This window comes from Hevea brasiliensis, chromosome 9, assembly GCF_030052815.1.
Source record: "Hevea brasiliensis isolate MT/VB/25A 57/8 chromosome 9, ASM3005281v1, whole genome shotgun sequence".
Lineage (NCBI taxonomy): Eukaryota > Viridiplantae > Streptophyta > Magnoliopsida > Malpighiales > Euphorbiaceae > Hevea > Hevea brasiliensis.
The window spans coordinates 5,780,105-5,849,212 of record NC_079501.1 but is presented as its reverse complement, the minus strand read 5'-3'; the positions used below and the strand labels follow the sequence as shown (position 1 = coordinate 5,849,212).

At 33.5% G+C, this 69,108-nt stretch overlaps 2 protein-coding genes, 1 long non-coding RNA gene and 3 pseudogenes across 4 annotated transcripts; 2 read left to right on the top strand and 4 right to left on the bottom strand.

The window, feature by feature from the left end:
- Positions 1-18,363: 18,363 nt before the first annotated feature.
- On the bottom strand, positions 18,364-22,046 carry LOC110634996 (long chain acyl-CoA synthetase 1-like; annotated as a pseudogene).
- A 1,528-nt stretch (positions 22,047-23,574) lies between these two features.
- On the bottom strand, positions 23,575-32,323 carry LOC110635009 (DUF724 domain-containing protein 2). Of its 2 annotated transcripts, XM_021784184.2 has the most exons (10): positions 31,773-32,321; positions 30,480-30,893; positions 28,927-29,400; positions 28,693-28,743; positions 27,749-27,860; positions 27,452-27,648; positions 26,555-26,651; positions 26,367-26,471; positions 24,635-24,805; positions 23,575-24,565 (listed from the first exon to the last, which is right to left on the bottom strand). In XM_021784184.2, the coding sequence occupies exons 1-10, from the start codon at positions 32,262-32,264 to the stop codon at positions 23,868-23,870; spliced, it is 2,811 nt and encodes a 936-aa protein (XP_021639876.2). In that variant the 5' UTR covers positions 32,265-32,321; the 3' UTR covers positions 23,575-23,867. The 2 variants fall into 2 exon arrangements, with proteins under 2 accessions (XP_021639876.2, XP_021639877.2); XM_021784185.2 differs by lacking the exon at positions 26,367-26,471 and having other exon boundaries at positions 31,773-32,323.
- Positions 32,324-37,782: 5,459 nt separating this feature from the next.
- Positions 37,783-43,412, bottom strand: LOC110635014 (SWR1-complex protein 4-like; annotated as a pseudogene).
- A 2,190-nt stretch (positions 43,413-45,602) lies between these two features.
- On the top strand, positions 45,603-46,223 carry LOC131183348 (uncharacterized). The gene is made up of 2 exons (XR_009151469.1): positions 45,603-45,810; positions 45,932-46,223. It is a non-coding gene; the product is annotated as an uncharacterized LOC131183348 (long non-coding RNA).
- Positions 46,224-50,676: 4,453 nt separating this feature from the next.
- On the top strand, positions 50,677-53,613 carry LOC110634989 (gibberellin 2-beta-dioxygenase 2). Its single transcript, XM_058152586.1, has 3 exons — positions 50,677-51,306; positions 52,564-52,915; positions 53,009-53,613. Exons 1-3 carry the CDS (start codon positions 50,921-50,923, stop codon positions 53,273-53,275), a joined length of 1,005 nt encoding a protein of 334 aa, XP_058008569.1. The 5' UTR covers positions 50,677-50,920; the 3' UTR covers positions 53,276-53,613.
- A 4,580-nt stretch (positions 53,614-58,193) lies between these two features.
- Positions 58,194-60,694, bottom strand: LOC110635011 (probable pectinesterase 53; annotated as a pseudogene).
- Between the last annotated feature and the right edge of the window lie 8,414 nt (positions 60,695-69,108).

The window sequence follows — 69,108 nt, the reverse complement described above, 5'->3', positions numbered from 1 at the left end:
TTATGTTTGTAAGGTTCCCCTCTTAGTGTGGTGGACTGCTGCTGCTGGGGAGGGTGGACCATATATTGTGCCATCATATCAATGGTTCCCTGCAAACCAGCTAGGGTAGCTGCCATTGGGTCCATGGGACCCTATGCCATAAAAGACTGATCTTGAACTGGTGGCAGCTGCTCTTCTACTTGAGCAGCTCTAGGCCTCCTACCCTGCCTTTTCGAGGCAGGCGCCTCATCCTGTGCCGATACCTCGTCAAGCACATCTGGTTCTGGTGCAGTGGCAGCTCTCCTGCTTCTACGCATTTTCCTGAAATTTAGCAGCATTAGCCCACAAAATTCAAAACAGCATGTTACACAGCTCTATAGACTCATATTTATACATAATTATATGAAGCAGAAACTAGAAGTAAAGATGACGATACAAGACGAATGTGGACCCTATTTTTCTCATGTGACTCCTAGTAGACTCTTCCCAACACTTTAGACAATTATTCCCTATGAATCTGGAGCCTAAGCTCTGATACCACATTTGTCATGACCCAACCTATGGGCCGGACCGACACTAGGACCTGGACCAGCCTAAAGCCCCCGAGGCCCGTAGTAAGCCTAACTATTCCTCAACCCAACTCTAAGGTCCATTTGAGCCCAATTTCAAGAATTCAACCGGACAGAGTCCGGCCATAAAGTGGATCTTTCAACGGGGAGTTTTTGACTCACCCGACCTGTAAACACAATAAATAATCAATTAGGGAGCTTAGCTCACCCTCCACATACTCAAATGTCATAAAAATAAATGGGAGCTCAGCTCCCTCATCCAGTCCAACAAACATGCATATAATAATAAGTTTACAGGCCCAACATGATAATTATATTACAGTCCCCAAAACAAATAAATATTTCTAACACATGTGAAAATTCTAAGAGTTAATAGAATTACACAAACATTAATAAACAACCTACGAAGGAGAAAAGCAAGTTAACCACAACAAAAATCCTCCTGTAGCCTGAAAAATAATGAACAGAAGTGAGCGTTCGACTCAGAGAGTAAAATATCAATTTTAACCATAATCTCTATAACTATCTAAAGCTAATGCACCCTGTAGAGTGAAATGCAACATTAGTAATATTTTCACATCATAACAGCAAAAAGGTAATTTGGAGCACTCACACACCCAGTAATGTCAAATCATAAATATATGAGAGCTAATCCCCTATACAGCTCTCTTTAATCCAACTTGTGCCAACGAAGAACTCAAGCCGGACTTTCGCTTAATAAACTAAATCGGGGTCCCAGCGAAGAACTCAAGCTTTCTCTTTACTAAAGGACCGGGTCCCAGCGAAGATCTCAAGCCGTGTCTACCCGTCCTATCTATAGCCAACACCACATCACACGCACGCCAACGCACGCACCTGCTCCAAATTATCACAATAACATCCATGGCACTTTAACAGTTGTGAATGCAACATAAAACGTGCCTAGAGTTTAACTACATAGATATCGAAATTACAATCAAAATTAATATTTTACTCACAGACTTAACCGAAGTTACTGTGGCGGCTGGACGGAGGAAGAAGGCTGTCCCGGCTCACCTGACTGTTTTATTAAAATCATTTAATAAATTTTACTCAATACAAACTAAGAAAAAGATCAAAGACGTCCTAAGTCGTGCCGAAAATCCGGCAGAGTCTCCCCTATACCTAGGACTTACCCAACCTGCAAATGGGTTTAAAACATACTTCTATATCCACCAACCATACACCCATAATGCAATCATATCACACAGCCCTCTTGAGCTCATCCAAATAGTCATCAATCACAATATGTAAAATTACAGTTTAGTCCTTATAATTGACCCTTTTTGCAAAAACTATCCAAATAAACTCTAAAAATTCTAAAACTTTGCCCCGCGGTCCTTAGCAATATTACTAGGCTAATGCAAAAAGAATCATAATTTTCTGAGTTATCACAAATATTTTATGAATTTTTAATCCCATTTAAGCACTAGAAAATTACGAAAAAATAAGGTTCGGGTTTACCTATGCCGATTCTGATCTCGGGAATGCACTCGAGGTGTTTGACAATAGTGGGGTAGCTAAAATCTCGATCCAATTCCAAGACTTTTTCGGTAGCTAGTCTGTCTAGCCGGAAATTCACAGACCTGGACAACTGTCTAATTGTCACGAATTGAAGGTATCTACACGAAGCCCACAACACGGGGGTTAGTCTAAAATTTTTACGAAATTTTTCTAAGCTCATTTAATGCTCGGAAAAACACTGAGAAGTTTCGTGGGACCCACCAAAAAACTGTGTCAAAATATTTCGAAATTTATATTGCCGCGAAGCTCTTGACGAGTGGAGCACTCTGGTACTCTCGGTTTCCTCGTGAGTTTCACGATTTGTGAGAAATCTAGCCAAAAGTCGAAATGGGCTAAAACTTCCCAGACAAAAATTGGACAAACCGCTTAATGGATTTTAGTGTTCTTGATGTTTATGGAAAGCTCTCGAGGTGTAGATGGTGTTTGACACAAGACCCGACCCAATTGGTAGTCGGATCGGCCGAATTTCGACTGGGAACCTGAAGTGTCGCGCGCGCACAGGGGAGGAGTTCGCGCACGTTTTCCGACCACCTGGGACAATGGCCTGCCATGGGGAGGCACTGGGGCGGTGCGCCGGTGAGGTGGGAAGGCTGGGGAGGTGGCGGCGCAGCCTAGGGGTGAGGGAGGAGAGAGAAAACGAGAGAGAGAGGAGAAGAGGAAACGCGCGTAGGAAGAAAAAGAAGAAGAAGAACAAGCTGGCCCGATTCGGCTGGTCCAATCCGATCCGGTTCGATTCAATCAGTTCGATTCTGTCGGTTCGATTCAGGGTACCCGAAATTGAATTTTTACTCTACCTTGGAACCAAAAATGAGGTTCAAAATTTCTGAAAAAATTCCAAAAAACTCAGAAAAATCCATGGAATCCAAATAAATTTTTAGTTTTATCACGTGGTCTTTAAATTAATTTTTTTAAATCATCAAAGTTTTATATTTTTAGAAAATCAAACCCGATTTCTAAAATCCGAAAAATTTCAAATAATTTCCTAAAATTTAAATAAAATTAAAACATTAATATTGCTCACAAAATAATAAATTTAAAAATTTGGGGTGATACACTTTCCATATCCATAATGATCGGGTTCTAGTGAGACCAACTCAATATTCATATATACCATATATAAATAACATACTCAGCTCCAAATTATCCTAAGGGCGGCAATCACAAACAAATAATAATAATCAAATATGTAGCAACCAAAATATTTCTAATATATTAACTATTTATGTGTGTAATTAAATAATTATGAAATACATGAGTATATCAGCTATATAATTAATATTGAAATTACAAAAATAATCAATATATAACTAACAAACTGATTAACCTAATTACAGCTAGTCCGGCTGGAGAGAAGAAAGGCTAGCTGGCACTGATCACCTGTACAAACACATTGACCTCTATCAATTTATTACCATAATTAACCAAGCAAATTAATTAAAAAAACAAGAATAATTCTTAATGTTTTGTCATAATTTTGGCAGAATTTTTCCTATAACTTGCCCTAACCCCCTGTAAGAAAATGCGATAACAATAATACACGAGGCCTCAGATCTATAACAACAATTATAATGTTCATCCGGGGCCTACAAAAAACTTAATCTAAGTCAAATCATTTATACTCCAGCTCAAGTCTCTAACTATTCTACAATTCAAAATAATTATTTTTAACACTTCAAAAATTATAAAAATATTCCTGGAGGTCCTCTTCCACGTATTTTTATTAATTAAATTTATTTTACTTAATTTTACTTAATCAAAAATATTTTACAGATTTAACCAGCTAACTTAATCAAGGAAAAAATTATCCAACTTAAGTTAAGAACTACCTTTACAAATTCTACTATCTGAAACATGTCCAGAATGTTTGAAAATGCTAAAAATGACTGTAAACACGACCACTTCCGGGACAGCTCGCAGGACGTCCGGACCAACCCAAAAACTCGATCTCGAGTGTTGGTGAGCTGTCGCTGGTCCGATCGCATCTAAAAAAAGCTCATAAATTATTAATAATTATCATATAATTATTTTTAATTTACAAGAATCGAAAAGATATGAAAATATCACCGAGTGATCTAGATTGTTCGATAATTACCTTTTTCGAACGGTGTCCGATTGAAGTGGAGTTGATTTCATCTAGAAGGTTTCAATGCACTGAGTCCAAAGGTAGTCTCAGATCACCAATCTGACAGTTGAATCATCCAGAATCTCATCGGAAAGTTGCCAAAAACCCATTTTTCTCTCTTCCCCATTTTGTATCATTAAATTATATATATATCTTAATTATACATTAAATATATATAATTTTATTAAAATTATAAAATATATCTAAAAAATTATAAAAAATTATTGTATAAAACCGATTCTTAATTTGGTTTTTATTCGATTCTTAATGAAAAACCATAACCAAACCAAACAAATAAATATAAGTTCAATTCAGTTTCTACAATAACAATTTTTTTTAGTTTTGAAGCAATTTAGTACTATATTTCAATTCAGATCGAAATTACTAGGCATCATGCACAGTCCTAGCTGCCAATCAAGGGTAGTTTAATTGGTACTTCTTCATTTTTAATATGTAGAGGGTGAAAATTTCTTGAATTTGAATATTTTTAATTACTTATTTTAGAATAAATAAAAAAAATTATTAAAAGAAATAATTTGGGTAGATAATGACCCATTAACTAAGTCATTAAATGATTGCAGTTGAACTCAACTCTCAAGATGCTTGTCAAATTCAACCTATGTAAAGATTATTTTGCTGATATTTGTAATTATAGGATCCGTTTGAGATTATAATCTAAATTTATTATTTTAATTATTATTTAAAATATTTTATCTAAAAAATAATTTCTAAATTTCTATTAATTATTTTAAATTTTTATAATTAAAATATATTATTTTAATTTAAAATCAATTTTTAATTAATATATTTAAAGGGTTTTTATTAATATTAATTTGAATAACCTTCGTCAGCAAGTAGTGGCAGATCCATCGACGCCATTTCAATGCATTTCTACGGCTGAGCCTAGGGGTGGCCACGGTTCAGGAACCGCCGGTTACGGTTTCTGAACCGCCGGTTCAGGTTCAATAAAATAATGAACCTAAACCAAACCGTTATGGGACGGTTTGGAAGACGGTTCCTGAACCGCCGGTTCCGGTTCGAGCCCCGGTTTAAAACTGTTTAAAAGACGGTTCAAAAAATGACAGTTCAAGACGGTTTGAATGACGGTTTGGAAGCGGTTTAAAGGACGATTTGCCAGCGGTTTAAGAGGGACTTAAAGGAAAAAATTGGAGGAAAATTTTATTGATTTATAATTTAAGTTATATTTATAAACATATTTTAATTTTTTTTAGAAATCTTTTAATCAAAATAAAATAAGAATAAAAAGAATAAAATTAACTTATTTTTAAGAAAAATTTAATAAGCAAATACTTGAACTTATTAAAAACTATAGATAAAAAAAATTAAAAAAAAGTGCATGAACTTAATTTTGCCTATGTATCCCTTTAGAATTTAAAGGAATCAAAATTTTCAGTTATAAGTTGAGAGAAGGGAGATTGAGGTGGGTTGATCATGTGAAGCGTAGACATATGAAAGCTCCAGTTAGACAAGTAGAGCACATTGGGTCAGAGAATAGAAAAAAAAGAATAGATAGACCTAAACTAACTTGAAGGAGAATAGTACAATATGACCTAAAAGTATTACACATTTCCGATGATTTAAACCAAAATAGTTTAGAGTGGAGAAAAAGAATCTATATAGCCGACCCCAATAAATTTTTGGGATAAAAGCTTAGTTGAATTGAATTAAGTTGAGTATTACTTGCCCTTTTTAAAAAAATTATATGATAATTGATAATTAAAAAAATATAAAAGAAAAAAAATCAAAATAGAGAGTATTGAAAATTTTATTGAATATATAAAATAATAACAGAGTAATTGATATAGCATTAAAAATTTTAGTGAGCATATAAAATAATAAAGTAGGAGAATTATGAAAATACTGAGAATTAAAAGGAGTGTAGAAAATAATTATTTAGAAAATTTGAGAGAAATTGAAAAAGTATTGAGAATTAAAGAGAGTGTAGAGAATAATTGTGTAGAGAATTAATGATATATATATATATAAATGAATTAGGAGTGGAGTGAGGTATTTATTAAATTTTTTTGTATTTAAATTGCTAGTTTGGTTCGGTTTAGAACCATCGGTTCAATCCGGTTCGAAACTGCCGGTTCATGATTTCTAAAAAATATGAACCTGAACCAAACCGTAGGAGGACGGTTTCGGTCCGGTTCGAAATCGGTTTCGGTCCGGTTTTGACCGAACCGTGGCCACCCCTAGCTGAGCCTGCTGTGTCAATAAATTATTTTCATCTCATATAATTATTTAAATTGATAAACAGTAAATAAAATTAAATTTTAATTTTTTAAAACAAAAATGTGATCAACAAAGTCACCCCAATTAATTAATATTTAATGTAACACCCCAAAAATTTTAAAATTTGTTATTTTATGAGTATTATTGATATTTTAATTTTAAGAAATTATTTGAGATTTTTCGGATTTTAAAAATCGGGTTTGATTTTCCGAAAATATAAATTTAGATGATTTTTAAAAATTAATTTAAAGACCATGTGACAAAACTAAAAATATATTTGGAGTCTATGAATTTTTTTGAGTTATCTGGAATTTTTTTAGAATTTTTGGACCTTGTTTTCGGTCCCGAGGCAGAGTAAAAATTTAAAATTTTGTATCCCGAATCGAACCAGCCGAATCGAATCGGACCGGATCGGACCGGTCAAATCGGACCGGCCTTTTCTTTTTCTTCTTTCCCCTTCCCCGCGCGCGTCCGACCTCCCTCCCTTTCTCTCTCTTTTTCTCTCTCCTCCCTCCTCCCCTTGCCGCACCGTCGCCTCCCCTGCCACCCCAGCTCGCCGGCGCCCACCCCCAGCCGTCCCAGCCCACCGGCCGCCGCCCCAAATGTCCGAAAAACGCGCGCGAACGCCCCTCCCTTGCGCGCGTGACTTTTCGACTTCCCGGCCAAAATCCGGCCGATCCGGCCACCAATCGGACCGGGTCTTGTGTCTAAATTCATCTACTCGTCGAGAGCTTTCCATAGACACCAAGAACACCGAAATCTATCGAGCGGTTTGTCCAATTTTTGCCCGGAAAGTTTTAGCCCATTTTGACTTTCGGGCTAGATTTCTCGCAAATCGAGAGTACCAAAGCGCTCCACTCGTCGAGAGCTTTGCGAGGATATAAATTTCAAAATTTTTCGACACCGTTTTTCGGTGGGTCCCACGGAACTTCGCAGTGTTTTTCTGAGGATTAAATGAGCTTAGAAAATTCTGAAAAATTTATGTACTAACTTCCGTGTTGTGGACTTCGTGTAGGTATCCTCAATTCGCGGAAATTCGACAGTTGACCGGGTTTGTGAATTTCCGGCCAGACAGACCCGTTACCGAAAAAGTCTCCGAATTGGACCGAGGTTTTGGCTATCCCCCCATTGTGAGATGTCCCAAGCGCGTCCCCGGAGTCGGAATCGGCAAAGGTAAACCCAAACCTTGCTTTTTCGTAATTTTCTAGTGCTTAATTGAGTATTTACTGTGTTTACAGGTCGGGTGAGTCAAAAACTCCCCGTTGGTAGGTCTATTTTATGGCCGGACTCTGTCCGGTTGATTTCTTGAAATTGGGCCCAAATGGGCCTTAGAGTTGGGTTAAGTGAATAGTTAGGCTTACTACGGGCCTCGAGGGCTTTAGGCTGGCCCAGGTCCTAGTGCCGGTCCGGCCCATAGGTTGGGTCGTGACAAATGTGGTATCAGAGCTTAGGCTCTAGATTCTTAGGGAATATTCATCTAAAGTGTTGGGAAGAGTCTACTAGGAGTCACATGTGGAAAAATAGGGTCCACATTCGTCTTACATTGTCATCTTTGCTTCTAGTTTCTGCTTTATATATTGTGTGTAAATATGAGCCTATAGAGCTATGTAATGTGCAGTTTTGAATTTTGTGGGCTAATGCTGCTGAATTTCAGGAAAATGTGTAGAAGCAGGAGAGCTGCCACTGCACCAGAACCAGATGTGCCTGATGAGGTGTCGGCACAGGATGAGGCACCTGCCCCGAGGAGGCGGGGTAGGAGGCCTAGAGCTGCTCAAGTAGAAGAGCAACTGCCAACAGTTCAGGATCAGTCTTTCATGGCACAGGGTCCCATGGACCCCATGGCAGCTACTTTAGTTGGATTGCAGAGAACCATCGACATGATGGGGCAATATATGGTCCACCCTCCACAGCAGCAGCAGTCTACCGCACCAAGAGGGGAACCTTACAAACAGATCATCACTTTCAAGAAGTTGGTGCCTGGTACTTATGATGTGTCAGACGATGCATATCGGTTTTGGATTCTGCGAACAAGCGAGAGCAATTACTGATTGGTGATAGAAGACTAATAGAGTGTATGCAGCATGTCATGGGGCCTATGCCTAGACAATGGATGAATGACTACATATTACCTCGGATGGAGGGTTTGTCGTGAACTCAGTTTGTGGAACTGTTCATCAATTGGTTTATGCCAGAAAGCTTCAGGGATCAAAAGCAGTGGGCCTTTGAGGCCTTAAGACAGAATGGCGGTGCAGAGATGAGTATGCTACGTAATTTCTAGAATCGGCGGTATGCCCCTACAGCATAGCTACGAAACTATGAAGGTGAAGAGATTCCTAAAGGGGCGGACAGAGGTATGCAAACAGCCATGATGTCGTCGATCTTTTGATGTAGTAGTTGATCGAGTCAGACAGATAGAGATTAGCTATGCTGTGGATGACAGCGGAAGAGCAAAGAAAAACATAGCAGAGGGTTCTTCAGGTGTTCCCCATATGGGTGCTCCAGATAGTGGTGGCCAGAGTAATTTCAGAGGAAGAAGTAGGAACAAGAAGAGTGGTTTTAGACACAAATCCCGAGGGTTCGCACCGAGGTATGGATCCAGCGGTGGTCACGGTTGAGTGCGACAGTGCAGGTGCAGTTCAGGATCCTCCTTGGCACCTTGTGCACAGTGTGGAAGAGGACATTCAGGACCTTGTATGATGGGTTTAGGAGTATGCTTCAAGTGTGGCCAACCAGGTCACTTTGCTAGGGAATGCCCCGTGTTCAGTGAGCCACATATGGGGTCACAGGTTACATTGCAAATGTTCCTCGCGATTGTATCCGGTGTTTCGGCATGGCGGCGATCGATTCGATGGCCAACAGGGCCGAGGACAAGGGGGGCGTGGATTTGGAGGCAGATCAGGAGGTAGAAGTCAGTATCAGGGTTCTACCACTCAGCGTAGGGGTCAAGCTCGGGTTTTCACCCTGACCCACCAGGATGCTCAAGCTTCAAATGCAGTTGTGGCAGGTATTCTTCTGGTCTGTTCCTATGAGGCTTGTGTTTTAATAGATCCGGGTGCTACGCACTCATTTGTCTCCCCTGTGTTTGCCATGAGGTTGGGTAGAAACTCTACAACCTTAGAATGTCCTTTGTCGGTAGCTACCCCACTTAGTGACAACATAGATGTAGATATGGTTTTTCTGGGTAGCCCAGTAGTAGTGGATGGAAAGATCCTCCCAGCAGACTTGGTTCCTCTACCAGTGATGGATTTCGATGTAATCTTGGGGATGGATTGGTTGGCAACTCATTATGCCACTTTAGACTGCAGGAACAAAAAGGTGCATTTCCACATACCTGGTGTGGAAGAGTTTAGCTTTGATGGTGACAGGAGCGTGGCTCCATATAATTTGGTGTCAGCAATTAGTGCTAGAAAAATGTTGAGGTGTGGATGCCAAGGGTATTTGACATTGGTGAGAGATACATCTGTAGAAGGTGCAAACATGGAAAATGTTCCTGTTGTTAGAGAATTCATGGATGTCTTCCCTGAAGAGCTTCCAGGGTTGCCACCAGAAAGGGGAATAGAGTTCTGCATTGATGTTGTTCTGGGTACAAACCCCATATCAATGCCACCTTACAGGATGGCCCCAGCAGAATTGAAAGTGTTAAAAGAGCAACTACAGGAGCTGTTGGACAAAGATTTCATACGTCCGAGCACTTCACCCTGGGGTGCTCCTGTTCTATTTGTGAGAAAGAAGGATGGGTCATTGAGGTTGTGCATTGACTATAGACAGCTGAACAAGGTGACTGTGAAGAACAAGTATCCACTTCCTCGGATCGACAATCTGTTTGATCAGCTCCAAGGGGCTAGATTCTTTTCCAAGATAGACCTGCGATCAGGCTACCATCAGTTGAGAATCAGGAATGAGGACGTGTCCAAAACGGCATTCAGGACAAGATATGGTCATTATGAGTTCTTGGTGATGTCTTTTGGACTCACTAATGCACCAGCAGCCTTCATGGACTTGATGAACAGGGTGTTCAAGCCATTTTTGGACCGTTTTGTCATCGTATTCATAGATGACATTTTGGTATACTCTCGGACCGAGGAAGAACACGTGTGGCACTTGAGAATGGTGTTGCAGACTTTGAGGGAGCACCAGCTATATGCCAAATTTTCAAAATGTGAATTTTGGCTAGAAAGCATCTCATTCTTGGGACACGTGGTTTCTAGGGAAGGTATTCAAGTGGATCCCAAGAAAATTGAAGCTGTAACTGATTGGCTTAGGCCTACAACAGTCACTGAGGTGCGAAGTTTTCTGGGCCTAGCTGGCTACTATAGGCATTTTGTGCAAGATTTTTCCAGGATAGCAGCTCCCTTAACTAAGTTAACTCGGAAGAATGTTCCATTCATTTGGACAAATGACTGTGAGAAGAGCTTCCAGAAGCTTAAGGAGTGTCTAACCACCGCCCCTGTGTTGACACTATCTATGAGTGGTGAAGGATACACCGTGTACTGTGACGCCTCCAGAGTTGGCTTATGGTGTGTTTTGATGCAGAATGGAAAAGTAGTGGCTTATGCTTCAAGACAGCTGAAGAGGCATGAGCAGAACTACCCCACCCATGATTTGGAAATGGCGGTTGTAATCTTTGCACTAAAAATCTAGAGACACTACCTGTATGGTGAAGTGTGCGAGATATACATCGACCACAAGAGTTTGAAGTACATCTTCCAACAGAGGGATTTAAACTTGAGACAGAGGAGATGGATGGAGCTTCTGAAAGACTATGATTGCACCATCTAGTACCACCCTGGGAAGGCCAATGTAGTGGTAGATGCTTTGAGCAGAAAATCTTCTAACAGTTTGGCGCACATTTCAGTAGAGAAGAGACCATTGATTCAGGCAGTACATGAGTTAATAGATCAAGGTTTAATCCTAGATCTTTCAGATGAGGGGGTATTGTTGGCTCATTTTTCAGTGAGGCCAGACTTGCGGGACAGAGTTAGAGTTTCCCAGCACACAGACCAACAATTGATGAAGATCATAGAAAGAGTACAGCAAGGTGAAGATGGTGAGTTCGGGTTTGCCAATGATGGTGCCCTTATGCAAGGTTCTAGGATATGTGTGCCTGATGTGGACAATCTCAGAAATGAAATCATGCAAGAGGCACACTATACCCTGTACAATGTCCACCCAGGTTCCACCAAGATGTACCATGATGTGAAAGATAGCTACTGGTGGAATGGCATAAAGAGAGACATAGCAGACTTTGTGTCTAAGTGCTTGACTTGTCAGAAGGTGAAGTTTGAACATCAGAGACCGTCAGGGAAGCTGCAAGAGCTCCCTATCCCAGAATGGAAGTGAGAAATGATTGCTATGGATTTTCTGACTCGGTTGCCTCGTACCACGCGAGGATATGATTCAATATGGGTAATTGTAGACCGCCTAACCAAATCAGCTCACTTCTTGCCTGTGAAGACTACATATTCTGTGGCACAGTACACCCGACTCTATATTCGAGAAATAGTCAGATTGCATGGAGTTCTGGCTTCCATAATATCTGACAGAGGGCCCCAGTTCACTTCTCGGTTTTGGAGAAAGTTACAGGAGGCACTTGGCACACAGTTGAACTTTAGTACTGCTTTCCACCCTCAGACAGATGGACAGTCCGAAAGGACAATCCAAACATTGGAAGACATGCTTCGCATGAGTGTTTTAGGATTTTGGAGGTCAATGGGATGATCAGCAGCTTTGGTGGAGTTTGCCTACAACAACAGTTATCATTCCAGCATAGGGATGGCACCCTATGAGGCACTATATGGAAGAAAGTGTAGGTCTCCTCTGTGTTGGACGAAAATGGTAGAAGCGAAGGTGCATGATGTAGATCTAGTGCAGTACACTTCAGAGGTAGTTCCTTTAATCGAGCAACGACAAATTTCAAGATGGCGTAAGAGTTATGCAGACCCCAGACGGAGGGATGTGGAGTTTGCAGTAGGCGACTATGTATTCCTGAAGGTTTCTCCGATGAAGGGAGTGATGAGATTTGGAAAGAAGGGCAAGTTGGCACCTCGGTATATTGGACCTTTTGAGGTTGCTGATAGAGTTGGAGCAGTTGCCTACCGGTTGGAGCTACCACCCAACCTTTCTCACGTTCATCCCGTATTTCACATCTCCATGCTCAGGAAATACATTCCAGATCCTTCTCATGTACTATAGCCAGATGTAATAGAGCTAAAAGAGAATTTGACATTCGAGGAGTAACCTATAGCCATAGTGGTCTACCAAGTGAGACAGCTAAGATCAAAACAGATCCCTATGGTTAAGGTTTTGTGGAGGAGCCAGTCGGTGGAAGAGTGTACCTGGGAGTCAGAACGGGACATGCGTAGCAAGTACCCTTATCTGTTCAATGTGTAATCATGTACTTTATTCTGCCTTGTGTAAAATTCGAGGACGAATTTTCTGTAAGGGAGGAAGAATGTAACACCCCAAAAATTTTAAATTTTATTATTTTATGAGTATTATTGATATTTTAATTTTATTAAATTTTAAGAAATTATTTGAGATTTTTCGGATTTTAAAAATCGGGTTCGATTTTTTAAAAATATAAATTAAATGATTTTTAAAAATTAATTTAAAGACCACGTGGCAAAACTAAAAATATATTTGGAGTCTATGAATTTTTCTGAGTTTTCTGGAATTTTTTCGAAATTTTTGGATCTCATTTTCGGTCCCGAAGCAGAGTAAAAATTCAAAATTTTGTATCCTGAATAGAACAAACCGAATCGAACCGGACCGGATCGGACCGGCCTTTTCTTTTTCTTCTTTCCCCTTCCCCGCGCGCGTCCGACCTCCCTCCCTTTCTCTCTCTTTTTCTCTCTCCTCCCTCCTCCCCTTATTGCGCCGCCTCCTCCCCTGCCACCCCAGCTCACCGGCGCCCACCCCCAGCCGTCGCAGCCCATAGGCCACCACCCCAAACGGCCGGAAAACGCGCGCGAACGCCCCTCCCTTGCGCGCGCGACTTTTCGACTTCCCGGCCAAAATCCGGCCGATCCGGCCACCAATCGGACCGGGTCTTGTGTCTAAATTCATCTACTCGTCGAGAGCTTTCCATAGACACCAAGAACACCGAAATCCATCGAGCGGTTTGTCCAATTTTTACCCGGGAAGTTTTAACCCATTTTGACTTTCGGGCTAGATTTCTCGCAAACCGTGAACCCCACGAGAAAACCGAGAGTACCAGAGAGCTCCACTCGTTGAGAGCTTCGCGGGGATATAAATTTCAAAATTTTTAGACACTGTTTTTTGGTGGGTCCCACGGAACTTCGCAGTATTTTTTCGAGCATTAAATGAGCTTAGAAAATTCTAAAAAATTTATGTACTAACCCCCGTGTTGTGGGCTTCGTGTAGGTATCTTCAATTCGGGGAAATTAGACAGTTGACCAGATTTGTGAATTTCCGGCCAAACAGACCCGTTACCGAAAAAGTCTCCGAATTGGACCGAGGTTTTGGCTACCCCCCCATTGTCAGACATCCCGAGCGCGTCCCCGGAGTCGGAATTGGCAAAGGTAAACCCGAACCTTGCTTTTTCGTAATTTTCTAGTGCTTAAATAGGATTAAAAATCCATAAAATATTCGTGGTATCTCAGAAAATTATGATTCTTTTTGCAATAGCCTAGTAATATTGCTAAGGACCGCGGGGCAAAGTTTTAGAATTTTTAGAGCTTGTTTGGGTAGTTTTTGCAAAAATGATCAATTATAAGGACTAAATTGAAATTTTACATATTGTGATGGATGACTGATTTGATGGGCCCAGGAGGGGCTGTGTGATGTGATTAAGTTGTGGACATATGGATTGTGAATATAGAAGTGTGTTTTGAGCCATTTTGCAGGTTGGGTAGGTCCTAGGTATAAGGAAGACTCTGTCGGATTTTCAACACGACTTAGGACGTACTTGGTCTTTTCTTGATTTGTATTGAGTCATTTGTATTAAATAATTGTAATGTAATTGTCAGGTGAATCGGGACAGCCTTCTTCCTCCGCCCAGCCGCCACAGTGACCGTTGTCAAGTCTGTGAGTAAAATATTAATTTTAATTGTAATTTCACTATTATTATATGTTCAAGCATGCCCATGCATCACTTATATGCATATATCTATGTAGATAAACTTTAGACACGATTTATGTTGCATTCATAACTATGAAAGTGCCATGTATGCTGTTGTGGTAATGTGGAGCAGTGTGCGTGCGTTGGCGTGCGTGTGATGTGGTGTGGACTATGGATAGGACGGGTAGACACGGCTTGAGATCTTCGCTGGGACCCGGTCCTTCGAGGTAGTCACGGCTTGAGTTCTTCGCTGGGACCCCGATTTGGTTTATTAAGCGAAAGTCCGGCTTGAGTTCTTCGCTGGCACCAGGTTGGATTTAAGAGAGCTGTATAGGGGATCAGCTCCCATATATTATGATTGATACTACTGGGTGTGTGAGTGCTCCAAATTACCTTTTTGCTGTTATGATGTGAATTTATTGCTGATGATGCATTTCACTCTACAGGGTGCATTAGTTTCAGATAGTTATAGAGATTATGGTTAAAATTGATATTTTACTCTCTGAGTCGAACGCTCACTCCTGTTTAATATTTTTCCAGGCCACATGAGGATATTTTTGAGGTTAACCTGCTTTCTCCCTCACAGGTTATTTATTCATGTTTGTGTAATTCTATAAATTTCTAGTATTTCCGCATGTGTTAGGAATGTTTATTTGATATGGGTCTGTAAACTAAATTATTATTTTGAACCTGTAAACTTAATATTCTATGTATGTTTGATGGATTGGATGAGGGAGCTGAGCTCCCATTTATTTTTATGCTGATGAGTATGTGGAGGGTGAGCTGAGCTCCCCAATTGAGTATTTACTGTGTTTACAGGTCGGGTGAGTCAAAAACTCCCCGTTGGTAGATCCATTTTATGGTCGGACTCTATCCGGTTGATTTATTGAAATTGGGCCCAAATGGGCCTTAGAGTTGGGTTAAGTGAATAGTTAGGCTTACTACGGGCCTTGGGGGCTTTAGGCTGGCTCAGGTCCTAGTGCCGGTCCGGCCCATAGGTTGGGTCGTGACATTTAATGTTAGAAAAAAAAAAGTTATTTAAACATACACTTCCAATTTTTAGGAGGAAGCAGTTAATGTAAAGCAAAGATTGTGCTGGGCTTCATTTGTTTCATAGAAATTTTATATTTTTTAGTATTTAAGATATTTAAAAAAAATTAATAAAAAATATTTTTTTATAATATATATATATATATATATATATATATATATATATATATATATATGATATAAATATATATTATTAATTTTATATTTTAACCAAATAATGAAATATAGTTTTATAAAAAATATTTTTTATATATAAATTATTTTTTAAAAAATAAATAAAATTTTAGACATAATATAAAATATTATTTTTAGGACAATAACGTCTACATAGGGATAAACATAACAACATTCATTATTGCAAGCATTTTAAAAGCCAAAGAAGGTGAAGCTTCGTTCACAACAACTTGGAGTCTGTTTAGTATTATTGTTAAAATTATTATTTAAAAAATTATTTTTTTAAATATACGAGTTAGAAAGTATTAAAAAATAATTTAATATTAAATTTAATAAATTTTAATCATAAAAATATTAAAATTACAAAATAATTTTTTCTAAATAACTTTTTTTAACAATATCTAAAATAATATTTTTATTCAAAAAAGTAATTTCGATATTTCAAATGTAATGTCAAATAAGCACTTAGATTAATAATGAGACAAAGGGGAAATATAGAATATGATGATGGCATGTTTTAATCATACACATATTCCTTTCTTATTGTGTATAGCTAATCATTTATATTTTTGGTTAACTTTTAGGGTAATTAAAATTAGAAATCATTAAATTATATATGAAATCAATCAACGGCAGATATATCACATCACAACCCAATTTCACGGGCTGGGTCAATATTAGGTTTTGAGTCAGTTTAAAGCTCTCGAAGATTATAATAAGCCTTATTGTTCACTAACCCATGATCAGATCTAAAATCAAAGCTTAACACACAAAATGAAATAATATAAATTATTATTTCACAAATTTGAAGAGTCCAACTCAATTCAAATATAATACAATAACATGAGGAGCCTAACTCAATCTAATATCCAACACATTTAATTCATTAAATACCATTTCTTATATCCAAATTATATATTATTTATTAGTATCACAATAGAATTCTAAGAATAAAATAAATACATAATAAATAAATAATTAAATATAATAAAACTATTAACATTATCACAACCAGTGAAGGAAAATACAAGTTAGACTCCGCAAGAAAAAATGCTCCTCCTGTGACCTGAAAAAAATATATTGAATAAGAGTGAGTGTTCGACTTAGAGAGTTTAGATCTTGATTATAAATGTAATTTCTATAACTATTTGTAACTAATATAATTCTACTATGATATACATATTTAATACATATAATAAATAATTTACTCAATATTTACATAAAAAAATAATTTGAAACTACTCACATATTCAATACATCCCATCAATAAATATGAATTAAGGAATAATATGAGTAAGTACGCATATGCTTACAAATTCCAAAGGATAACTATAAGGGAAATACTAGCACTTACGCTGTACAAGTACTACACAAATTAATACAGGCATAAGACGTTGATCCCAATGATTTAGATAGCTGCGTGTTTGGTTTCATTAATAAGAATCGGGATCTGAATGAAACCTTTGATTCTTTAAATTTTATGAATCAGAGTTTAAACTAAATTTAGTTTTAAATTTAGCTCGATTCTAATTAATTTTTATATAAATTTTATTTTAGTTTCATTTTTTTTAATTTTAATTTCACTTTAAATCTTAATTTTTATACCTAAAATTATAAAATTTTTATGTTCATTTTAAAATAAAAAATATAATATTAAATTTTTAATATGAAAATTAATAATAAAAATATTAAAATAATAATATTAATATTAAAAAATATATTTCTCATAAGAATTTTATATTTAGCTAAATGATACATATATAATTAAAAGTTAAAAAATATATTATATAACTAATATGTGATTTTAGTAAAAAAAGTCTCAAAGTCAGATATTTTCAATTACTTATTTTAGGATAAATGAAAAAATAATTATTAAAAGAAATAATTTGGGTAAATAATGACCCGTTAACTAAGTCATTAAATGATTGCAGTTGAACGCAACTCTCAAGATCCCTGTCAACTTCAACCTGAGTTAAGATTATTTTGCTGATATTTGCAAGTATAGGGTCCGTTTGAGATTATAATATAAATTTATTATTTTAATTATTATTTAAAATATTTTATCTAAAAAAAAATTTTTAATTTTTCTATTAATTATTTTAAATTTTTATGATTAAAATATATTATTTTAATTTAAAACCAATTTTTAATTAATGTATTTAAAGAGTTTTTATTAATATCATTATTTAAAAAAAAAAATAAAGTGGATATAGTCAAATATATATATATATATTTTAATTGTGTTCTACTTTAGAATGCACGGATTAAAAAAAAAAAAAACTGTATATTTTGCAGTATATGACCAAAACAATTGGCTATTTTCCTTTTCAATGCAAAACCTTTGTCTATTTTCTTTTAAATTGTTTGTTTAAAATACATGGGCTCAAAAAAACCTCACAAATATAATCTGAGATGGGACCCTTTTCTGCCGCATAATCAATAAATCGATGAGCTAGAGTCCAGCACAGTTAGTCGATATGAAAATATTAAATACAATGACTGATAGAAAGTTACATATAATTTATAATTTTGCTAATCGCGGGATAAAAAGGTAGGGAGCTTTGCTTTTAGATGATAGTAAAGCAGTGGAATCAATGAATGCTGCTATGTATATCCAATGGAGGAATTATGGGGCAGTAGGGGCAGTGGCCCTTGTAGCAAAAACGGATAAAATAATAATAATAATAATAAAGACTATATTATAATTATATTGATGTGATAATGCTGCTCTCCTAACTAGATTAATGCTGGTCATTATCATAGTATAAATTTTTTCCAGTAATTTGATCCTTTCCAGTGTTGCTGTCTTTAAATCTCTTTCCATGTCAAAGGGGCGAGAATCCCAAATTGCTCCTTTGACATACTCAAAAGCTCTCAGCTAGTTTACACACAATTAAGAAACCAAATAAGAAAAAAATCCATCAGCTGGCATGAAGAAAGACAGATTACTGACAGGAAACTAAAAGCAATTGACAAAGCATTAATTCAAAAGAGGCTACCTTGGTTCTGAGAGCACATATTGCTGAAGCTGATCAAGAGCACAAAGGTCGGGAAATGAACTTATGTGACCATCTCTTTTGTGCTTTCTTCATGCAGTACAACTACTGCAACTGGTATTGATTTGAAGCTTTATCCATTGACCCATATCTTAGGAACAAACACCACACCATCTAATATCACTAACTTCTTCGACCAAAAATTAAAATAGAATAAAATAAATTTATTATGAAATCACTGAGGAGTGAAAAGATGCTTACTTCTTTGACAATTGGAGTGGCACCATAAATATTTTCCAAATTCTCAAGTGCAACATATTCTCCTTGAGAGAATTTCACGAGATTTTTCTTCCTACCAATGATCTTAACAATTCCATTTGGAAGAATTTCCCCTATGTCCCCTCAAGTGGCCAAACAACGAAAGATTTAGAACACAAGTTCAGCAATATTTTGTTTGATTGGAAAGGATATCTCACTGTATGAAACCACCCATCTTTTATAGATTCTCTTGTCAGTTCGGGATTCTTGTAATACCCTGCAAAAAAAGTCTTTCCTCTCACTCATATCTCACTGTAAGGAGGATTCCCAAGCGGATTGTAGCCCATCTCCGGCACCTCCTCCAGGCGAATCTCATTGGATACAGCTATAGACCCAACAGATCCTACCATACACATTTCATCTGGAAATCCAAAAGTGACTGGCCCACAGGTCTCTGTCAATCCTAAATGAACAAAAATGAGGAAAGCCATAGACAAACACAACCCCTCAGTATCAGAATAAAAAAACGTTCATGCTAGAAGTTAAATATTGTAAATAAGGGCCCAAGAATAATTTTTTCATTTCAAATTTTTTTTCTTGAGCAATTACATTAGCTAAGAGCACCATTTTGTTTTTCCTTCTTCTGCCCATATTTTTCTAGACACTGTCATGAAGATAGTCCTTCACCATATACTTGAATTATGGAAGGACATCATGCAACCCGCAAGAATAATTCCACCTCAGTGCTCAAGGCAGCGCCACCAGTAAAAATTAGTCGAAGATGGCCACCTAACTTAGCATTGACCAAACAAAATGATTTTAAAAAAATCAATGCTGAAAAGAAATAGGAAACTCAAGTGAACTTTTTTATAAACAAGTGCAAGACAAAGGCAAAATGTTGGAAATTGGGATCTATGCTTGGCCCATGCCAATGAAGCAGTCCCAACGATTCTAAAGCCAAAAGCCATACAGGTTCGAAGTGGATAAAAGATTCCATAATGTTGGAACTCGGAAAAGGGAAACTAGTAAGGTCATCCTTATAAGCTGCCGAGTGCCCAAGTGTGATCAGAATTTCAGTTCTGAAATATTAGGCAATTACAGCCATCTCTCTTCTAGATAGAGAGAAGAACGCAAGGCAACTACAAATGGTGAGGAGATGCAACCTTCCTGAAGGCTAACGAATCTGCCAATGGTGAAGCATATTTATGTTCATTGCTGAGATTCATCCGTGCAAGTTTGCTGTATAACACAAGGTACATTAACCTCATAAATCAAACAAATTAATAGAATCAATGGAAGATCACCAACTTACTATTTGTAGAGTGCTTCAAAATTTAACCTCCATAGAGGATTCAATTCTCTTAATCCCTTCTTTATACATGAAACATAGATGAGCCAGCCTTGATAAAATGTCATTCAAAATAATTCAAGATCAGAATATGCATATATAATGACAGTGGCCACGCCTTGGTATATTATTAGTTCAAGAACTCAAGGCGCACCAACTATAAGTGTTGGCTTCAGCTCCATCATGTCACCCCTCAATGCATTCAAATCCTTCGAGTAAGCCAACATAATTTTAAGCAATAAATTATGACTTATATGGAAATTGCAAGTGAACATTATGCATTCACTACCCTGTCATATTTTCAAAAATCTACTACCACCATCATTACCTCGTAGCATTGCCACCGCAAATCCAACTAATGTAATAATTTTATATTAATTTTACTTCTTTTCTCTTCTCCTCCTTTTTCCATGAACTGATTCCAAGTTCAAAAGTTACAAACAGTAAGGCACCAACTTACCCATGATAGAAGCCAACAGCAGCACCTTTATAGAAAAAGTATTCCTCAATAACACGAACAAACACAAAAGCAAGGGGCAGGAAAGACAGATACACATCGTCAACTGTCACCTATTTGGAAACACAAATGTAAATTCAAAATAACCAGAGTCATGGATTTAAGGGTGCATCCAATAATGTAAGCACAAGCAATAAGAGATCTTAACTTGTCTTCAAATTGTTGCATAAACAGATCAATGCCTCTCCGAAATTATTAAATATACCCGGTACATAAATTATTAATAAATTATTAAGTATAACCGATGTATATGCACCCTCCCTCACAATCATGTGAGATTCGCTCTTACATATTATCGTGAAAGAGGGAGCACTAATAGTACTCCCGATGTATTTAATAATTAGGCCTTTATAAAACTTGCAATCGTTTCATGCGTTAGCATAACACCTTTGGGATGTCCACTGGTGCCGCTTGTATACATTGCTGTGCAAATGCTAAAAGGTTGAGGTGGCAATATCTCTGAATGATGCAATCTCCCCTTATGGGTAAACTCTTGAAAATGTTAACCGTAATGAAGCGGGGAAAACCCAATGAAGTACTAAAATTATTAATATTATTATATTATTAATATTTTTTATATCACATTATTATTTAGTCAATAATTAAACTGTGTAGAAGTAGTGCAAGTGAGAGAATTATAGTATGGGTGAGAATTGTACTAATAATAATCTTTTCCTTGTCTCCCTTCCTCAACCTGGGCAGCAAAAATTTTCCTTTTTCCTTCTTTTGAAACCTGTATTCATTATACAAGTCTATAAATCCAGAGCAGGATTTAGGGAAATCAAATGCTTACAGAATACTGGGTTTGGCTAACATAAACAATTGAAAGTCATTTTAAGTTATTATACAAAATCTTTCCTTAAAAAAAAAAAAAAAGTTAACAACAGAAAATGCTGAGAAGGGGAAAGGGAAAAAAGAAAAAAAATAGGTGCCTGCTTGGACTCTGGTTCCGGTAGGAAAGAAGAGGAAGAGGAGGACGATGCAAAAATGGGGAAGAATAGGCTTGCGTTTCGTGCATGTGAAATGCAAGCCAGCATTACGAAGCTTCTTGGACGGTGAAAAAGCGATAATTTCATGTCTACTATGATTAAAATCTCCATTTCTGTGGAAGACGATCTTCAACTTCAACAAACAACAACTGTCTGCGTTTGTCATCATGATAACTCACTCAACCAGGATCAAGAAGAAAGAGAAATGAGGTGAGGCAACCGACGATAACAATTATGATATGTTGCAGCGAGGTTAACTTATCATTATTATTAGAGGTTAATGAGTGTTGTTGGATCAACGGTGGAATGTGAGAGTTCATTAATTTAAAAATGTGATTAGAGACAGGTAGGCTCGGCCGGCCGAATTTCATTAAGGTGGGAGAAATAATAATACAACTACGATCAAGGACATGAGCTATGAAATTATAAGTTCATTCCTCATCAATATAAAAAAAAAAAATAGAAATCACTTTCTTCTTGGGATTGAATTAAAAAAAAAAAATTCCAATAGTAATGTGAAATGGAATATTTTTTTTGTCCTAAATAATGTGAGAGACTCACAGGCAATAGAGAGAACAATTTTTGACAGTGAAGTCACTTCCATACAAAAGAAAATTAAAAAATAAAAGAAAATTACAACTAAAAAACCTTTTTGGTTGGGGGGATTATTATTCGGATTGGATCGGACTTAAAAGGTTTTGTTTATGCCCATTGCAATCGGCCTAACACTAATAAAATAATAATAATAATAATAATAATAATTTAGAAATTATTAAATATATTATATATAATATTCTTAAAATTTAATAATCCAGCCTAGTCCAAAGGTATCAGAGACACGAGGCCAAACTCCAAAGATGATGAGTCGGACAGTCGGCGGGGTAAGACAGCGGGTCCGTGAATAGATCTACCAGAACCAGGAGGTAAAGGGCAGGGGCTGATGAGTGATGAACAAGGAGCTCTAGGGAAGTTTTGGTTAGCAGCGGGAGGGACCATTGTATACTGGTAGGCATATCACTCGCGCACCAGCTCCGTTAATAAGCTAGACATTACTTCCATTCCCTTCCGTTCACCACACACACTAGTAATAGGAAAGAAGGCTGTGCTTTTGCGTACATCCGGAAACGAAAGCCCAAAAAATTAAAATGAAATTAAAAAATATATATATTTTTTAAATTATTGTAAACTGCTAAAAAATCATTTAATTATTTATTTTTATAATTAAAATATATTAAATATAATTTTAAATACTCTCGCTAGCATATTTAAGAAAACATTTTTATTAATAATTTGACCAATAACATTAAACAACCTGTGAATTTTGACGATATACGTCCTTTTTCTTCACTAGCTGAGCAGCCATAGAGATTTACTGTTACCGATTGACTAGCAAAAATAATTTAAAATTTTTAATGAATCAAAAAGAAAAATGTTCACAAACACTTAAATTAGAAGGAAGGTAATTGACCTTGGAGAATTTTAATCCCAAATGAAGCATGGATTTTATTCTCGAATCCATCCTGCCAAAAGATATCCCCAAAACTAGCGACTTCTCCGTTCTCTAAATTCTGCTTCCAAGGCAATGTTCTCTAGCAACTGCCAAGTCTTCTTTTCTGCCTTGGCACGAGTGTATGTGATGGGTTTTTACCCACAACAGACCACCTTTTTCAATCCACATAAAGCTATAAATAATATTTGCCTTAATAAAGCATGATCAAGCTAAACTACCTATTCACTTGCACCAATCATAGTCTACTCATTACAGTGACCCATACTCCAAAACAATTTATCAGCAACCATATAAAATGATCTCTAGGTCTAGGATCAGATGTGTAGTTACATGAACACAGAAGACGCTAGTCTAAAGATTTACACGCACTTTTCATCACCTCTACACCTGAAGCACAAACGTTACTACTTTCACGGTCAGCTGCGCCTACATATTCACATGTACAAGCAAGACTGCTGAATGAGGCACACAAGAGCATCAGACCAATTTCCAAGGGGCACTAGCTATTTTTTCAAAATTATACTGGGAATCTTTAATTTGTACGTTTACAGAATCCATGTGCGACTGCAACCTGGTAATCTCAAGATCCTTGCTCTCCATCTTTGACTTAGATGCAACAAGTTCTTCTTGCAACTCAAGTACCTTCTTTTCGATATCATTTATCTTTGCTTCCAATTTGCTTCTCTCATCAGTATGCTCCATTATCTGCCTTCCAACATCTTTTGATTCATTCAGAAGCTCTTCTTTCCCATATTTAATTGATAGCAATTCATTCACACGGTCTCGTAGCATGGTTACATCAAATCCATGCATCTCCAAATCAGAAAGACTTTCCAATGTACTCTCCAATATGCTTTTAGAATCATCAAATTGCAGTGATGTTATCTTCTCAAACAAACTGGCAAAGGTTACCATAATACCAATGGCTGATCCTTCACGGTACTCCTCTTTACTATCAGCCAAAGGTTGAAAATGAGGCTTTTGTGGCATGATTTGAAATACTTCCATAGATTCAATTGTTTTCCAAACCGGTGACCTCTTTACAAAAGGCAAGCACTGATTTCCATTGGGTGCAGTGTCACCTTGTGCATCAATCACAGAAGATACAATTGCTAGATCAACATGTCTTCCTCTCGCCTCATTCCATCCATTAGAAGGCCTTCCAGAAGATAATCCTGAGCACACAACAAACAGTAAAACAAATAGCTATAACAGAGTTTATTCAAAGGGACTTGAGCACTTACGCAATTCTTCAGCACTTGCAGAAGAATGCATCCCCCCAATCCACGTTGATAGAGGTTGATCATCATCAGCAACATTTTTTGATACAGAGGGAATGGCCATTTCAACTTCTTTTGCCATGCAATCTGTCTCTGAAACTTCAGCTGTTTTCTCTCTAGAAGCAGCTTGAGAAACTACAAAAATAGAACAGAGCTTCAGTTCCTGATAAAATCAATGTACAAATTTGTGAGTGCACGTGCATGTACTGAGACTTTCTTGCTTCAATTTATCTCTCAAGGTAAAGAATAATAAAGTAAGAAGGAGAAAGAACAGGTTGGAGGAACATCAGCATGCCTTTACTCAAACAACAGACTCTAGAGGGAAGATTGTTCTCTTTCAGTTACCTTTTTTTTTAGTCTCTTTCAGATGTTTAAGCAGTAGTACATAATTCACTTCAACATGAGATTCTTCGACACATTTTTTTTTAGTTGAACAAAAGAAAGAACAGACTTGTTGTAAGGGTAAATTACAATGAACACACTGAGATTTAACAAAACTCACAAATTAATCCCTGGTGGAAGTTTTGTAACGAATTGATCCTTAAATTTTTTTTTTTTCCAATAACAATTTGATCCTCACATTTTACTTCTACTAACAAATGGGTCCCTATGACCAGTGAATTTTGAGGACCAATTTGTTAATAGATGTAAAATAAGAGGACCAAATTGTTAATCGAAACAAAATTCAAGGACCAAATTGTTACCAAAGTTACACAAGGGACCAATCTGCGAGTTTTGTTAAACCTCAAAGGACTTAGTTGTAACTCACCCTAAATGTAATTGGGCTGCTAGGGACTCGACTCTTGCATTGTTCTTAAGATTTCAGAAACTAGCAACTATTTTAATTGCAGCAGCCCTTAAAAATTTGTGCAAGAATTATGATCTTTCTATGACTTATATGCTGTAAAATGGAGCTAGAATTATCCATAACGTGAGTTGGGAAAAGCATGTTGATGCTCTAAGCTAAACTAAAAGTTCTATCTAGAATTCACCACAATGAAATGTAATAAAAAGTTGTATATGGTTTTGCTTCATTTTTGTAGTGACAGGTTTAGTTGTTTGCTCTATATTTCACAACAATTTCATTTGGCAGTTTCTTTTTCTCTGCTAGGGGCATTCTAGTTTGGTAGAATTAATTAGAAAACCCCTGAACTTTTCATTTTTTTTCTATCAAGCTTCTAAGGAATGCAGATTCTATTGACTGCCTGAATTATATGAGCAGAAGCTACTGGGTAATAATTTAACTGTAATATAATATTGCCTAAATTTTAAACTTTTTGAACCCCCTACCATTCCCAGATGCCAACATATAAAGACAAATATATTCTGTCAAGACAAAATGTAAAAATCATATGCTTCTAACACTGGTATACAGAAATTGGAGATTACATTATCATCCTTCTTAGAAAAAGCTTTTTTTTTTAGGACCTTACCTCTTGCACATATTTAGGAAGTATTATATTACCACTAAAATAATACTCCATAGCACCAAATCAAACAGTTCAAAAGCTCAATAGAACGCATCTTTAGTTGGAAGACTCAATAGTAAAAACTTGAAAATTGAGGGGATTTTTTAATGGACTTTATCTTCTAGCTTCATAGATTATTACATTAATTCTCCTTAATATTTGATAAGCATTGGGCATTCCTTATAGGAAGGCCAAATACAATTTTTTAGGTTTTAAACCCCTCATACCTGTAGACTCCACCCTTGTCTGTATTGGCATTTCAACTTCTTTAGATGTGCGATCTTTTACAACTACTTCATTAGAAACATCTTGAATGCCATGGTCCTCCTTACCTACAACATGTAGTATGTGTTTGTGTATCTTAAAATAAATACAAAGTACCCAGCTAATGATTGTGTTTGAAGTTTTCATGTACCAGCCTCTGAAGTCTTTAGGCTAACAACTACTAGTTTGCGTGGTCTTCCCCTCTTTCTCCGTTGACTGCTTCCTACATATTTATGCTGATTGAGTCCCTGAAGAAGAACAAACAACTATTGAAAGATGACACTATCTAATCAAGAAGCAAACAAAATAAGATGGTAGTGTTCAAGTTTACAATGACTGACAGGATAGAGAAAAAGCAGGGGAAGGCATTCCTCATCAAATTGAGAAGTGAGCAAATAAATAACAAGAAACTGGCTATCTTGACATTTGCAAAAATATCGCCTGCATTTCTGGAATCTTTAAACAACTTAAACACATTCTTTTTTACACTCAGTGGCAATGAAATAACCAATAACTCCATTGATCATTCTCCTTTTCCCCAAAATTTACTTTAGTTTTTCCTTGTCAAATTGCATGGCCATCTACTTTGATTAGAAAAATGCTTTCTTCAAAGCTTTTTTCTATGGTATGGGTGCTAAAGTAAGAGGCCATTACCTCAACCATTTAAGCGCACCATAGGCTTACAGTTTTAAGATTGAAACAGAACTCCATGTATATATAATCCGCTTAACGAGCATATTAATCTAACATTTTTGCATGAAGGTATATAAAGCAATTAATAAGGATGTTCCTCTGTCAATGTTCATAGAAAGTTAAGGTGATAGATTAGAAACCTACAAAAGTGATTGATAATAAATGGTCTTATTGAATATTAACATTTTCCAAAAGCTAAGCAATTTCACTGTCATTAGATATTACTACTCTACAATCTCTTTAAATGGTAGATGTTTTCAACTTCAACAACGTATCATGGCAGTTCCGTTTGTTCTTTCCCTAAAAACAAACCTTAACTATCTAAAATAGGGATGTGCAAAGTGAATATGCTTACCATGATCTTGCCTCCTACTGAATCACTTAAATTCTTCTTCTGATCTCTCATAAGCTTGAGTGTTTCCTCACCAGAGAGCTGAGAAGGACAATCATGTTGTGAATGCCTCATTTCCCTAGCTTCTAATGCTATGACAACAGGTATTCCATCTTTCATTTTATCCTCAATTTCATTTTTGTTTTGAATGGCAACATCCACTGCATTATGAAAATCATTGCATATGAATTTCCTCTAAATAAAAGAAATAAGCAATGCAACACAATATATTAATGATTACAGAGCAATATAGCATAATACCTGCTGCTGAAACCTGTGGACTTCTAAATGGTGATTTAGTAAGTCTACCTTTCCTTGTCACAATGTCCACTTTCTGACCATCTAATTCAGCAAATTTCAGCCGCTTACTCTTCTGTGTGAACAATGAAAATGTGACCAAAAAATAAAATATAGGAAAACTTTCTATTCAGAATACCAGGTCATATGACAAATAAACTGTTATTAACTAAATGTTCATATGCCTAAAAGAAAGCCAATAGGGAAAAACTGTGATTTAATTAAGACAATTAAATAAACTAAATATGAGAAAATACATGTAATCATTTAAGATACACGTCCAACCCTTGATTGCATGATTTGTTTCCCACTGAAAAATTTTTTTTTTTTAAATTAAGAGTTTAGCATAATAACAAATAGGACTAAGAAGAGATTAGAGACAAAAAAAGCCAACTCAAATTCAAGATTTTTAGAGTTCCACTAAATTCAAAATAAATAAATAAAATTAAACACAATAGAAATCATACACACTTGACACTTGTCTATTATATGTGAAAAAACTTGAACACTAAAGCAAATACGACTAACCTGAGATGAACAATACAAGTAAGCCAAAATATATGCAGACAAGCATATAATACATCACACTCAAATTCAAGATGGATAGGAACTGTTGAATTAAAAATTGACAAAACTTGAACTCAATAGAAAGAATTCATGAATGAAATACTCATATTAAACCACCACTCTGCGAACTAAAAAATATAAACACAAAAAGTACAAGGCAACCAAAACATTACACATAAAAATTTGATTCACACTAAGCAAGCTCAACTTAAACATGAAATAAAGAATATTTGAGCAGAAATAATACATGTGGACAAAGAATGTATATATATATAGAGAGAGAGAAAATCTTTGAGTGGGTGGTCATGAACTGTTCAGAGAGCAAAAGCAGTGAAGCATACCTTTGGTAGCTCTTTAATACGAATAAGGCCTCCATTAGCTTTAGGAACAACCTGCAACCTCAAAGTTACTCCAATAAGCATAACCAACACAATGTGAATCAAATTTATTGTTAATACTTGCATGTTTCTTTGGATCAAAGTTGGATATACAGGCCAATTGAAAACATTGAAAGCTTACATCAGAAGAATGTGATTTAGCAAATGAATGGACTCAAGAGAAGAAATTCAACTCACTGCTCTCTTTCCTGTAGGGCTCTCAGTTTTTGCAGCAGTCTGATCACCAATCATGGGTTTTTTGGAGTATCTGGTTCTTTTGCCTCCAGTTCTTGGAGTTACTAAACCTCGAAGAGTTTCTCCAGTTGATATTTCAATTGGCATCTTCATTAATGGCAATGTTGTAACTGATAACGGGACATCTACAGCATCTTCTATTGTTGACTTTTTGGAAGGACACGAATGCACACCAGTACCATTAGGAGCTGCCAGCTTTACCTTCTTGCTTGGAGGCAACATATGAGAAGGTGATTTTTCATTACAATGAGCTGACTGCTCCATCATATTCCTTATGCTTGAGGAACAAGGTGATTTATCTTCATTCTTACCCTCAATAGCACCCAACTCTTCACCTTTCATGGACATATCAGGACTGTCAATGCAGTTGTGGGCATTACCCAACAGTTTGTTATTATTAGAAGCAATCATGACTTCCTGCAACAAGAATTTGTTAGTTAACCTACGAACGATGGAAACTCAACATCTTCTTTTTGCTTCCAATTGTAAATGCTGCGAAACTTCTAAAACAAACAGATGGAGATATCCCTCAAGACCAAGGCAAAAAAAAAAGATGGCCTGACTAACCATGTATACCTCTTAGTCAATATGCTGGGAAACTTCTGACACAAACAGATGGAAATATCCATCAAGACCAAGGCAAAAAAAAGGATGGCCTAACTAACCATGTATACCTCTTAGTCACGCACACAGGCCAAGCCAAATACAACATTTTGTCAAATTCCAAATGCTTTATTAGCATTATGCAATTTGACATTAAAACCAGCAAAAAATGCAAAATAGTAAAAGTTTGTTGCAAGAGAAATACAAAGTAATACATCTATGTGTAATGAGTATTGAATACAGAAAAACTTCCCACTTTATATGAATTTAATAAACTTGTAATCTTATTGATTATTCTAATTTGTCATGTACACAAATATATGTTGCAAAGCTGTTCTGATTACTGATCAAAAGCTGACAATCCACAAGATATCAAAAGTATGCTCCCAAAAACTGTGACAGGGAGATTTAAATCAAATCAGCTAGTGCTACCATGGAATCATAATCATCATTCTACCCATAGCAACTGGTGTATGACTCTAGATGCATATCCAACACCATTATTTGATTACACAAGCTTCTTGTCGCTAATAAAAACACAAACAAAATAACCACAATGACCAAATTGAAAATGAGAGTATTAACATAAAATATATTGAGCAGGTCCCATACAATTAATCCTAAGCAAATTTCAGACAGGACATTATTCAATTTATGACCATTTGCCAACACTTGTTCACGACCACCAAGGACAACACACAGAATGTAAACCAGGAACAGTTCTTTTTCTTATTTTTCTGTTGTATTTGACAAAAGGAGAGAAAAAGAAAAGAAAAAAAAAAAAAAGAAAGAAAGAAAGAAAGAGAGAAACTTTCCACAAAAATCATGAAAGGCTCATTCATAATGAAAAGCTAAACCCACACCACAAGCAACCCCAAATGCCAAAAATATACCTTTGATTTACAAATCCACTGGCCATCCTTCCATTCCACATGAGGCCTTATTTCTGAGTAATTAAGCTCCTTGTCCTCATTACCCTGCTTAAAAAAGACATTGTACCTCCTCCCAGAAAGAAGTTTAGTAATCACACCAGCCCGCCATCCAAAGTCATATTGTGCATCCACCTTTTCCAGTAACTCAAAGTTTCTGTCTGCATAACGAGGAGGAATGGGTCGAATGTGGAGGGAATCCACAATAACTTTTGTCCCAGCTTCATCACTATTCTTTGAGCTTTGATACTTCACCAAGAAAGTGTTATCCCCATTATCCTTAATAACAACTGCAGGGAACCAAGCATCACGTACATTTTCTTTGTCAATATTCACCTCTACTGCCGTGCCTGAGCTGAAAGCTGACCCGGCCATTTGCTTTAAAAATCAAATAGCAAAACCAAATTATTCATACGGTACACAAGCCAGATATCATATTTCTTCAATTGTCCACAATATAGAAAGAAAGCTATATAAATACAGACAGTGATAGCATGGCAAACATCAAAGTAAATGAAAATTCAGTTGAATGAATATAAAATAAATAAATAAATAAATAATAAACATGATGCTGCTGTGTAAACAACCATACTTCAATTAAACTGTTCTAGCATATAACTTAACAGTGGACATTACAACAGTGAAGCCTAATAACTTTATTCGGATTAGCCTAGGATGGGGTAATAAGAAAGCATTAAGTGGGTTCTACATGCAATTCAGGGAAATAACAGCATTCAATTCACTCGTCAAAGTAAGAATAGCTGAAATAATTAATTGCAACTAGGCAAGCTAAAACCGAGTAGGCTATGCAAGTGCGCAAGAAAGAATTTAGCAGGTACGTAAGGACTTAGGTAGTCATCTTACAGCTTTCGTCCTTAGCATCCAAATATAAACAGCAAATTTTTTCCCCTGTAGCATGCAATCACAAGATAATTACAAAGATCTAGGAGTTCAAAAGAAGTAAAGTAAGAGAGCGCTAGAAGCCATAAAAAATGGGTACATTAAGATAGAGAGAAACCCAAAAACAAAGCAAGAAAAGCACTTCAGAGTATGAACACCATATCAGGTTTGTAAATTTGAAGAATCAAAATGATTTGTATAAACTTAGATTACAAAACACACCAAATCTAAATATAGCATACAACTGTGTTTTAGACATGCAACACTGATAAATGTACCCAGACACCGCATCTCATTTACAAAATAAAACAAGCCAGCAAAGGGCCAGAAAGGCGAATTTTAGCTACAACGGCGTACCTGCTTCTCGGGTGCAACCCAGTTAGCATCAACCCATTTCCAGTGAGTCCTCAAATCTTTCCCATCAAAGTCAATAACATCCGGTGGGTTATTAAAATAAACCCTATACCTAGAACGCTCTAAAACCTTCCTTACAACGCCAGTCCACCACCCGTCTCTGTACCTGGCATCAACGACGTCGTTCTCCTGAAAAACCCGGTCACCAGAATGTGAATCATCTGGAGGCAGAGGCCTTATGTACCCGGGATCCACAAGCTCCTTCAGAGGAGCGGAGCCATATTCCATAACCAAAGTCTTGTACTCAACCATTACTTTTTTCCTCTTCTTGGAAGCGGATTTGGATGGGGACTCCAAAATTGTGGCCACGTACCATGCGTCCCTAAACCCATCATCGTCGCTGCTCACTTCCACCTCTTGGCCTTTGTTGAAGATGAGGCTAGATTGGGCGCTGTTCTGGGGATTTTGGAGCTGAGCAGAGTCCAATCCCGTCATAATTTTTGAATTTTGAGTGAGTGAAGCAGAAAACCCTAATTTGTGCTTTCTTTTTTTCCTTTTATTTATTTATTTTTTTTTTATGCATAATCCGAAAAAGCAAAAAGCTTTTTTATGTTCAGATATTTCACTACTTGGGTTTTGGCGGGCTAATTTTTGCCCAATTTTTTCACAGTAAGCTTTGATTTGCATCAGTTGGGATTTGCTTCCACATTAATTGATGGTTAATCGACCCATTTTTAATTACATTTTACCTTGCTAAGCAGTTAAATTTAATTCTCCTGCTCCTGCTCCTGCCTCGCCTGCTTAGAATTTGGAACAATCAGTTTAACGTCAACCTAACCAGTGTAATTCATAAAATTATATACGCTCCAACTCATAATAATAGACTTACTTTGTTTTCTCTCATCTCTCAAATTATAAATATTTTTTTTAAATAACAATTTATTTATTAATTTATTAATATGTCTATATATAATATGCATTGAAAAATGAAATTTACTAATTTTAATAATAATTTAGTAATATTGGGTTATTTAATTTTTAATTAAACAATATGAATATTAGAAAAAAAAACTCAACAAAATTTATTCACCATGTTAATGAATTTTTAAAAATTATATGAAAATAAAAATAAGCCTAGAATTTATAAATGCATTAACACTATCATTAAACTATCGGTGAAAATAATTTAATACTTCAAATGGTAAGAATTTATTTGATAGAAAGTTAAAAAATAAAAAATTTAATATTATTATTGTAAGTTTTAATTTTTAAAAAGTAATTATTTATCTAAGCTCTTAAGCTTAATATTTAATCTCTAAATAACATTAACGACAGTTGAAAGTTATAAGGGGCTTAAGTGCTCCTTGTTAACTTCCAATCAAACACCTTTTAAATATAAAAAATATTAATTATTAATTTCAATACCCTGATATATTAATGAATGATTGGAAAAGAAAAAAAAAATAGTGAATGTATTTTTTTATGATAAGTTTTAGTCAGAATTCAAATACGAGAACTCATTATTTTAGAAATTATAAATGATAATAGGTAAATAATTTTTAATATTTAATTTGATTGATTCATATTAAGCTGTGTTTGAATTATATAATAAAGCTTGTAAATAATATGAGTTTAAAAAATAATATTTTTATTAAATTTAGGTTATTTTGGACCTATATATATATAATTAATTAAATATAAATCATATATTTTTATAATAATATTTATAAATTTGATATATTATGTTTCTTTGAAAGTTATATTATGTTTTAAAAAAATAAAATTTAAAATCATAACACCACTACTAAACTGTCAGTGAAAATAATTTAATGTTTTAAAAAATAAAAATAATAATTAAATTCAAATTAAAAATAATAATTTTTATGAGAATCTTACCTAACCCTTATCGAAACCTACCACAGTATCTTTAAGTTCAAATTTATTAATTTAATAATGAATATGTGGAAATGTGGCATCCCACCACTAAAAAAAAAAAAAATGCAATGATTACAATTATGAAAACATTGAAGTTGATTATTACGTGGTTTTAAACATTTTTTTGGTATGTGATTTATTTTTTAATAAAAAATGATATATTTCATTAATATAATTGAATCAAAATTTCACACTATTAAAAAATATATGGATCGTGATTTTTCTAATATATAAATTATTATTATATTTTTTTATTTTAATCAATATTCTAAATTAAATTAATTTTAAAAATTAAATATTAAGAGGCTTTTTAATATGAAAAGAGAAATTAGTCAGATCTGGATTCTCTCCTCTCAAATTCTCGTCATTATGTACAACCTGGCGCGACCCAACTGATGAAATCAAGTACAAACATAACCCAAATAAAATAGGATGATAAATGAAAATGACAATAAATCAAAATGTAGCCAAAGGAAAATTGTCAGAAGTGGGGACGAGAAATTCAGGAGTGGTGAAGGAGGAAGCCATCAAAATCAGAGGGCAGAAAAATTGAAAACTGAGGAGGCTAATCTGTCTTGGTATGGAAAGGAGCTCATGGATCAGATTATATTTATCTTTAACGCGTTGAATTGTGAATTTATATAAAAATAATTATATATCTTTTTATTATATTTTATATATAAAAATTTATTAAATTTAAAGTGTACATAAGTATAAACTTATTTTTATATTAAAATATTTAATTAATAAATAAAAATAGTTAAAATTTAAATTTTAAATTTTTTTTAGCCTATACACTAATATTATGATGAAAAATTATTTAATTTAAAAATTTAAACTTAATGATGAGAACTCTAAAAATAATTATATATATTTATATTAATAATCAATAAATTCAAAATTTTGTTGGGTTTTTTTTTTATTCAAAGATGGATTTTTTAGATTTCATAAATAATGAGTTCGAAGTTTTTTATCATTAAATAATAATGATCAAGGTTTCTTTATATAGACGTTAAAAGTAATATATGATTAATGAAAAATATAATATAAAAGCAAAGTATGAATTAATTTATTATACATTTTTATATAATTAAAATAAATTATTTATACAAAAAATTTAAAAAATCTAATAGCATCGAGAAAATGTGTACATTAGCCAATAAACAAGCTACACATTTCACTCTTTATTTTTTTATTTTACGAATCATATTAAATAATTAAACTGCAAAATTTGAAAAAATGTTATTATAAAAAAATAATCTTAATAACAAAAATTTAATTATATAGAAAAAAATCACAAAAAACTTAAGATTTGCTATTAATAATAGATATGAGGATTTTTTTTTATAATATAAAAATAAAGACTTATTCACTCAAAATTGTTCATTAATAACAAATTTAAAAATATATATTTAAAATCCGTTGCAGATTTATGAATTATTAAAAAAAAAAATTGAAAGAAATTGCCATCGGTGAAAGCAACTACCGATAGCAACCCAAAAGGAAAGTTGAAGGGCGAAAAATTAAAAAAAATATATGAAAAATTAGAAAAAAAAAAGGAAATAAACTTTAATAATGACTAAAATATTATTGTTGTACGATCACATCAATAAATTAATAACGATAGACTAATTTCACCTTAAATATTAATCAATATAGTAAATTTTGAAATAAACTTTATTAAATAATTATTATTATATATTTAAAGATGGAACACTTTCATAGTTTCTAAACCATAGAAGTGCCAATCCATGTATTTTGTAAATGTCAATCCATCTTCTAATGGATGATTCACTCTCTTACTTCTGTACTTTTTTTTCAAGCTACTTATAAAACATAGTGTGACCAAGTAACTTTTTATTTTTATTTTTATTTTATTTAAATATAATAAAATTTTAGTTATTATTTTATAATAAATAAAAATGAAATTTATTTAATAGCATAAAAATATTACATTATTGTTGTAATAATATACAAAATAAATCACGAATGAGCTGATAAAAAAATTAAAAGGTTTTCAACGGATCTTGTATTTTAAAAATAGTAATTAAAATTAAAAGAATTATGATAAAATAAGTGTTTAATAATTTTTTTATATAAATTATTTATATTCTAACTATATTTATATTACTAAAAAGAGTTTATATTTATTATTTTTTATTAATTTTATATTTAGTAACAAATAAGAAAGAAAGAAATTCCTAAATAAAACTAATGATTAACTGAACGTTTGACCAACGTTAGTTGCAAAATGTAATGGATTCAAAATTTAGTAAAAATATTAATCACTCTCAATTAATTAAATTTTTAAAATACAATGTGTGTAAATTGTTAATACCCACACAGACAATTTACTAAATTTGTTCCTATATATTCTACAGCATAAATATATATACAAATTGTTAAATATAATATATATCAATAAATATAACTACAAATTTAGGGTGCTGACCTCATAATTTTCTTTTTAATATATTTTAAAAAATAATTATTTAATAATTTGAATTTATCTCACTTTTGAAGATGTATACTTATCTTTAAATTTAAATATATATTTTAATAATGATTTATTTACTTAATATTTTTCACTTATTTTCATAAAATTAAAATGTTGATATATTAAATTTAAATCATAATAGTTTGAGGTTTAGTAGAAGTCATGAAATCAGATAATATATATTAGAATTTTGAAATTACATTAAATATGAAAGTGTTAGAAAAATTTAGTGAGCGTATATTTGAAATATTTAATAAAAAAATGATATTTTAAATCACTTTAAATGAGATATCAAATATATTTATATTAGTATTTATTTACAAAATATAATTTCATAAATAATAAATCAATTTTATTTTTATGTGAAATTATTTCCGACACTATGCCCTCCTTGTGAGAAATAAGCCGCGGCATCTTCCCGAATCAGGACCAGCAAAACATGGTCAAGAGAGTCGCCAACTTTGCACTTGACACTCGATGCTGTTGATTTTTTTTACTTTAATGGTGATGATGATTACTATTCTTGATCCCAACAAATAATTTTGGTCTATAGTCGATGAATTTTGGAGAGAAATTGAGAAGCAGATACTGAACCTCATCCTGAGAAACTGCTTGATCACAAGTTGAGAAACAAGCTAGAAGACTCGGCTCTACCAGACAGAGCCATGCGGTTGCCATTTCGACAGCAGAAGACCTGATGTTTTCTCCACTAGTTAGGTCATCACCCCTCTATAGTCCTTACAATATAATTTTATTATTATTATTTTTGTGTGTAAATCCTATTCCTCCCAAATGATCAAGAAATGGCTGCTGATTGCTAAAATATGCAGGTCATGAAACTTCATGAAAATTTTTAATAAGGATTTAACCATAAGAGATGTGGTCCAAAGCTCCAGTCCTCAGCTAGCCCAACTGTTCTCCATCTTCATTCTTTCAGGTACTCGGGCAAAATTGGAAGGTCCGCTGATGGCAGCATTGTGGAAAAAAAAAATCCTGTAAATCCTTAATTTATTCTCTTTGATTTCTATATGAGATTTTTTTTTTATTTTTTTTAATTATTGCGTGCCTGGCCTGGACAAATATATCCTTTCACATGTGGAGACCTTGCTTGCCCTGAGGGAAGGAGCAAGACTACCAAAATTATCTGGTTGTTTCGTCCTTGGGAACTATCCGGCAAAGAGCTCCACCTCCTGATTTTTTTTTTCCTCATCCCTCAAATAATTCTAGATTTCAGTTCAAAAAAATTTTTGGAACAGCATCAAGACCCGAGTCTTGTAGTACATCAGCCTTCTGTTCGGTGATGTTATGGAAAATTGAAAATGTACAAGACGATTAGATTCGACCCAAATATCTACGCACCCAGGTACATTAATTACTCGTTTTCTTTTCATCATTCATGGGTTTGATTTGATAATTAATTGCAATTAATTGCCAGGCTTGGAACCAAGTGATCTCGGGCCTTCGGTAATCGATCGGAAATTGAAGAGATGTCTCTTTCGTTGACCCAAATACAGGATAGCATACCGAGCAGAAATCGAGTATCGAAGATTAATTATTATTGACTTCAAGGATCCTTTATGATGAGTGCAAAGTCATTGATTTCTATTCTCAGATGGGATGCATTTCCATAAAAATGTTTAGTTCACTAAGTAAGAAACTCCTAAGCTCTCCAAAAATAAACCATTTGTACAGAACTCAAGTATGACGCGCTTCACATCCACTAACGAGAACGCTTTTACAGTCTTTCTGATATTACAAAAGGTTACCTTCATCCCTACTATTAAGACTTCTCCAACTTGCAATTACATCCCAGTCCGGCTCTTTCATTGGATGTAGCACCAACTTGACATTCAATAAATGGGATGCTCATAGATCAGAAGCCTTCAATTTTCTGGGCCTCTTATGAGTTGGCAACAATGGAGCCTCGGAAAACCTTCCAGGTCCCTTGACATTATTCAGGATTATCAGATACCAAAGTAGATTGGAGAAAGTAAAATATTACTAGTGGGGGAAATAAACAAAATTGATTTCTACCTTGCGTTTCTGGTCCCTTCTGCCTGCCCTTTCCCCTGATATCCCAATCAAATATATATCAGCAGGACTAGGCAGAATATGCACAAGGAAACAACAAATGGCTAAAAGACGTAAGTTACCTCCAAAACTCATCGAGTCTGCAACAAATGTTTGATCCTGATCACGGTGTGAACGCTGTGAATGTTTTGACTACCACAAAGTCAATGACAGAATAAATGTATGCAGCATTTCATGTTCACTAGTCAATAAAGCAAAAGTACTACAAAATTAATAGAGTTTAATGACCTTGGGTGTGCCTGGCATTTCAGTATAAGAACCATCCCGAAAAGAAGAACCTTCTGCCTCCTTATATTGCAACTGAAACAGAAGACTGACATGTCAAAGACAATGAATGCAAAACACTTCTTTTAACTTGGCACAAATGCAGAATAATTAAGATCAAGGGTAATTTACTATTTAGCCTCTAGGTATTACCATTACTAATATTTTCATCCCTTTATTTTGTCAAATAAATTAAACATTGTTCATTTTTTTTTATCATATTTTAGCATATTCCATCAGTCAAACAAGTCAAATAATATAATTTTTTTTATTATTGGACTTGTTTGACTCATGGAATATGCAAGAATATGATTGAAAAAATGGATGAAGGGACCATTTTGTAGACAAAATCAAACCTTAGGGATGTTTTAATATATTTTTCCAAATAGAGGAAAGAAAGTGTTAACAATAGCAATACCTAGGAAATAAATAGTAAATTACCTTAAGATCAATTCCCAAAAAGTTGTTGTGACACGTCAGATATATGAAACAACAATATGGCTTAAATCTAACAAGAAAAATGCATACAATATAAACTTTAGCGCATAGAAGGATATTTGCTATCTTGAATGACTAAATATCTAAGATGAAACAAGATTTAATTTCCAAAACATGAACCTCTACAAAATGCAATACCTGTTTTTGAAGATTGAGTAGATTCAGTATTTCTTTTCTTAGTTCAAGGTGCTCGGCACAAACAGCTTTTGTTGGTACCCTTGGTTTTAAATTAACCTGCGAGTGGAAAACTCAATTTGTGTTGCCCAATTTCTATATGGTAATTTGTGTGGAAGAATGGAGAATGTCTGCCAAAGTTGTAATTTCATCTCATAAATTTCTAAACATTTGAGGGCCAAAAAAAACCTTATTTGATCTTTACACTAGAAATTTAAGAATTTAATGAAACTGGAGAATGACGAAAATTAATAGATAATTATCAAGCTAAGTCAAAAGTAACGTGCAATTAATCAGGAACAAAATTTGAATAATCTCATGTGTCATATCGATCTTGATAATAAGAGTAAAATTGCAACTAAAATTAAAATTAACCCACATAACCACCTCTACTTCCCCAATCTCACATTCTCCCACCCATAAAAAATTAAATAAAAATGAGAGAAAAGAAAATATGAACAGTTGGACAGATGGAATTTAAGGAGCTAAAGGATCTTACTCATCTTCACATGACATATGCCCCAACAAGTGAAAAAGAAACTACAAAGGGGCTTATCAAATTAAGATGCTAACAGATAAAAACTTACTGTCACGCGCGCGCGCACACACACACACACATATAAAAAGAAAAAGAGTCATCAAGAGTTAAGGGAACATAAACAGACCCCAAGATCTTGCAATGTTTGCTCAACTAGCTTGATTGTCCGAAGCCCTGCAGTTGAACTTGCAGCTTGCACCATTTGCTAAAGGGCATATGTTCTTAGGTAGACATGAAGCTGACATTTATCAAATCCATCAAATTAATGTACACATAGTATTTAGTAATGGACAATAGATGAATCAAAAGATTTCATTCGAAAAACTATTGAGCTAACATATGGCTCAATAAATTGCATTTCATAATTAAGGGCAAACCAAAAAGGTGCAACATAAGCTTAAAGATTTCCAGCAAGTAAAAAGAAAAATATTACTTTTCTTTCTTCTCCCTCTTTAGGGAACTTAATTTAAGTTATAGGGGTTGGAGATTTTTCTTTCTTCCTTTTTTTTTTTCAAGGGGGAAGGGCCGGGGTGTTAAAGGGAGAGTACAAATCAGATAATCAATATACCATGCGCAGAGAAGCTAGAGTTGAGGCATTTTCTGCCATTACAGAAGTTGAAGATGCAATTGCTGCAGAGGCAAGCAGAGCATTGGATGAAGGTGATACAGTATCATTAACATTAGTAGCTGTCTCAACCATTTCTGGACCAGCATTTGATGCTACAGGCAATGTAGATTCTTCAATACCATGAAAAGGCAGAAACCTAATAACATTATTACAGCTAATTTACCAAAGACAAAAGCATATGCATTATACAAATAAGCAAAGAAAACTCTCAGATGCGTTTTCAAATTCAAGTAAAAACTGTCATTCCGTGAATTTGCAGACCACATTTCTCGATGGATTTTTTTTCCCTAATACAAAAACCAAGTATTAAACTAAAGGAAAGACAACTAATTTCTATATTATATCAAAGTGCCTAATTAGAAATTTCACTCGACAATATGCTTCAATTTAAGTATTTAAACTTAGTTGTGACTTTGAACAATCACTCCCTCTTTTTTTTGATCAGTGATAGTATGATCCAATCTTCTTCCCCTCCTCACTGGAGCCTCTAGCATTGTCAACATCCCAATCACTTGAAAAAAGAAACAGAGAACATTTCTAATTCATCACTTACCCTTGCAGCCATGCGTGACTTGGTTATTCTTTTTGCTTCAGCAAGAACCTAAGAAAGAGAAGGGAAAGAGAAGGGCATATGGACTGGTAAACACTATTTTTCATATATGTAACCAAGGCGTCCAAAACAGGCGCTTCTCAAAAGCACATCACCCAGTTATTATCAGTAACAAAGTAAAATACACACCGCAGCATCCTTTCACTCTTGCTGCTTTGTTTGTGAAAGAACCATGGATAGTGCCCGCTTGCGATCTCTCTCTTGTGAAACATTGTATGGTTCCTACATGAAGAAATAAAGATCAAAACCTACAAATCAAAGATAATTTGATGTGGGAAACCTCAAATTTAATTTAAGATTGCAGTCAATTAGCAGGCAATAATAACTAGAAGTAAAAAATTCTCAATACCCAAACAATTGTAGCATATCATTGTAACATTCATGTGATAACTCGACTAATAGACCTAACACACCTTCACAAGAGGATGTCCTGAAACATCGCCAGGAGATGGAGCTCTAGCAATCAATATAGCTCGAGAAACTATATAAATAAAATGCCATAGTAATCAAGAAAAAAGAAATAAGACATTCTCCAATGATTTGCCAAATGTTGATCAAACAATAGGACAATGAAAAGAAACAGCATGAGAGATACTTAACTTACAAGCAGCAAAATAGTTAATATAGATGGGGGAAAAAAAACACCACCATAATATCGATCCATCAATAATAGTTAAAATATATAGGGAAAAAAATACCACTATAATAACGACCCTTCAGTTCCTCCATGGTCCGAGATGATGAGAACCTGTCAGCTATGATAATGAAGCGGAGATCAAATCTTTCACACAAGTCAAACAATTGATCAGTCTCTTCCTTGGTCCACATCTAACAGAGAAAAAAACACATGAGAGCCAGTTCAATAAAATTGAAAACATGAGATTGGAATCAGCACAGGATAAATATTCCTCTTCATACTTTACCAGAATGCTTAAAGGCAACCTTACAATTTAGCAGCAACAAAAAGTTACAAAGAAGCAACTATTAGTTGATACCTAAAGGATCAGTCAAATACTTCTCATACTCTTCATCCTTGTATCTGACAACATCAACAGACTGCACATACCAAACAAACTAAAATATTCAATTTTACTAAAAAAATGAAGTATAAATTTTTCTTATAGCATGATGTACATAAAGATGAAGGCAAACTTGTGCCATACCTTGTTGTACTTGGTAAAGGAATAGTCACCAGTTGGTGGAACACCATTTACACCTCTGACCTGCAAATTATACAAGACAACATATTTTCAAACACTCGAAGTGAAAAACTAGTTATTAACAACTTCAGCAGATAGAAAGCCTACCCAATGGTAAAGCTGGAGATTATCTTTACGAGCAGAATTTGTAAAAGGAAGCCACCGCCATGTGATCTGAATGCAAATTTTGAAATTTGTAAGAAGCATGTCCTAATTATATATTTAAACCATTGAAAAATTATGCCATAAACTTAAAAAATGCAATATTACATTATTAACTCACAATATGACCAAATCACAACGAAGCATGGATGCAACACATATTTGCACAGACCCTCACATTACATAAACATAGATTGCATAAACGTAAGAATGAACTTAGTTCCACCTAATGATCTTACCTGATAAACAGAAAGCTTTCTTCAGCAATGCATTCATGATAATTTCAGCTTTTCCCCTTCCAAGAAAGTAGAGAGAAGAGACCACGTTCAACATAAAAGAGGACTATATTAGCTCAAGCTTAACCACACTAAACCTCAAATTCTTGCACAGCACTTAAAAAAAGTTAAACCTTATAATCCCTATAAACCGAACCAATTTCAAGATATTCCCCAACAAAAAAAAAAATGAACAAACATAAAACCAGCATTACAGACCTTCTCATCCGATGGTGGTCGTCTTTTCAACTGAGTGGTATCAATCGACGGCATAAAAGGTGCCAACACGCCAGTAAGCGCATAAACCTGCAATTCCACAGCATTACAGGAGAAATTCACCTGATTGAAGGGGAAAAACAGGGAGTCATATACCTATGTACACATACCTGGCGGGAAATGCCATCGGGTTTTCTCTGGGAGTCCTTCTTAGGCTGGGATTTCTTCTCTTGCATTATTAGCAATGAAGTTTTGGGCAAACCCAGAATGTCCTTGGCGTCCATAGCCAGTCCTTAAGAAATTTTATTGGGTTTTTGTTTCTATCCTTTGCTGGTGTTCAGATTTGCTAACAATTCATATCCCCGGTACATGAGGAACTCAATTAGGGTTTTTGTGCGTGTAAATTTGGATTCTAATTACTGGATTGATTGATTGATTGATCGAAACTTGAAAAAGAGCGGAGTTTTGGAGTGAAATTAGGGCTCCTTTTCGAGCGCGAAAGTCCCAGGAGCAGAAGTCTGAAGGTTTTGGTAACAAGCGGGTGACTCACAACGTCTACGTGTGCACACTTGGCGTTGATGTAAGAAAATATGTAAATATATTTTAAGGAAAATTATATAAATCCAAGAAATGAAATGTTTGGTGTGTTTTTAAATTTATATCGATCGGATTTAGATAACGGAATTTTATATTTTATATGTTATTAAAAAATAATTCAGAAAAAATATATTATTATTTTAATATTTTTAATTAAAATTTATTAAATTTAATTTAAAATTATTTTTAATTAAAATATTTAAACATAATAATTTTCTTAATAACAAGCTCTTAATTTTATTTTGTTCTTGGCCTTGCTTGTAAAGTTCCCATCCTGATGCCCAGATATAACAAGTTATTATAGTCATATAAATTTTAAAATTTTATCATTTTATATTATTATACATAACTAAATTTAAAGGATCATAATAATAAATTAATGAATTAGGAATTTTTGATAGACAAATCCAAAAATGACTGTCCAGAGGAGCCTACCGATAGAAAGTTGAGTCACAACATGGCTCTCCTCATCCACCTCACCATCTCTGTCTCTGTTTATCCCCACTGAGCTATTCCAATAAAAAATCTGATTGAAATTGTTTTGTAATATTTAAAATAAAACAAATCTGTTGAAATACATAAATAAAAAAATTCAGTCAAAATTTATTTTTAAATTAAAATTATTTAATATTACTAATCGATCTTTCTTTAATATTTTAAAGTTATTTATGACACATGTAAATATTTATAAAAAAAAATTAATAATTAAATTATCACTTAGATTTATTAAAAAATGCTTCATAAAATTACTAAAATAATATATATATGACTTAATGTTAGTGAAAATTTCATAAATCTATGGTGGATTGAGTTGATATTAAATTTTTTCTGCATGCATTTAAAATTTAAAATAAAATTTCACAAGTGATATTCACTCTACTCTTGCAACACCAAAACGCCCATTTGACCTGTATATGAAACTAATAAAGTGGGATTTATTTAGATATTTTATTTGATTTATAAATTAAAAAAACATTTAAAATAAGTCAGAAGTTATAATGTTCAGTTTAATTATTTATTTTTAATTTTATTAAATTAAAAATTAAAAATAAATAAATAATTATTTAATAAAATTATTTAAAATTAACTTTTTATTTATTTTAAATAAGTTAAATATTTTAAAAAAAATGCTTAAAAGTAATTTAATTGACTTAAATTTCAATAAAATGATATGTAATTAAGTGTTATAGTTGTCAACGTGAGGATAATATTGATATTTTTAAAAATTATTATAATAATATATTTTTTACTTAGATAAATAATATTTTTAAAATAAGTAATACGTTATACGTAAAGTATTATTACTTATAAATTTTAACTTATTTTAAGTAGATTTTTTAACTTTTAAGTTAAAATAAATACAAATTTACTTATAACTTTTTATTTATAATTATGTTTGATTGATTTATAAGCCAAATCAAATACCTTCGTACTATTTATTTATGACTCATCTATTTATTTTAAACCTACTAATTGACTAAATAAAATACTATATTATCCTAATAATTTTTAAAATATCAATACTATTCTCATTTAATAACTACAATACTTAATAATATATATTTTTTATCATTTGGATAAATTAAATTATTTTTAAGTATAGTTTAACTAAATATGTAAATTATTTAAAAAATAATTTTAAATAATTTTACTAAACAGTTAATTGTTTATTTTTAAATTAATTTATAAATTAAAAAATATATTTTAAATTAAAAATTAAAAAAAAGAAGTAAAAATAAACACCCTCTTCATACTTAACTGTAGAGTTTAATATAGCCCTGTTACAAATGCAAATACTAATTTGATCCAGACTGGGCCTACGCAATAACTTTTTTTTATTTTTCCTCAAAAAATTCATATTTAAATTGAAGATATTATTCAGTATTCTTAGAATACTAAATGATAATATTCTTTAAAAATAGAGAAAGATTAATCAAATTAGCTTTTGATGGATGATTAATGGACCATTTGAACGAAGTTAAACAATAACTCCTTTAGCTTAATAATACGATTAACAGTAAGTGTACCCATGACTAAACAGTTTCTGATTTCACTCCATGAACTAAATGCTTGATGGACCTCAAAAAATGAGGCCCAGAGTTACTGTCTCTGGAGCTTTTCATCTTTCTAGCCTAAGGAAAGACTGAAACCACACAACCCAAAAACACCTTGAATATTATAATGGAAACAAGTTCATGATCAAGCCCACGAATGGTTGAACAATATACTTTATGTTTGTCTCCAAAACAAAGATCCACTCCACAAGCAGACAGCAGAGTTAAATTCGTGAGTATAATTGGTGATGTCTGATAGATTGCCCTCTTCTTCCGTGTCCATTTGCTCCGAGCTACAATCCGGTAAGAAACATTATTGGTTGAATGATTTCAAAATTGGATGTTAGCCTCTCCTTATCAAATCCGGTAAGACAAGGCACTTGTGTAATGTATTCTGTTTTATTTGAATGGTTGTTTTCTCCAGGAATGAAGAAAAGAAGCACACAAAATGGCACTAGGATTTCATTTCCACCAGGACTGGTCAAAACTGAGTTCAAGACTTTGGTTTTTCTGATGTCGGGATTCAAGAATTCGTACATTGCCGACTAGATTTTTTATAGACAATCAATTATAAGGCACAACAGCAAGCCTCCAAGACAGGATACATTACACAGTACTCATGTTGATGTCGCATTCTGCTCTTGCTCCCTATTTTTTTCCTCTTGATTATAGAAATTAATTAGTAAGAAATAAAAGACTTCAAAAGGAATTGTTTCCATGCAGTTTGTCCTGCGTTCTTACAAACAGAGACACACATGCAGCTGTACTATTTTTAAAAATTTTTCCATTCTGGCAATAAACAATTAAACATCTCTTGTTAGTTATTGTCTAGTTGCTGGCGTTTGAACTTGTTCGTCTGATTCTTCTTTGGTTGGTGCTGTCTTCAGGCACAAAATAGCAGGGCCCGGCTTACTAGCTCAGAACTACCTACAATTCTTTTTGGCACTTTGCTGTGTGCCAGAGAAGACCATGCCTCGCTGAAGCTATATAGCAGTCTCTATCTGCACTTGCTGTTTTCCTTCCAGCTTATTGGAAGGTCAGCATTTTGCAGCAGTACGAGCACCTACAGTCTTTTTTTTCCCTGAAATTATTAAGGCGGTAATTGATTAAGTGGTGTAAGTGAAAATCAACTAATTAAGGACGAATGATTGCTTCAGACACAAGTTGGTCAATAAATACAAAATGGCCAGCTAATTGCAACACCCTAGCTCGTAAGCAAAGACTATACCTACTGAGCTACACTTGCATTAGTTAAATTTTTCTCATGACTATCATTATCATCATTCCCAGTTATCACAAGTATCATTGTCATTTCACAACAACTGCTCAACCAACAACCTTTGGAAAACGATATCATCAGCAGCACAAAATTTTCAATTTCTTGCAAAAGCATTTTTATTATGTTTAATTTTCCTTATTTTAAGTTCATTAAAATTCAAAATCAAAATCTTAAATGATTCTAATTTGATTAAGTTAAACATTTTTTTCCTTTTAATTAGTACATGTAATAACGTCCCTTGAAAGGGACTATATATAGGAGTATTCTTTAGTCTTTAACACTCAACAGAACTGATCTCTTGAATTAATTTGAGAATTTTTATGCCATGGCCCATATGGGTTTTCTTCCTTCTCGTTATTCACCCATAAATTATAATAAATCTACCTAACCAATTAATACTTTCATCACCGCCAAGGCCATCATAATTGAGCTACTTCCCAATTCCCATCAATTAATCTTCGATCTTTATAGTTCCATCATTGCTGTAGTGGAGTATATAAACTCTCTTCTATCACATAATAAATTAAATTATTGGCTTCAATTTTACTGGGATTTAAACTTAATCACTGTTTTTAAGTTGATTAAGAATCAAAACCATGCATCGAGTTCCCAGAAATATATTTTAAAATATATTATAAAAAACTTGTGTATGTTAACATCAAAAGCGTCAATTAGGTTACAGTAGGGAGTGCAGGTGCAATAAAGAGATAAGGACTTGGGAGTTCGAAAGGGTGCCATGTGGCAGAAGAGGAAGATTTAAGAACCCACACACCAAATGATTTGATGCCAAATGCCAGCGACTGCAACTGCAAGTCTGCAACAGCAAGCTGCAAACTCTCTACTTGTTAATATTATTTACTTGTTGCGTTGTCTGCTATTCGCTTTCTTAATTGGCTTGCAGTCCACAACCGGGAAATCAGGTTCAGTGTCTAAGGATTTGGACTAATCAATCACGCTTCAATTACTTTTGCACCTCAATTATTATTCTAACACTCGGCTCCACGTTGTATAATTTGTTCATCATCACACTGGGAATCCCACTATCCATTCGATTTATTTTTTTTTAAATTAATTTAATTAATATATTTTCTTATTATTTTGTTCAAAATGATTGAGAGACCTCTGTTTTCTATTTCCAACCATCAAGTTTTTGGATGAAATTTTCTTTATAATTAATTGTCTAATTCTTATAGCTAGATTAAGAAGACTAAACGTTCCACCGATCAATAGAGTGTTTACGAAATTTCAAACATCTCATTATAGAGGAAATGAAAATTAATTAATAAAAATTATCATCTAAATATGTCACTTCAATTTTGAATCATGTTAATCAAATCGTTAATAAAATTATTAGAGGCCAGGGTAGGGCTTCAAAACTAAAGAAAGAAGAAGAAAGATAAGAAAACGGCTAGACATGATTATCCTCCTAATTTCATTAATCATACACAATAAACTTAATTATTATATGTAAATGTGATCAATACAATATTAATTATCATAAATATTGTCGAATAATAAAAAATTTCACATTTTATTAAAAAAAAGCATAAAAAAATCACAAATTTGAAAAGCTAATTATTATAAATTGATTTATAACTCTCTTGCTATTCTCTTTATATTTTAATTTTTAATTACAGTTTTTATAATCCATTAGGGCGTGAATTCATGCGACAGCCTTCTGAAATTTGTAGGGCAAAGACTGCCTAATGTACGGTTGAATTAAATAATCACAATCCCTTCAAACCATATGCATGTCTTGAAATTGGGTGACCAACTGGCTTTAAATAATGAGTTCGCGATGATCAATTAAGCAGCCATTAATTAATTAGGCACCTATGCAATTAAACTATACAGCCCCATAATGAGTCATGTATAAATAGTCCATCGCATAGAGAGTTGATATTTTAAAATTTTATATCGATTGTAAATAGCGTGTATATATGGTTTATATGAGTTAATATGTTTTGTTAAAATTATTATAATTTTATCAATAAATGTATTATGTCACTGAATCAACTGTATGCGTGTGTATATTTTTGGATAAAACAAAACTATACTACTGTATTGCCCATAAGAAGGAATGGCCCCAAACCTTAAAACCTTGCTTTTAGGTGCCCTTGTTAATATAATTCTCACTTGATTATGATTTGTTTAAAATAAATCAATATAAATTGTAACCAAGGAAATACATTGTTAGAAATAATTGGTTCACCAACAGGAGAACAGGTGGTTCAACTACCCTCCCACTTCCATTAGTCGGGCATAGGTGAGAGGATTCAGCTTTCTTGGCAATGGTGAGAAAATGAGAATATATATGGGGGAGATTCTTGATTCTCCCCTCAAAAAATTAATTTATATTTTGCACACACGTTCTACTTCCATTTGGAATCTCTTTGTTTGATGTCTCTACCTTTTTTTTTTTATTGTCATTAAAATATATACCATACGTATGTTAGTCAACAATGATTTATCATATTGTTTTAACCAACAAAAATATTATAATCATTTTACCTCACCAAAATAATAATACAATCAACTAGCCACTTTCCATTTCATAATCTCTCTTATGTTATTTGATTCAATTTTTTTGATGTATACATATTGAATGGTTGATCATTTGTTCAAAGATTAATATCTCACATTATTAAAAATTACGAATTTCACTATAATTATTTTTTTTTTAAATAGAAATATTTATTGATACGATTCAAAATAATGTCTATCTTATATGATCACAATACTAATGACAATCTAAATTTATCAAATACAGTTTTCATTTATTGATATTTCAGTTTTCTATCACTAACTTAAATATTAGAAATGTTGTCAAACTAATCAGCTAGTGTTGTTCTTGTTTTATAGACAACATCAGAAATGAAGATTACTTATTAGAGCTAGAATCCAATGGTTCAGCTCACCGAAATCTCTTTGTGCCTTTGTTTGAATGCACCGAAAACATGGAATAATTGATTTGATCTTAGTCTCATCGAACTGAAAATCCTGTTGGGCTCGCTTTTGATCAACTAAAACATAGGAACGATTTGAAAGTATACCTTAATGGCTTAATCTCTTTGAATCACAATAATATAACTCACTTTATCACTGAACTGATCTTTTTTCAAAAGGTTCTTAACTAATTTAGTAAATTCAAAGCTAAAATCATAGAATTAAAAAATCCTTTAAAGCATTTCCCAAAGTCAACAACTTTAAATTTGCTCAATAACAATAAGGAATAAAAGTTAAACAATATGCTCAGCATTTGATATGACAATTATGGTGATCAAAGATTTATGAACAAATAAATTTCACTTTTAGATGATGCTTAGTAAAGTTTTGAGATATCATTAGAGAGAAAGCAGAGTCTTGTGGGTAAATATGAAACTAATAAATTTGGTCGTGAAAGATATAAAAAAAAATAATAAAAATAAAAAATTCGCTACTGAAGGAGAGATTCAACAATCCAAAATTTGTCTGTTCCTGTTCCACCAGAGAAAAATGATCCAAATGGTTGCTGTTGTTTTGCTTTCTCATGTATTTTCGTAGAAGTTGGAATGGTAAACAATTAAAAAGCAAAGTGTTAAAATTATAGGGGCGAGTCAAAGATGGAAAAGGTCAAAGTACGCGTAATTTGAAAAGAAAACAGCCAAAATTAATGGAGTTTAACCCCCACACTCTTTTGAAAAGCGTTACTAACATAATCCAATTAGAGGGGACAAACAGCCGCTACCAGGTTGGCCCCAACCTCCTCCCACCTAATGTTATGTAAGCCACTTCTTACCTTTTCAACTTTCCCCTTTTCCCCACGCTCCTCCGTCTCTCGCGTGGATTTATCTTTTCACTTACACTACCTTCGATTTTGAACTCGCCTACCTATTCAAATTCCACGTCTGCTAAATTCCTCTTACTATTTAAATCTAAAATCATAAACAAATATCAAAAGTGATCCCTACCTAGCATTAAAATATTCATTTTCATCTCCTTCTCTCTCTCCCTCTCCCTCTCTGTCTCTCTTGTATATGTGTATATATATAATCGGAATCGCCCCCGCCATGTTCATATATTCATAGCCTTCTGATTAGTTCAAACTTCTTAACAAATAATATATCTATTTCTTTTGATTTCTTGTAAGCAACAATGGTCGTGCCTTCTCCAACTCCAATGCGCACCAAGAAAACCAGAGCATTAGGTATTCCCACCATTGATCTTTCTCTTCATGATAGGTCAATTATTTCTGAGCTGATCGTAAGAGCATGCGAGGATTATGGCTTCTTCAAGGTCGTTAATCATGGGGTTAATAAGGAGGTCGTGGCAAGATTGGAAGAGGAAGGTCTTGATTTTTTTGCAAAACCAGCCGCAGAAAAGGAACGTGCTGGACCTGCTACTCCTTTCGGCTATGGCTGCAAGAACATCGGCTGCAATGGCGATGTGGGTGAACTTGAATTTCTTCTCCTTCAAACGAATCCTGCCTCCATTTCTGAGCGATCAAGAACCATCTCCAGTTCTGACCCTGCAAAATTCAGGTACCATATATATATATAACCCATATCTGATTCTCCTATATATATATGTGCATAAAAAAAAGTATTCTTTTTGTGAAACATTACGTTCCAATTTCAAGAACAAGAAAAGTTGATGAATTGCTTGAGAGATGATCACAAGGGCATTTAGTTTTAGTTTGTGCAGGCGTAATGTGACATAGGTTCGCGGGGTTTATGCTCAGTTTGTGGCGTGTTTGATTCATTTTCAACAAATATTTTATTCCTCAATGTCTTTAACGGTTGCCCATTTTATTAAAAAATAAAATAAAAAAAAATTGAATATTTTGCATTTGGTACTTGGGCCGGTGGATAAGGGAATTTAATTTTGAAAATGAAACGGTGGATGATTTTTTAAGTGTAAATGCTTGCTATCCCAGAAAAAGACATCTCCCCTTTTTATATTATTTTCTAAAATTATTCCGTAAGGTAAACAATTAAAAGAAAGAATTAGTTAACTTTCCGTATGGTTTATGTTTAATATACATTAAAATAATATAAATATAGAAATAAAAAAAATGATATATGGAGTAGCTTTCTTTGAACTTTATTTGTACATCGTTTTCAATCAATTTGCGGTGTGTGGCTCCTTGTTACGGAATTAAATGGGATTTTGACCTTAGAAATAAAAGAGAAACACGTGCAAGAGTGATGTATGAGGATTGAGGAAGCACTAGATTTGCTTGTAAAGTATCTGGTTTCACCAAAAATTGTGATCAAAAAGCTCTCAACAACTATTTTGTAACATGGAATGCTTCCTTTTTTATGGGCCCAATACAGCAACAAAATTTAATCAATTACGTACCATAATTAATAAAAACATTGTATTATAACATTCAAAATTAATGTCTACTATAGCTACTTTATTTTTTATTTTTATTTTTTATGTTTTTTTCAATACTTACAAAACCTTCATAAAAAGCATGTATAACCATATAGATCCTTCTTGTCTCAAATAAAATCTGTTTATATATGCCCAAGTTGCAATTTCCCATTATTAATTTCTTAACACAGACATCATAAAATGATGGGTAGTAATAATTTACGAATATGGTCCCTTCTTTTTGTACAGAATAAAATTCCCATAATATACCTCTCCATTTTCGGACAGGCAAGAGGGTAGTGACCATATCATTACCTGCATGAAGAAGCAAATTAAATTTAATTATTTTGAATTTTTTATAAGAATTTGCCATTTAAAGAAAGGAAAATCACAGTTGGGGTTTGAATTTATGGTTGCAGTTGTGCTGTGAATGATTACGTAGAAGAAGTTAGAGAATTGGCATGTGAGATTCTTGATCTATTGGCAGAGGGATTATGGATGGAAGATAAGTATGTGTTCAGTAGGCTAATGAGAGACGTCCATAGCGATTCTGTGCTTAGGGTTAATCACTATCCAGCGGTCAAAGAAGTCAAGGATTGGGACCCATCACCTAAAAGGATTGGATTCGGTGAGCACTCTGACCCTCAAATCTTGACCATCTTACGATCCAACGATGTTGCGGGCCTCCAAATTTGCCTGCGTGATGGTTTGTGGGTCCCTGTCCCTCCTGACCCCACTGGATTTTTCTTGATTGTTGGAGACGCGTTACAGGTTAATATTAAACTATTATTATTATCCTTATAAATTACCTTATTTTTCTTTTTTTTGGGTCTTATTCAATAATAAAAAATACTACTATTGAAGGTTTTGACGAATGGGAGGCTTGCTAGCGTGAGGCACAGAGCAGTGGCGAACTCGACGAAGGCAAGAATGTCAACGATGTACTTTGGGGCACCACCACTAAATGCATGGATTTCTCCTCTGCCAGAGATGGTGTCACCCCAAAATCCCAGCCAATATAAGCCCTTCACCTGGGGTGAATTCAAGAAAGCTGCTTACTCTCTGAGACTAGGGGATACCCGTCTTGACCTCTTCAAGATTCATGCCACTGATCATAAAATTGGGTCATGATTCCCGATCATCCATCATACGCTTAGAATTATATATATATAATACATACTGTCTCTAGAATTAATGCACCAAATGCATTCTGGACCAACCAAAAAAAAAATGGAAATTCTTTTGTAGCTGTAAATAGGCCACAATTGAAAGGTATGGTATCCTATCTTGATTGTCAGTTTTTCTTTTCTTTCTTTTTGGGCTAGATGTGGTATGTTGTTATCCTATGGGAGATAGCTAAGAGTACGTTTATTTAGCTTAATTAGCGTATGAAATTTAGATTGTGCTCACTTTGTGCAAAGAAAACTCTAAATTAATTAGTATATATCTATAATATTTCTTTTTTTTTTTTAAGTGCTCGCATCTTGTTCCATTAAGTTCAATTTTAGCCATGATAATTAAAGTATTAACTAATTCTAAAAAGGAAGACTAATAAGTCTACCCAAAGCGAGGAAGAGTAATAAAAAAGGGCAATGCTAGCTTTTGAGACAGAGACATGAATAGGGCTTTGGACCATGTTGTTAAATGGTAATCACTAATTGGCACCGGTGGAGGTGCAATGCTGCAATCCAACACAGTAATGATTATTAATTTGATTAGGTTACCAAACAACGTAATTAGGTTAGACTGCGAAAAAAAAAAATCAGATTGACAATATCTACAACAAGTACCTCAAATTGCATATAGGGTTAGGTTAATTTTCCATTCCTTATCTAGCATTGCTTGACCTATTTGTACTTGGTGCCCTTAGAGTACGGGCTTTTATTTTCTTTTCTTCAAAATCTATAATTATTTGAAGCATATATGCAAGCTGATTTAGATAATATATACAATCTGCTCATAAAATGACCCAAACAGATGTTTGGGCTTTGATGTGGACCATGTGTGTTGAGTTGATTTAATTAGGTATACCTAGGAAAATTACATGATAGCAAAACCTCAGCTCAATCTCATTATAGCCTTCACTAATAAATTGGTTTTGGGTCATAATCATTTGCCCAATTGTGCGTTCAAATTTTATGATCCATCTGATGCAGACACTTTTAGGTCAGTATATATATGGCTAGCTACTCATTACTGGTCTCTCTAAGACTAAGATTAATTAATGACTGAAGAGCTGCAGTGATTTTATAATCACTGACGTAATATCAAGTATGGACAGATTAGGGTATCCCTCTATTATATATTGCTCATTTTCAATCTCACCAAACTATGACAGAGAAACAGGTCATGGTAGTTCAATCAACCAGAGAGTTGCCTTGCGAAATAGCCTTTTTGAAGAAGGTTAGGTATGAAGACGATAATAACATAACAGATGGATGCAGCCTAATTTAGGTTATTTTAAGCAACTTACTCATCTGGGGAGGTTTCCAAGATTGCATATGAATATCATTTGGTGAAATCCCATTTCCCTGTTTGATGTGTTTTACATGATAAATTAATCTAAACGGCCCATTAAACAGGCCTCACTTAATTAATCAACTCTATAAATATTAGCTAAGAATCCACAATTAAGGTCACAAGATGCTGTCAGTTATACTTTAATAACTATATGAAATATGATGGATTTATGATTAGGATGAAGGATGTCAATCATTCCATGACAGGAAAGAATAAGGAACGAATCATTAGAGGTGTATTTATTTGAGGAATATAATTTTTAATTTTTTAATAAACATATTTTTAATAATTAAAAAATAAATTATAATAAAATATACTTAAAAACTTATTTTATTTATTTTAAAATAATATATTAATTTTTTTAATATTATAAATAAAATTTTAAATAATATATTAATTTGGAAACCATATATACATAGTTATGCACGTGAAGATTTATATATGTAAGGTATATTATTGTGATAATTTTTCTTTATGATAAATGATTATAAATTTGAAAATTTTGTAATTGGATGTGTTGCAGATATATGGATCCTTGATATGATACATAAGAGGAATAGAAAGAAGACAAGGATTAGTTGGAGAGTGGGCATTAACTGCAAGCTGGACAACAATAAGTTTTCTTGAATGATTTTAAAGCTTTTGAAAGATCAACCAAATTAATCAGCTGGCAGACACGTCTGTGATTATGGATGGAGATGAAAGGGACAACATTGGTACAAAGTTTGTGAGTTTGCGATTTTGAAAAATCAAAACACGAGCTTTGTACAATAATTCTTTTAACTTTTCGCAGTTCCTCCTGTTACTAGTGCTATACCTCATTTGCCAGTTGCTTTGGTAGCTCTATTATGGTCATGCATGGCAAAAATATGACGTCCCTTCACCTTTTAATTTTTTGTCTTCAGGGCTTAAAAGAAGCTCGACATATATATGCCGGGACAAAGTAAACAAACACAATACAATATAATATGAAGAATATATATTTCTCTCAACTAAATTAAAAAAAAAAAAAAACAAAATTAATTGTACATAAATTTTAAGTCATGCCCTAACAGTGATAAAGAGAACCAATAACTCGGCGCAATGGCCTCAGTATGTTTACGAAAAGCTAGAAAGGAAAAGCAAGTTTCATTATTTCCACATTTAAAAAAAAGAGTAGACGTTTCAATTTCCAATAGGAGATAGAAAAGAGAGGAGAAAAAGTAGTGTGGGTTGGTGGTTTCTGGTCGTGTTTTGGTACTGAAAGCAGTAAAATCTAGGTGTGTGTATTGGCATTCAAAGCAGTAAACTCTTGAAATAGATAGCTAGTGCGTTTGATTGGCAGCACTGCATGAAATTCCTTTCGTCGTTTCCTCGCCGCTGTCTAATCCAAAATCTCTTTGCTTTCACGGAAATTGGGACGCCTGTGTTTCTCTTTTTACACTATATTTGAATGGAAAGAAAGAAAATAATAATAAAATAAAAAAATATAATAATTAAAGAGAAAAATAATTTTTATATTTTATATTTAAATTAAAAGAAAAAAATACTAAAATAAAAGTTATTTTTTTAAATAATAAAATTATAATATTATCTTTAAATGTTCAGATTTTCTTTTCTTCCTTATTTTACTTTAATCCAAATACGACGTTAAGCTTACAGGATAAAGGACTTCTGAATGCAGGCGAGATAGAAAGTGCTAGAAAAAGCACTAGACGTTAAAAATAATATATCAACTTTTTTTTTTTTAAAAAGTAATCAATGAAACGGTGATTCGAAAATCAAACAGAACGCAAACAAATTTGTCATGTCCTTTTTTTAAATAAAAAACTCTTTAAATTAAAATTCTTTTCAAACCAAATTTAATATTCTTTATAATTTTAATTATTTCAATTAAAAAATAATAAACTTCAATTAATTTTCAGACAAAACGTAACACCATATAGTAATAAGTTGATGAAAAGAATTAATAATAATTTTACTTCAAAATAAAGAAAGTAATGTCAGGTTTCTAACTTGCCACTGCAGTTACCTTCTTTGTTGAACAAGGACAGATGTTTCTTTCATATTGGATAGAATCTCTCCTTTCCTAAAAGAAAATATCAAAGCCTCCACATCAAACCACGGAAAAGACTGATAAGGGATCCAAAATGGCTTCTTACATATTAATATGGTACAAGGGCTGCATATTTAATTTCTCTACAAGTAAGTTCAGGCTTTTACTTGAAAGAAGAAAAGTTATAAATTATATTTTTTTTTAGCAATAAAAAATTGATCCCAAATATAATTTTACATTAAAATTTCTATTCATTTGTATATTTTTTAATTTTTTTATATATCATATAAATTTATGGTTAGGCGCATGTTTTGCATTTACGAGTTTGGAGGTTAAAATTGTTTTTTTTTTTAATATTATTTTAAATGTAGTTGAAAAAAAATAATTTGAAAATTTTTTATTTGTTATTTTAATATTTATATGATTAAAATTTATTAAATATAATTTAAAATTATTTTTTATTACTCTCTGATTAATATATTTTAAAAAAATAGTTTTCCCAACATTAGTTTTAACATTAATATTTTTTTTATCAGAATATTCATTTCATTCAAATAAAATAAAGAGAGTAAATATTAGAAATCTAACTAAAACATATTCAAACTTTCAAATAAATAAATTTCTATAACTTTTAATATACAGTGTTTATATAGTTTGAAAAAATAAAAGAAACTAGATTAGCAACAAGTGAGACACCTAAAATTAGGTAGAAACACATATTGAATATTCTCTGTGAATTATAAAGGAAAATGGAGCATACAAAAGTTTTGTTAATCTTCGAGTAGGCTAGATCAACATTTGATACCATATGCAAATTAGTGATTTAAGCTATTTTGATGTCAAAAAAACACCAATTGCTATAGAGATAGATTGGATGTCAATTAGATTGATAAAAAACACTACCTAATATGTCCTTCCTTCTCTTCCTAAGCACAAAAAAAAAAAAAACCCTCTAAAGATACTATAAGTGAATTAACAAAAGAAGACATAAAGCCCTCACTAAAATGGGTAAAACTCGCATGAAAAATAATGACACGAGAAAGAAGGATGAAAGAAAATGAGAAAAAAGAAGATGACGATGAAAGATGAAGGAGGTTAAGAGGAAAGAGGGGAAATAAAGAGGGTTGTTATCAAGAGAACAACCTCTCTCTAAAGTCATTTTTATGTTGAGAGAGTTTTTAGTGAGAGAAAGTTTTGAGAGGCTCTCATATGCTAAGTACAATGTCTAATATTTGCAATTTAATTTTAAATAACACAAAAGTTTTCAATCTAAACTCTAACATTAATTTATTTTTCACATTTTCTCTTAACTTGTTTTTAGGATTTTATTTATCGTAGATTCTATACAATAATTTTTAATATGCAGATTTCCACTTAGTTTGGAGTTATTTTAACTCCTCATTTGCAAGATTTTAACATTAGGAATTTAAGGAAAGAAGATTTTAGGTATCGTTCATATTGAATTTTTAGAACTATTAATATTTAAATGAAAAGTCTTAATTAAACCACAGAGGGGTGAAATTGTAATTGAATTCAAGCTTTTTTCAATTTTTTTTAAGGGTCAAGGTTCCGAGTCTAGAGTCTCTTCGCTCAAAAATTGCTCCTACCACATCTTCCTGTCTAAATAACTAGGATTGCAAATAATGGGCTCCTATTGCCCTAAATACCGCCAAAGGCCCAACAGTGTTTTTTTTTTTTTTTCAAATTCATTGGATATTGGAAGGAAAACTCATTCAGTCAATTTTGAAAGAATGGCAAGGTATTCTTCTCCGATCTCCTGAATCTTTTGCACAGTTTAAATTGAAATCTCTTATTTTTTTAAGGCGTATAATACCTTCATTTTTATTTAATTTTTAGAATATCTGCACCCTTATGAACCTCCAAATTACATGGGAAATACATGAAGAAATTATTAGAATTGTCAAGGAGTAATGAGCCAAGTATCCCCATCAATATAGTAAGTCTCTATAAAAGGCATTGCCTCTTCGTCTGTTAGAATTCGTGCCCATGGAACCCTTCCTGTGAAGGTGGCTCCAGGGCCACTGCACTTGTACTCTCCATAAAGCACTTTCCTGCAATAACATCCATAGAAAATGAAACACTTCATTGTCAATTATGATTAATTATCGTTATAATAGAACAATTAGGGTGAGTGATTGAACATACGTGTCACGCTTTTGGTCACCCCAATCACTCCAACCTTGGGGAAGAACAACCTTGACTACAATAGTGTAAGAGAAAACAACCCTGGAATAATCACCCCAAGCTCTGCCTGGGTAGACCAATCCACTCCCTGTCACCACACAATCTTTGAAGGAAAACCCACTTTCCAATGACGAATTGCTGCGCTTTTGAGCAGTGAGAGATGCCATCTTGTTGGCTATGGAGTTTAAGTGGCAATTCTGCATATAATTGAACATGAATATATAGTTAGGCCAAGACCAGGCCCTTTCCCAAGAGAAATGAACAAATTAATTTGGTTCTGAGTTGACCTCCTAGAGAGATCTTCCAGAGCCGAAAATGAAATCCACAGAGCCCTGGATGAAACAATTGTTGAAATAGTGCCCTTGTGATCAAAAGCGTGTCTTGGCTCCCATAAAAACTGCAATCGTAAAATGCTGCCTTGATCCCTGACATTCGAAGTGCCACGGCTTTTCCTCCTTTGGACCTTATCTCATGTGGAGCTGTGTTCTGCAATGTGAATCATTTTTTTTTTAACGGATGAATCGATTGTTTAGTATTGGTCATGGATATATGTTACCTATCATCCATTAAATAGCAATAGACTTTTATCATAATACGAAGATTGTTCAAATTAACAAGGCATAAGGTCAAAATTTGAGCTTATGCCGATTTACAATATAGGTATTTGAATTGAAAACTGAAGACCCGTGAACGTTGTGTTGTTAACATATATAATTGTACAAAAGAAACCATTTTTAATTTCTAAATTTTTAGATTGCTTGGAGCATCAATGGAATCTCAATTTCAACTCTGTCACATGTGTGGAAAATGATATCTACAGCAAACAAGAAAGCATTAAAGGTATCAAAGAGAAGTTGCAGTAAAGACTAAAGAAACATGGAAAACGACATATTAAGGGATGGTTTTTCTTTTAATGTGTAGCAGCATGCATTTGATCAAGTTTAATTACCTCAAATTTCATGTTTATGGCTATAAAATGATTTGCATCAACACCAACAGTTGCACTTTGAAACGTCTTCAATGGCATCCCATCTTTTCCTGAGACTGATGATGCAGTATCATTGCCAATAATAATTGGTGGATCAATTGAATCCCCTAGAAATGTAATGAAGGGCAATGTTCTGGGGATGACAATCTTTTCTCTAAAACCATATCACAAGTTATTTTAGTCTCTACTATATATATATATATATATATATAAAAAGGTGGTTACTAGGATAATATAAGGTTTAATTAATTAAACTTAGCAGAGTTCATTGAATAAAACTTGAGCAGTTACCTGAAAAGTGAAAACATGTAACATACCTATAAACACCTGGTTTGATCACTATAATAAATCTCCTGGTGTTGTGTGGAGGAATGCTTTTAAGAGCTTTTACTATGGTCTTGAAATCGCCAGTCCCATTCTGGTTAACTGTTATTGACACATTGTGCATCTCAGCTTTCCTTAGCTTGTCATCAAGATTAACTTTGCCACTAGTACTAATCCCTGCATGCGGTTGAACGATGGATTTAGCTTCCAGGATCGCCCTCCTCCTGTGATTATCAATATTCCAAGACACCATTTGTTATAATCTGTTTCTGTGTCTAAAGTAGATGAAGACAACTTTAAACAACTAGTAGTAGTTAAGAATAAGAAAAGGAGATGGAAATGGTTTTTTGAAGCCATAAGAATGCTGGGATCGATGATACTGCGCGTTTGGAGAATATAAAATGCCAATTTGCAGGTATATACTGTCCAATGAGAGAGAATGAGAGGGTATGGGTAATGGACTATGGATTTTGGCATTGTCTAGATATTGGTTTTGCAATATTAACCTTCTGCATGCGGTGATGGTCACATTTTTGTTCCAAAAATAAATGGCATTGTAGAGGGGCATTGTTGGAAGAGAATGATTGATTCAACGGGGTCCCCATTAGTGGAGGAGTGGGAGCATAGCTGTACTCCAAATTTGGCCATCCTTTGAATGGCTAGTTATTGAATGCATTTGAGTATTAAAAAATAGTTTCCATTCAAATATAATAAAATAATTTTTTCTTATTTATGAAAAGATGGAATTCATGTTTATAAAGAGAGAGTGTACATATAGCGGGTGCTCCTTTCAATTTGTTAATACAAGGCTGCGCACCAGAAACAGTCGATCCCAATGTAGTGCTGTACAGAAATTAGCCAGAAAGCACGTACCCTACCTGATCTCCATCTGTATATATTGTGGGGATTCGACTTCTTCAAGCATTTAAGCCAGATTATGGGTTTCCAATAAGAGAAGTGGGCCTCCTTTCCAAGTTTCATTTAAGTGCGATTACATAGCCTACAATTCTAATACCTCTTTCATCCTTAAAAATATCTAATTTGCTAACGCGATTTCAACTCTCTTTTCACTCTTTTGTTTGAAGAGATATTTTAAGAAAATGTAGTAAATCTAACTTATTTTTAAAAGTGAGCTCATGAGGAAGAGTGTCAAAAGTTTTATAAGAGACATATTACTCCATTCTAAATCAATATAGGATATTAACACATTTCCTTCAAACTCAAAACCAAACATTTGGAGCATAAAACACTTATATGAAGTCCAAACAATGGTTGGAAGGTTTTAATATCATTTTAAAAAAATAAATTTGACTTAACTCACTCCTAAAAATTAGCTTAAGGGGGAAGAGGTCCAAGGCCCTGTAAGGGGCATATCACCCCCAAAATCAATAAGATATCAAGTTGGGATTAAAGAATGAGTAAAAGATTGTGACATTGTTTGGTTTGACTACTTAAATTTAATTTTTAACTTAAAATATATTTTGTAATTTATGAGCCAAATTAAAAATAAGTAGTTAATTGTTTGATAAAATTACTTAAAAATAACTTTTAAATAGTTTAAGTATTTAGTTAAAAAGGTACTTAAAGTAATTTAATTGGTTAAAATTACTCAAAATAATATGTAATTAAGTGTTATAATTGTTAGAATAAGGATAATATAGATATTTTTAAAAAATTATTAGAGTAATATAGTATTTTAATTGGTTAAATAATAATTTTAAAATAAGTAGATAAGTCATAACTTTAACTATGATTTCTAACTTATTTTAAGCAGTTTTTTTTTTTAATTTATAAGTCAAATTAAATGTTAATCTACTCATAACTTTTTACTTATAGGTAGGTTTAAATAGCTTATAAGCTCAATCAAACACCTCTATCTCTACCATGTTATTTTCTTTTTTTTTTAATATTAAATAGTATTTATAATTCCAACTCATGATATTATAAATTTATATTAAATAGTATTTATAATTCCAAATTATGATATTATAACTTTAAATAAATTTTAGTATTTTTGAATTAAACTTTATTAATTATTAAAAAATTTTATGATACAAATATATATATATTTTAAATAAAAGAGTCGTATTTGGTTGAAATTTTAATAATTTTTAAGCAAAATTCAACCTATTATCATAAAAAAAATTATAGCTAAATGATAAAAAAAAATCAAAACTTTTATGTCAAATATTAAATTTAAATTAATTTTTTAATTTTATTAATTTAATCATAAAATTTTCATATTATTTTCAATTTTAACAATAAATTTAATTAAAAATAATTAAACTCATTAATTAATAAATTATTTAATTTTTTATTTATATATAATTAATTTTATCCAATTTATTTAATTTTATTAATTTATTCAATATTTTTAACAAACTTCTTATTAATAAAAAAATATAATAATTAAAAACAATATATATATATATATATAAGTTTGCTCAAATATACTAAATGTTGATTGTTGAAAAACACGTTATTTTTTATTAAATGTATAAAGTAATCAACTTGCTTTTTTTTTTTAAGTGGAACTTGCTTCTTCTTTTTGGACCGAAAAGCATATAGTATATTTTGAATTTGATTCAATTTACCTAACAAATAACATCTTAATTCAAAATCAACTATGCACCAAACAACTTAAAAAAGAAAAAAAAGGTAGCCAATTGTGATAAAAAAAAAAGAGAAATTGAATAAATATTTATTGATTCGCATACAATAATTATTCTAAATTTAATTATGCAATATTATTTTATAACTTTAATATTTTTATCATACTTTAAAATATATAATATTATTATATAAAATAAAAATTTTTTAAATTAATATAATATAAATTTCTAGTTTAATTTTATTTTATTTTTGTTAGCATAATTACAGCAATTATCATGATTATAGAAGATTTGTGTGGCATAATTACAACAATTAACATGATTATAGGAGATTTGTATTATTCTTGTCTAAATTAGCTCATATTCTAGTATATAAATAGATGTAATATCTCTGTAAATAAAATACAGATAAATACACAATCATTTCCTTCATTACTTGTATTCTTTCTTCTAACATGTATCAGAACCGTAAAACTTTTATTTCTAGTTTCTGGGGTCTCTCCTCTCTCTACAACCTGTTCTGATTCATTCTTTCATTCATGTTATTATACCATTTTTTTTTCTCCTCATCTTGTTATCAATGGAGAAATATGATATTTCAAAACCTATTGCAACAGTTCTGACTGGTTCCAACTATAATCTTTGGGTTCAAGGAATGAAAAGTTTTTTGATAGGTCGTAAGCTTTGGCGTATTTTTACCGGAGATATCACTACACCAACAAAAGAGAACGATGAAACTGATGCAAAATTTACTGACCGTATTGAGGATTGGGATAGTAAAAATCATCAGATCATCACCTGGTTTCACAATACCTCTGTCTCGTCCACCATATCCAATTTGCTAATTATGATTCTACAAAAGAAATCTGGAATTTTTTGGCTAATCGATATTAGACCACTGGACTTGCCCACTATTATCAGTTGTGGACTACTCTTCATAATCTGAAACAAGAAGCAGGTCAATCTGTGAATGATTTTTTTGCCCAGGTCCAACCCATTTGGAATCAAATATCTCAGGCAAAAATCAGTGAAGATCATGTTCATCTCATTCAAGTTTTAATGGCTCTTCGATCAGAATATGAGGCCGTTCGAGCGTCCCTGCTACATCGAAATCCACTCCCATCATTGGATACTATTATTCAAGAGATTATTTTTGAAGAGACTCATCTCAGTTTGGATAAAACTCCTCAATTTGAAACTGCTCTTGCAACTACTCGATCCTTACATCAGAAATCTGGCAATCAACTCTGTAAGAATTGTAATCAAATTGGTCATGCTTTTGCATATTGTCCTACTATAGAATGCAGATATTGTCATGGTTACGGTCATGTTCTTGAACATTGTCCCACATGCCCTCCAAGACCAAAAGGAGGGCATTCTAAATTCAAGAATGTCTAAAAGCCTAGATCTTCCTCTGTCACTGTTGTTACTGTTACTGAGGGTTCTACTGCCATCACCATGAGTGAACTTGAGGCACTATTCAAACAGGTTATCCCTTCTAATTCTTCTGCTGCCATGTCTACCACTTCGGGTAATTCTTATTGGCTTTTTGACTCTGCATGTTGTAATCATATGACCACTAATATTAAGTTCTTGTCTTCTGCAAAACCTGTATCTTACTTACCACCAATCCATACTGCAAATGGTACTAAAATGAACATCACACATACTGGTCATGTGTCTACCTCAAATCTTCATCTCCCTGACACCTATTATATCCCTAATTTGGATCTCAATCTTATTTTTGTTGGTCAGTTGTGTGAAAAAGGACTAAATGTTATTTTTTCTCCCCATGGTGTCCAGGTACAGGATCCATAAACGGGACAGATTCTTGGGGAGGGTCATAGAGTGGGTCGATTATTTGAGCTTGCATCTTTACATCTTCCTCAGAGATTTGTATCTGCAGCTACAATCCCTAATTCCTCCATTCACCAATGGCATCTTCGTCTTGGTCATGCTTCTGCCAGTAAAATTCAACCTTTAATTTCTCGTGGATTATTAGGATCTACTAAGTTTGAGTCATTTAATTGTTTAAATTGTCAGCTTGCAAAACAACCTGCATTATCTTTTTCTCATAATCATACTACTTCAGACACTCCTTTTGGTTTAATTCATTCTGACATTTGGGGTCCTTCTCCTATTTCTTTAATAAATGGTTTTGTTATTTTGTGATATTTATTGATGATTATTCTCGGTTTACTTGGATATATTTTTTGAAACATCGATCTGAGTTATCACAAATTTACATTACATTTGCAAAAATGATTAAAACTCAGTTCTTTTGTGACATTAAAATTCTCCGAATAGACAATGCCATGGAATATCGGGATTCTTCTTTACTTCAGTTTCTTAGTCAACAAGGCACCGTTGTTCAACGTTCTTGTCCTCACACCTCTCAACAGAATGGGAGAGCCGAACGCAAGTATCGTTATATTCTTGATTCTGTACGTACTCTTCTTCTTTCTGCCTCATGTCCAGAAAAATTTTGGGGAGAAGCAGCTCTTCATGCTGTTTATATTATTAACCATCTTCCTACCTTGGTTGATCATAATTTATCTCCTTTTGAAAAGTTGTTTGGACAACCTCCTGACTATTCCATCCTTAAACCTTTTGGATGTGTTTCTTTTGTTCTTTTACAACCTCATGAACATACCAAATTAGAACCCCGTGCTCGTCTATGTTGTTTTCTTGGTTATGACATTGAACACAAAGGGTATCGTTGTTGGGATCCTGTTTCTAATAAATTACGCATCTCTCGTCATGTTACCTTTTGAGACAATATTGTGTTCTCTTCTCTTTCCAAATTTCATCACTCTGTCAATACTGACTCTCTATTTTTCACTGACTCCTCCAAAGAGCTGTTTCCAAGTCTTGATCCAGGTGATTGTGATGTGCTCAATATTAGCCCAACTACACCAGCCCCTGTTGAATCTTGATGTGGCCCAACCGCAAGTGCACGGGTCGTACAAGTAGTATAGAAAAAAGATATCGTTCCCACGAGGAGTTGTGTTAATGATTGAATTTTTGATATAAAAAGTTGACTAAATTGAACTATCTTTGAAATTAAAGTAACAAATTGATGGGTATTTGAGTATGAAATCTATATGTGCAAAATCAAAAATCTATCCAAAAATGCATTAATTAAACTAAAATTGCATCAAATTGAAATAAGCAAGTTCAAATATGGCAATATTTAAAATGGCAAGCAATTAAAATTCAATTAGAAATTGACAATGATAAAAAGGCGATTCCGGAGTTTGGGATTTCATATTCGAGCTATTTTGGGATTTTGAATTGGTTATCCAATCTTGCGGAACTTACGGGTTTTGAGGAGATTAATTCTTAAATCCTTTGAATACCCTTTCGAGTGAGACAAAGAGTGCCTTAATCAATCTAATCCTACTTTCATGGAGTTAGAGTTAATTAAGACCCATTAGGTTCTTTAATTAATCTGTGAATCCTCTTAATCCTTAGTCTATTTCTAGATCTAAGTTAATTAAGTCCAATTTCTTGATTATCTATCACAAGGCCTTCTCCTTTCGGTGCCTCGACCATGGATTAAGAGTATCACTTAATGGGATCCTACACTAAGCATGTCATTAAGCACACAAGAAATGAATAAAACTCATTAAGACCACAAAATATGGATTACCCAATCAAAATCCACAAAATATCTCAAATATTACAACCCTTACTCCAGAATCAAAATAAAACTACTCACTACCCATAATGTTTACAAGAAATTCTTAGTTTGTATGGAAATAAAGCTTTAATCCAAGCTAGGAAACAATAAACTAAACACTAGAAATGTAGGAAAAATGTAAGGAAAGAAAGAAATCTGCAAATCTTGATTGAAAATGGTGTGGAAGGTGAAAGTGACTCTTTAGCTGCTGCCTACACCTCTTCCTTTTTCTGCTCTCTTCCTTCTTGTCCCCTCTAAAATGGGAAATGGGACTATTTATAGCATTTTCTCACATGGAGCCCTAAAATGGTGTGTTTGAGGAGGGATTTTTTTGAGGGAATCTTCTGCCAACTCATTAATGAACTCTTTATGGGACTGCATAAGTGGACTGCATAAGTCATGCAGTCCCTTATGCAGTTTTCGGCTGGTTTCTGGTTCACTTATGCGAAACTGCATGACTTGGTGCATAGGTTATGCACAATTCCGTGAAAGTGCATAAGGGAGGCGTGAATGTGCATAAGCTATGCAGTCTCCTTATGCACATTTCGGCAGATATTAGAACAATGATTTTTCTCCTTATGCAGATCCGCATAGCTTATGCGGCAAGTTATGCACAATTTTGGTCAATGCATATTTCAGCTTGAAAACTTGTTTTTGACATCTTTGGCTGTGGAAGTCACTCCTCAATGGCAAAATTTCTTTTCAGTCCTTCACAAACACCATTTTTCCTACAAAACAAAGTAAAAATTACAAATTAATCCAAAATTGACAATTATGAAAAACTAACTAAATAACTAATGAAATTAGCTAAAAATAACTAATAATAAAATAAAATGGCTATGAAATTAGACCTAAATGACTATGCAAAATGTATGCATCAAATCTGCACCAGTTGTTGATACAGTACCTGCGCTTGCATCTCCTCCTAGCACTATTCTTCGTCGTTCTACCCGTGTAAGAGAAAATCTTCATTATCTTTCTGATTTTCACTGTTACTCTACTATTGCAACCCTTCATGAGCCTCGTTCTTATCGTGAGACAAGTACTGACCCTCTTTGGCAGCAAGCTATGACTAATGAACTTCAGGCTTTAGAGAAAACTCATACTTGAGATTTAATTGATCTTCCACCAAACAAGACCCCTATTGGTTGCAAATGGATTTACAAAATCAAGACCCGTTTTGATGGAACTATTGAACGCTACAAAGCTCGCTTAGTAGCCAAAGGGTACACTCAAGAGTATGGTATCGACTATGAATAAACTTTTGCTCCGGTGGCCCGATTAACATCTATTCGCAGTCTCTTAGCTATTGCTGCAGTTCATAAATGGAAACTTTTCCAGATGGATGTCAAAAATGCTTTTCTTCTTGGTGATTTAACAGAAGAGGTTTATATGCTTCCTCCTCCTGGTTATCATTCTCCTCATAAGGTTTGCAAACTTCGGCGAGCCTTATATGGATTAAAACAAGCTCCCAGGGCCTAGTTTGCCAAATTTAGTTCCACTCTTACTCAACTTGGTTTTCTCTCTAGTCCACATGATTCTGCATTATTCACTCGCCAGACTGACAGTGGTATTGTTCTTCTGTTGCTTTATGTTGATGATATAATAATAACAGGAGATGATTCATCTGGTATTTCAGAGTTACAATATTATCTCAATCAGTATTTTGAAATGACAGACTTGGGTTCTCTCAGCTATTTTTTGGGTCTTGAAGTTTCTCAAAATTCTGATGGCTATTATCTATCTCAAGCCAAGTATGCATCCGACTTACTTTCTTGAGCATGCATCACTGATAGCAAAACAGTATCAACCCCATTGGAGCTCAATTGTAAAGTTACACCTCTTGATGGCACTCCTCTTGATGATCCTACTTTATATTGACAGCTTGTCGAGAGTCTTATTTATCTCACAGTTACTCGACCTGATATTTCATATGCTGTTCATCTGGTCAGCCAGTTTATGTGACAGATTATCGCTCTACAACTAGTTATTGTTTCTTCTTGGGTAATTCTCTTATCTCTTGGCGTAGCAAAAAGCAAACTGTTGTTGCACGTTCTAGCACAGAATTACTTTGGTTACGGCGGTTATTAACTGATTTGGGTGTCACTCATTCTTCTGCCACAATGCTTCATTGCGATAATAGAAGTGCCATACAGATTTCTCATAATGATGTATTTCATGAGCGTACCAAACACATCGAAATTGATTGTCATTTTGTACGTCATCATGCTGCTCATGGCACCATATGTTTGATTCTGCTTCTTCCGCACCAAACCGATATATTCACCAAAACGCATCCTCCCGCCGCCAGATCTCTTAAGCAAACTCAAGTTGGCACCTGTGCTACCGCCTTGAGTTTGAGGGGGGGTGTTAGCATAATTACAGCAATTAGCATGATTATAGGAGATTTGTGTAGCATAATTACAGCAATTAGCATGATTATAGGAGATTTGTGTAGCATAATTACAGCAATTAGCATGATTATAGGAGATTTGTGTTGCATAATTACAACAATTAGCATGATTATAGGAGATTTGTATTATTCTTGTCTAAATTAGCTCATATTCTCATCTATAAATAGATGTAATATCTCTGTAA

Excerpts from the sequence above, each read along its gene's own strand:
- LOC110635009 (XM_021784184.2), bottom strand. The coding sequence starts at position 32,264 with ATGACGGGATTGGACTCTGCTCAGCTCCAAAATCCCCAGAACAGCGCC. Across the intron at positions 26,652-27,451 it reads CAGTAGGAGGCAAGATCATG|GGACTCAATCAGCATAAATA; the intron begins GTAAGCATATTC and ends GTTCTTCTTCAG. Across the intron at positions 26,472-26,554 it reads CCTAAAGACTTCAGAGGCTG|GTAAGGAGGACCATGGCATT; the intron begins GTACATGAAAAC and ends TACATGTTGTAG.
- LOC110634989 (XM_058152586.1), top strand. The coding sequence starts at position 50,921 with ATGGTCGTGCCTTCTCCAACTCCAATGCGCACCAAGAAAACCAGAGCA. Across the intron at positions 51,307-52,563 it reads TCTGACCCTGCAAAATTCAG|TTGTGCTGTGAATGATTACG; the intron begins GTACCATATATA and ends TTATGGTTGCAG. Across the intron at positions 52,916-53,008 it reads TTGTTGGAGACGCGTTACAG|GTTTTGACGAATGGGAGGCT; the intron begins GTTAATATTAAA and ends CTACTATTGAAG.